The sequence below is a fragment of the Coenobita brevimanus genome, unplaced genomic scaffold, assembly GCF_032717465.1.
Source record: "Coenobita brevimanus isolate Jiangsu-jjx unplaced genomic scaffold, ASM3271746v2 jjx.HiC_scaffold_2590, whole genome shotgun sequence".
Taxonomy (NCBI): domain Eukaryota; kingdom Metazoa; phylum Arthropoda; class Malacostraca; order Decapoda; family Coenobitidae; genus Coenobita; species Coenobita brevimanus.
In genome coordinates, this window is record NW_027643534.1 from 59,395 (window position 1) to 131,483 (window position 72,089).

A 72,089-nucleotide genomic window follows, 5' to 3' on the forward strand; every position below is an offset into this window, starting at 1 on the left:
TTCACCATTGGTGTGGGCATGCAACAAGGTTGTGTGATGTCTCCATGGTTGTTCAATATATATATACATGGATGGGGTGATGAGAGAAGTAAAAACATGAGTAATGGAAAGAGGGATGGCGTTGGTAATGAATGGTGATGGATGGAATATCTCAAATTTGTTGTATGCTGATGACGCAGTACTACTTGCAAATACCGGACAAGAACACAGTAGACTAGTGCAGTGTTTTATTGATGTCTGAGAGCATTGTGCCTTGAGAGTAAATGTACAAAAGAGTAAAGTGATGGTTATTAAGAGAGAAGGTGACTCCCAGTGTGATGTTACAGTGAATGGAGAGAGACTAGAATTGGAGAAGTGTTCAAATACCTTGGTATAGTGATAGAAAAGAGAGGAAAATGTGCAAAAGAAGTTGAAAGTAAAGTGACACAAGGAAAGAGAGTAGCTGGTGTAATGAAGGCCTTGACAAGAAACAGAGGCTTGAGTGCTGCAGCTGCACGAGGCTTACATGAAAGAGTGTGTGAGACTATGGTGTGGCATGAAAATGAAAAGTTAAGAGTGAGAGCAGTGGAGATGGGACTGCTAAGGAACGTATGTGGTGTACAGAGATTGGACAGGATACGAAGTAATGTGATTCGTGAAAGATGTGGAGTGAGGAAATCTGTGGACACCAGAATCGAAGAGAGTGTACTGAGATGGTATGGTCGTGTGGAGAGAATGGATAACAATAGAGTGGTGAAAAAGGTATATCTGAGCGACTCTGAAGGAGGAAGGAGGCAAGGTAGGCCAAGGAGAAGGTGGAGAGATATGGTGGATGAGTGTATGAGGAAGAGAGGTTTGGAAATCGGTGAGGCTAGGGAACTGACGTGAGATCGAGCTGGCTGGACGAATGTTGTGAGGAGAGGTGCATGCTCAGGGATTTGGCACCCCGTTTTAACATGGCAGCATCTGGATTGACTCTATCGGATACGTTAATGTGAAGCTACAGAACGTGGTGAATGTTTTTGGCATATCTGAGAGAGCCAGGATTCCCGGGGCACGAATAATGAGTGAATGGAAACATGGCCCATTGGATTTGGCAAATTTGGGCTGTCTGGACACTGCTGCTCCTCACCCTGCCCTAGGGTGGGAAAGGAGTTCCAAATGATGAAGATGAATGATGATGATGATTACCATCATCATCATCATCATCATCATCATTATTGTCTTCATCACTGTCATCATCATCACTCCACACCTCACACACAAACAACATAATTATAATCATCACCCAAACCTCTTTTCCCATCTAAGGATGGGGTGAGGTAGGGTTAAAAACAAAAACAAAACAAAACAAGAGAACCAGCAGCCCTGTTAAATGGGCCACACTCTCATTCTCTCACCATTTAAGCTTCCAGAATCCTGACTCCACCTCACAGGCATAAATATTTGCTGGTATTTACAAAGGTGACCTGTCTTAAATGGTATAATGCTTGAACCAAAACACATGAAATAATTAGACCCTAATACAGTATTATATCACTGTGGTTAGAATCAAGCCTGACACAAAGACCGAGACAGCAACTATCTGTCAAGGAGCTGTGGTGGGTTGGTAGGAACTTGAGAGGCACATGGTACTGTATATGCAACACACTGGCGGTGTTCCATCAATGTTATGACTTTGGCTTAATATTTACTTTCAGTGGTACACGGGCTGTGAGCAATAATTTAGTTTCTTTAAATTTTTTCTATTACTCTCCAGAAAAATGTATACAATTAAATAATATACACAACTTAATTATTGCTGTCTTTCTTTGAGTGTAAGGAATCTAGTGCTAAATTTGGTCATTACTTGCAAATCTAATTTTGTTTAGCAAATGTGAAAAAATGCTGGCACTTAAAAAATTATATTAATACAATGAACCACATCAATTTATCACAGTTCCTTAGGTATGGTGCAATACCACACTGAATGCAATATTTCACCTTTGTCTCTTCTTGTTTGTTGTTTTTTTGCTATGCCTGACTCTGGAAACATTGAAATGAATCGCTCATTTGTACTTGCAAAAGAATAATTGGAGCTGACAACTTGCAAAGCTTGAATAGTTTCTATTTCGAGGATCAAGGTCCAAATGAAATGGAGGAATAGAAGAAGGGAAGGGTAGGAGGTAGGAGTACATACAAGGAGAGTGGAAAGGTTACAAGAGGATGGGAAAAGACAGAATATATGAGAGAAGATGAGGAGCGATTGGGTAAATATGGATTGCGGCAGATGGGGGACGTGGAAGGTGTGTGCAAGATATTCACAGACGGAATCTGTGCAGCAGGTGAAGTGGTGCGTGGGGTGAAGAGAATACGAAAGGGGGTGCAAGGAACAGCATAGTGGAATGAAGAGGTGACACAGGCTGTGGCACAAAAGAAGAAAGCATATGGTGAGTGGATGAGAAACAGGGGTGTGGATGAAGTTGTGAGATGGAAGAAAGAGTTATATGTAGAGAGGAAGGGAAAGGTGAAAAGATTAGTAAGAGAAAGTAAGAAAAGAGTGGATGAGAGATTTGAAAGGAATTGAGTGTAAAGTGGAGGGAATGTAAGATAATGTTCTTGAAAGAGGTAAAGAGAGTTGGACAGGGTGTTAAAGAAGATAGCTGGGGAGTGAAAGATAAAATGGTAGATTACTAGTTGAGAAGGGAGAAAAAGTGAGCAGATGGAGAGAACACTTTAAGGAACTGTTGAACATAGAGAATGAAAGTAATAGGAGTGTAATTGGCTGGGGAATGGCTGGGAGACAGAGGGATGTGAGAAGAGAGGAAGAAATCAGTAGGATGGCAGTTGTGGAAGCAATGAAGAAAGTCAAAATGGGGAAAGCCTCAGGAATTAATGGAGTATGTGGTGAAATGTTGAAGCATGGGGGAGAGACAGTAGTAGAATGGATGTGGAAGATGTGAAGACTGGCCTGGGAGGAAAGTAGAGTCCCGGAGGACTGGAAGTCAGGTATAATTATTCCCTTGTACAAAGGAAAAGGAGAAAAAGAAGTATATGGTAATCGTAGGGGAATTCGTCTTCTTAGTGTGGAAAGAGGAGAAGTATATGGTAGGATACTTATTGACAGAGTTTGAGAAATAACAGAGGAATTACTAGGAGAACAACAGGGAAGTTTTAGGAAGGGAAGCAATTGTGTAGATCAGATATTCATCTTAGATCTTTAGTGGAAAAGTTTCCAGGGAAGAGAAAAAAGTTGTATGCAGCCTTCATGGATTTGGAGAAAGCATATGACAGGGTGGATAGACAAGGATTGTGGATAGGATTAAGAATGTATGGAGTAGATGAGAATTTGTTGGATGCCATGAAGTCTGAAATACATTAATTTCCTTCTAAAAGGCAGAGTAGCAGTAATATTGTGTACTACCGGCATTTGTAGAATTTTGTACCTTAAGAGTGGTACTTCCCTCCTCAGTTAACTGAAGTGCTATTATAAGTGTGACAGTCTGCCTCTCACAACCCAATTCCCGACATTCACACTTCTCACTTTCCACACCCAACTGTCATCCTCCATCCTCTCCACATGCCCAAACCATCTCAATCTACCCCTCATCACCACAACACCAATACACTCCACTCCCAGCCTTTCTCTCAACTCTTCAATCACGAACCAGCCCCTCAGGCCTCATGTTCAAGGACACACTATACTGTACATCCTTTTAATCACTGTCATTTCTGTACATATGAGCCTACAGATCTCAGCTTCCTTTACTGCCCAGGTCTCATTACCATATAGCATTACACTCCTAATGCATGCTGCATACAAAGGTCCTTTAGCAATGAAAGGAGAACCCTCTCAATGTCAGGAGAGGTAATAGCTCCCTGAACTTCTTCCAACCACTCCTCACTCTGGCCACAGAGCTGTCTCCAGCCCCACCTCCAGCACATAACAGGTGCCCCAAATGACAAAACTCTTCCATATACTCAAGAGACTCACTAGCATGATCAATACTTTCAACCTGACAATCTTAAATGATCTCCCCAACACACCACACACATGAAATCAACATTACCTTGCAGTCTACCTCTAATACCACTTCATCTCTTATGCACCCACTTATCACAAGCACTGCACAAGATGGAGTTAGAACTGGAGAGGTCATACTGTATATAACATTCAATTACTCCTTCCCTAAATGAGGTCTCCCTGATGCTGCATAAAATCAATTAGATGTAACAAGAATAAATAAAATACTTCACTGGAGGGATAAATTAAAATATGAGGAACATGCTTGTCACTGAATACTCAAATGCAGGTCTAAATTAGGATAAATCTAACACTAAAATCAGGCAATATATTCTTTTTTTGACCCCAGTTATTTGTAGGTTAAAAAAAAAATCAACAGCAATTCCTAGCACCAAATCTGGAATGTTACAGAAAAAAATAATATAAAGGCTAAGCTGTTAAAAGAGTGGCTAATACTGACATGCAACAGAAATGAAGGAGTGATGTGATGTGGATGTGATAATGTTAGGAGATATACACTGAGGTGGTCTGGCCATGTGATGGAGTGAGAGACTAACTAGGAAAGTGTGAGTGAGTGAGGTGGAGGGGATGAGAGGGCAGAGGAGACTAAGGATGATGTGTAGGGATAGAGTAGAGAGGCATATGAGAGGTGGGTGTAAGTTGGGAGAAGGGCAACAAAATAGCAGGGGACAGGGTCAACATGCAGGCAATTTGTTTGTGGCCACCCCTTACAGGATTTAAGGGTCTGGCTATAGGTAGAATAGATATATAGATAGACTGACAGACAGATAGATGGGTAGATAGATAGATGGACAGATAGACAGTGCAGATTGCCTGCCTCATTCAACATACTTGACAGAGTGACTTATATGGTGCCACAGCTCAGACAGGATGCACAACTCAGGGTCTCTAGAGGTCCATGTAGAGGTCAACCTGAGAACAACAAATTAATTATTATTTCTACGCATTTCACTGATGACCTTATCTAAGTCACAGTTCACTACCAGTCTTTAACCCAACATATACTTGTGTGTACTAGCTGACAACCATAAATATTTCTATCTATATATCTTTCTATCTGTAGCCAGACGCCATAGTCCTGTTAGGGGTGGCCATTTGTCTTTTAGTTGTTTTAATGGGAGGGGCACTAACCCTCCACCAACCCACTTGTTGACAGGTAGGGAAATATATACATACATTCATTAAAACTCTGCACTGTTTCCTCTCAAGGAATCCCCATATTGGTGTTGGCCATGGTACAGCCAATGTTTCCTATGGACTGCAAGCTAAACCAAGTGCCAAAACCAGCTAATTACTTCCCAGCAGTTGCTGCAAGCTGATGGGTAAAAAGACATTATAGATGTGTGATTAGCAAACAATATGACTCTCACCTTCAACCTAGATTCTGTGTAAAGACAGTTAGAAAAGAAGATCAGCAAATACTTGTACAGTAACACCTTGATACACGATACCCCTAGATATGAAACCCCGGCTTTACGATGGGGGTAGAAATACCACCATACCCCACCTAACGATGGCCAAACCCTGGTTTAACGATGTTTTGATTTTTTTTTTCAATTTTGATGATATTTTAGACTAAAATTGTGTTTAGGTTGATTTACAAACTCTTTTAGACTTAGATTAATGTGTTTTAGCCACAGGTGGGGTGAACATTGTCATTTTGGGGTACAGTTTACTAAACTTGATTTCTCCAGAATATATTTGACGATTTTCATATTTTATTTATTGGTTTTAGTGAGTTATTTACAGGTGTTAGCTTAGGTTAGCTTCTTTTACAGTTGTTAGGCCATTTAGATTGGCTTTAAATTTGTTTTTCGGCTCATTTGGGTGAGTTTTGAACTTGGTTTGGGGGGAAACTCAAGGCTGGTAAATGCTCCCCATTACTTTACATGTTAAAAGTACACTGATATAGGGGTTTTACCTAAGCAGTTACTGTATATCATTAAACTGGGGTGAATGTTTGCTGATTAAGAGTGATGCTTGTGTACGTAATTACCAAGTCTGTAGCTACACTCCACTGTCATGGTAGTAGTTGCCAGGGTCAGGGCCTGGAAGAAGGGGTTGTTAGTGGTACCAAAACACCAGCCGGGTCCAAATGGGGTCTGCAAAGTAAGGCAGTAGTTACTTACTGTTCAATAATACATCTTATTAATGTATTGAGTGAGGTGGAGGGGGGAAGAGGGAGAGGGAGGCTGAAGATGAGATGGAGGGATGGAGTGGAGAGGTATATGAGAAAGGGGGGTGTGAGTTGGGAGCAGGGCAGTGAAATGGCGGGGGACAGGGTAACGTGGAGGCGATTTGTTTGTGGCCACCCCAAACAGGATTGAGGCGTCTGGCAATAGACAGACAGATAGATAGATAGACAAATATCATGTAAATGTAAACAAACAAAATGTATCAAACAAAATGGCCAGTTAAATGACCCATACATTCATTCACATGTCATTCAAACCTTTGATATCTTGGCTCTACCATACAAAATTATCTGCAGTGCAAGTGCAACAATGCACCAGAACCAGCCAATTACTGTACTGCCAATTACTGCTGCAAACTACATGAGAGGGGACTGACAAGTTCATGGCCTGAGGCAGAAGGAGATGAGCTATACAGTACAGTTTTCACTGAATGTGAGTCCAGTTCATCTTGGTGAATGACTGCACAGATAATTTAAAGTTACTGAGTTATTTTTCTGTTAGAGACTAACCTGCAGATGCTATGAAAATATAAAATATCAGCCATTATGTAGCGATGCACTACCTCACTGTCAAGAGGTATCGTCCCCTAGTGTAGCCACCATGTCCTCAGGAATCTCCTTGGTTGTTAATCCCTTGAGACTTAGGTAGCAGATGACTGTACTGACACTGATCTGTGGACAAATGAAATTATTAATATCAGTTGCTATGCGTCACCACTCACATACACTCTCCTGGCCTCTCCACATGGCCAAACCATTTCAAAGTATTTCTCTTAACACTTTCAGTTGCATACATTCTTCTAGTCAGTCTCTCATTCTCCATCCTCTCCACTTGGCCAAACCATTTCAAAGTACTGTACTGAATTTCTCTTAATACATTCAGTCCCATGCACAGCAACACTACAAAGCTTCTCTACTTCCTTGTATATGCCTCTGCATCACTTTCACATGCTAATTAATTACTATACCTAAACTGTCCTGTAATTTACTCTGCTCAGGGGGGGGGGGATTTCAAAAACTGGTCATTTCAAACAAAAAAACAATAAATCACACAAAAAAGGCAGGAGAAAATTACCTAACAAAGCCACAGCTACCAGTACTTCATGACATAGTTTAGTTGATTGCGAGAGAGAGAGAGAGAGAGAGAGAAAGAGGAAATGATGAAAAGGAGGAGGAGGAGGAGGAGGAGGAGGAAAAGGAAATGATGGAAAGGATGAGGATAAGGAGGAAAAAGATAAAGTGGGGGAAGAGGGCGAAGAAGGAGGAGGGAAGTCTATCTATCTATCTATCTATTGCCAGACGCCTCAATCCTGTTTGGGGTGGCCAGAAACAAATCGCCTCCAAGTCGCCCTGTCCCCTGCCATTTCACTCCCCTGCTCCCAGCTCACACCCCCCTCTCTCATATACCTCTCCACCCCATCCCTCCATCTCATCCTCGGCCTCCCCCTCCCTCTTTCCCCCTCCACCTCACTCAATACATTAGCCAGAATACTGTAGATGTAGCAGTAGTCTACTTTTTACCTACTTAATATATACAGGTGCAGTTTAATATAAGCCAGAGTATTGTAGATCATACAGTAGTAGTAGTCTAACATTACAGTGCCTACTTTAGTACATGATGGAGTAGCCTAACATATGTCATAGTACTGTAGATGTAGGGGTGGTCTAACATTACCTACCACATCTTGCCGGTGGTGCAGTGGGCTGGGTGGATGGCAAGTCGTCCTGCGCCAGGTGTTGCACCGTCTCCCTCAAGCGCTAGCGGCCATGACTGCAGGAGGAACTGCCAGGAGTGCTTGGCAAGAACATCTGGCACAGACTCATTAAACTGCTCAGGTTCTGTTGGGAATGGCACATAGTTAGGGAATAATATCACCAACATTTTATCCAAATTTCCCATACAGGGTGTTGCATGAAATGTGTGACAAACTTCAGCAAGTTGTTCTTGAGACAATTTTGAGTTAAGAATCACTCCATCAACATGGGTTCATTTCTCATCTATTATGCTCAGGTTCTGTTGGGAATGGCAGCAGATTAGAGACTGGTATCTGCAAAATGTTATCCATCACCACCACCACCACCACCAGGATTATCATCATCATCATGTCTCTTTTTTCCCCACCTACAAGTGGGGTTAGGTGGGGTCCAGAAGGCAAGGAAGAGGAAGTAACAAGATAGTGATGGACATAATCATTTTATCCAACCTTCCTATATTTTAAAAATTCAATGCAGCTTTATAATGAACCATGAGTAACTTTTAAGTAAACAGTTAAGTCACCATCAATTTAACAATGAAACCACCAAGACATGGAGTACTTGGAGAACACAACACCTAAACCCTTCAATCACCAAGCCCTTGCCCTGTGACTGTGACCTTTGACTGATCATTCCAAATACAGTAATGTGCCTTACTTGTAACGATGGCTTTTTGTATCCTGGCTCCCTCTCTGCACCAGCTTCAACTTGTTCTTCAATTTACTCCTCAGACCACCAGCTTCTTTCATCACCTTAGCCACATCTTTCTTCTCTTTGGTCATCTTTTTCCCTTCTGCTTCCTTCATCCTGCAAAATCAATTATCATAATCAGTACAACATTGCCATTTACAGTTGTATTCTTGGTGGATTTGGATATATCTCAGCACCTCTTTCTGAGCCATTCACTGTGCACATTTCATCTCAGTGTGGTTTTGTATATTACTGATGCCAACACTGTCACTGTACAAGCACCATAAATAACAGTGCATAATGCTGAGGTGTAATATACAAAAAGGGTTGTTATGAGAAAGGGTTGTATACAAGAGAGGGGCATGTGAACTGAGAACACAATAGTGAAATGATGGGGGACAGGGCGACATGGAGGCGATTTGTTTGTGGCAACCCCTTATGGGATTAAGGCATCTGGCAACAGATAGACAGATGGACAGATAGGTTGTTAAGGAAGGGCTGCTATCAAGCCACCTATGCTCCCTACACCATTTAACCCTTTGACTGGACCTGATGCACACAGTTTTTATTCAAGCTAACACCAAAGTATTTTATAAAACTATGACAGTTACTAGCAGTCACAGGCTCATGAAAACTAACTAGAAATAAACTCTTTCTCTGTAACTGATCCATCTAAAAGTTATATTTAGGCAAACACTACATGATTATACTCAGGTTTAAACTAGTGCACAACAGATGCTGACATACAATATATCAAGTAATACAGCATCAGTACAGGTACTTCAGGTTTAAAAAAATGCAGCACACATTCAGGAGTGGTATTTCCCTCCTCATTTAACTTACGTGCTATTATAAATGTGACAGTCTGCCTCTCACAATCCTACCCCCGACGTTCACACTTCTCACTTTCCACACCCAACTATCATCCTCCACCCTCTCCACATGCCCAAACCATCTCAATCTACCCCTCATCACCACAACACCAATACACCTCAGTCCCAGCCTTTCTCTCAACTCTTCAGTCATTAACCAGCCCCCCAGGCCTCACATCCTAGTTAAATCAACCCAACCTAATCTAGCTTAACCTCACCTAACCCAGTCTAATTGTATTTAACCTCACAATCTCACGTAACCTACCCATACTTAACATAACCTATTTTGAAGCAGCCTAACTGCATCTAACCCTACCTAATCCTACCCAGTCTCACTTAACCATACCATACCCGACCTAACCCAACCCAGTCAAGCCTAAAATGACCTAATCCAACCGAACCTAACCCAGCTTAACCCAACTAAATAAAACCCATCCCAAAACCTATCAAAACCGACGTATTCTAAAGCAATCTAACCTAATCCGTCTATATCTAGTCGAACTGAAGCCAACCCAACCAAAAATTACCTAATCAGACCAAACCCTGCCCAAAGTGACCTAACCTAACTTTCGATCGGCTATATATTCGCTAATAAATTTTGCTGCCTGAAAAAAAGTCTACGGATGTCAAATTCCAAGTTTCGCCTGTTCAGTGTACTCGTATACCTGTGTGTGTGTGTGTGTGTGTGTGTGTGTGTGTGTGTGTGTTGAGTTGTCTGTGTGTACGTAGGTGAGCCTGTGTTTGTGTCGGGGAGGGATACAGGGTGTGGAGGGATGGACAAGATCACAAAGCCTGTGTGAATGGAGGTTTGGGTATGGATGTTAGTAAATGAGTGTGTGTGTGTGTGTGTGTGTGTGTGTGTGTGTGTGTGTGAACAAAAGGATATTAACCAGCCTTATGCAAAAATATATTGTTAAGAAAATCTTTGCTTGACTGGTGCGATGTCCTGTGTGTTACCACGGCAACCTCCCACACCACCAGTTACATAAACACATTTCCACACCAAGATCCATTAGAGAGTATTGTTTGTGTGTGTGTGTGTGTGTGTGTGTGTGTGTGTGTGTGTGTGTCTAACGTGGATATGCATGTGTGTAAGTGCAGTAATGTGTGCTACGGTGTGTGCTTGTATCAGTGGCTGTGTGTACCAGTGCCAGTGTGTATCAGTGCCAGTGTGTATCAGTGCCAGTGTGTATCAGTGCCTGCGTGTATCAGAGCCTGTGTTTATCAGTGCCTGTGTGTATCAATGCCTGTGTGAATCAGTGCCAGTGTGTATCAGTGCCAGTGTGTATCAGTGCCTGTGTGTATCAGTGCCAGTGTGTATCAGTGCCAGTGTGTATCAGTGCCAGTGAGTATCAGTGGCTGTGTGTATCAGTGGCTGTGTGTATCAGTGCCAGTGTGTATCAGTGCCAGTGTGTATCAGTGGCTGTGTGTATCAGTGGCTGTGTGTATCAGTGCCTGTGTGTATCAGTGCCAGTGTGTATCAGTGGCTGTGTGAATCAGTGCCAGTGTGTATCAGTGCCAGTGTGTATCAGTGCCAGTGTGTATCAGTAGCTGTGTGAATCAGTGGCTGTGTGTATCAGTGCCTGTGTGTATCAGTGCCAGTGTGTATCAGTGCCAGTGTGTATCAGTGCCAGTGTGTATAAGTGGCTGTGTGTATCAGTGCCTGTGTGTATTTGGGCCTGTGTGTATCAGTGCCTGTGTGTTTCAGTGCCTGTGTGTATCAGTGCCTGTGTGTATCAGTGCCTGTGTGTATTTGGGCCTGTGTGTATCAGTGCCTGTGTGTATCAGTGCCTGTGTGTTTCAGTGCCTGTGTGTATCAGTGCCAGTGTGTATCAGTGCCTGTGTGTATCAGTGCCAGTGTGTATCAGTGGCTGTGTGTATCAGTGCCTGTGTGTATCAGTGCCTGTGTGTATCAGTGCCTGTGTGTATCAGTGCCTGTGTGTATTTGGGCCTGTGTGTATCAGTGCCTGTGTGTTTCAGTGCCTGTGTGTATCAGTGCCAGTGTGTATCAGTGCCTGTATGTATCAGTGCCAGTGTGTATCAGTGCCAGTGTGTATAAGTGGCTGTGTGTATCAGTGCCTGTGTGTATCAGTGCCTGTGTGTATCAGTGCCTGTGTGTATCAGTGCCAGTGTGTATAAGTGGCTGTGTGTATCAGTGCCTGTGTGTTTCAGTGCCTGTGTGTATCAGTGCCTGTGTGTATTTGGGCCTGTGTGTATCAGTGCCTGTGTGTATCAGTGCCTGTGTGTATCAGTGCCAGTGTGTATCAGTGCCTGTGTGTATCAGTGCCTGTGTGTATCAGTGCCTGTGTGTATCAGTGCCTGTGTGAATCAGTGCCAGTGTGTATCAGTGCCTGTGTGTATCAGTGCCTGTGTGTATCAGTGCCTGTGTGTATCAGTGCCTGTGTGTATCAGTGCCTGTGTGTATCAGTGCCAGTGTGTATCAGTGCCTGTGTGAATCAGTGCCTGTGTGTATCAGTGCCTGTGTGTATCAGTGCCTGTGTGTATCAGTGCCTGTGTGTATCAGTGCTTGTGTGTATCAGTGCCAGTGTGTATCAGTGCCTGTGTGTATCAGTGCCTGTGTGTATCAGTGCCTGTGTGTATCAGTGCCTGTGTGTATCAGTGCCTGTGTGTATCAGTGCCTGTGTGTATCAGTGCTTTTTTAGATGAGGACTCCAGACTACTGATGCATATTCCAGGGCTGGTCTAATGAATGATATTATCCTTCTCAGCATGTCTTCATTTATGTGTGTGTGTGTGTGTGTGTGTGTGTGTGTGTGTGTTCTTACCTAATTGTATCTACAGGAATGAGTCGTACTGTCCCGTGTCTTAAACCATTTTTATCGTACATATCCTTAAATTTATGAATTGTTTTGGCACACACTTTCATCCGGTAGTGAATTCCACTGACCAATTGCCCTATTTGGGAAACTAAATTTCCTTACGTCTTTATTGCCTCTCTTTTTATGCAGTTTTTTGCAGTGTCCTCTTGCTGATGCATCCCCATAGGTTATATACTTATTTATGTCTATTTTCTCCTTCCCTGATATGCATTTATATAGTATACTGTATATAATATACAGTATAATCATGTCTCCTCTTTTCCTTCTCTTATATTATAAAAGAAGGAAAAGAGGAGACATGATTATACTGTATATTATATATACTATATAAATGCATATCAGGGTAGGAGAAAATAGACCTAAATAAGTATATAACCTATGGGGATGCATCAGCAAGAGGTCACTGCAAAAAACTGCATAAAAAGAGAGGCAATAAAGACGTAAGGAAATTTAGTTTCCCAAATAGGGCAATTGGTCAGTGGAATTCACTACCGGATGAAAGTGTGTGCCAAAACAATTCATAAATTTAAGGATATGTACGATAAAAATGGTTTAAGACACGGGACAGTACGACTCATTCCTGTAGATACAATTAGGTAAGAACACACAGACACACAGACACACAGACACACACACACACACACACACACACACACACACACACACACGCACACATACATAAATGAAGACATGCTGAGAAGGATAATAACATCATTCATTAGACCAACCCTGGAATATGCATCAGTAGTCTGGAGTCCTCATCTAAAAAAGCACATAGACAAGATTGAAAAAGTTCAAAAGGCCGCTACAAGATGGATACCAAGCTTAAGGGACCTAAGCTACGAAGAAAGACTAAATAAACTGAATCTACCAACACTACAGGAGAGAAGGAAAAGAGGTGTCATGATAATGCTATATAAATGCATATCAGGAAAGGAGAAAATAGACATAAATGATTACTTAACATATGGAGAAGCATTAGCAAGAGGACACTGCAAAAAATTGCATAAGAAGAGAGGTGATAAAGACGTAAGGACATTCAGTTTCCCAAACAGAGCAATTGAACACCATATTATGGTGTTTGCAACACCTTAAACCTTCTTTAGTTATACTTGTCAAGTAGTGCCCAATTCTCTTGCTGTATGGGGCTACTCTTGGATCAGCATTATTAAATTCTTTAGGCAACTTACCTCACTCCAGTTACCTCCATATTCACTTACCGCAGGCCTTTGCCGGTTCCACCTTTATATTTTGTAGTTTCCCAACCTCCCGTCACCCATCAAAGAAATACCAGTACTATATGACAATAGACCAGCTGGCCCACGCTAGTCAGCTCCTACACAAGTGTGACTAAATAAAAGAAAGTCATAATCCCACTGGCTGGGGAAGCACCCAGGCACCTTTCTTACCAGTTTATTTCTGTATCGTGGTAGGTGGTGGCGACTATCATCCACTCACTTGATGTATTGCTGCCTACTTCCTCCATAGCCTTTATCATTCTTTTCTTTGCCTGTCCTCCTCTCTTCCTATTTCTCTCATCTTTCCTGTCACTTCTTATGCCTTTTCTTTCCTTTACAGGTGGCTTTACATTGAGTGACAAGCCAAATGATTTCCTGTAAGCCAAGAAACCATTTACAACGCTGGGTGGTAACCATATAACCAAACCATACATGCTCCCTACATGTCAACAAGTGGGTTGGTATCAATGTTCCCTTGTTTATGATCACAAACAAACTGCCACCATTCATACAGCAGTAATAGAAGAGTTGTGTAAGGTCAGCAAAACACATCACTAGGACTCAGGTGCTAAAATGCCTCCTGTGCTAAACACCACTGTCCACTACTAACGAAGGCTCTCTCATTTACCTGATCAATTATCCTGTATTCTTGTCTACAGGAGCATTTTGTTAAGTGCTCAGCAGCAGATCACCATCCTCCTTTCAGGGGATGCTGACCACCAGTCCCCTGAGTTCATATCTAGCTGAGTGAAGTGAAAACAATACATGAAGCTAAATGCTGAAGGATTTAATCACTCAGTTCAAAATGATGATGCCATCCTTTTTCTGAAGGAATCCTCAAACTGAGGTGAGCCATGCTTCTGTACACATGGCTTGTATTCTCATCAATTAAGCAAGCTCCCTAGCCCTTAGCTAGTTATTTTTGGATACAGCGGGGTAATAGGATTATATTAAAAAAATATGGATACTCAGTCTCTCCTTTTCTTATGAATCCATACATCTTTCCATGAATAAAAAAAAGCAAATAGTTGAGAACCTACAAGACTTCTTTCTTCCAAGGATAATAGAAAAGAAACCAAATCAATATACATTCATTCTGAGATACCTGGACATGTAACAGACGAGGTCACAGGCAATGGGAAGGACAGACTGAGGAAAGAAGTTCCTGAGCTGACCAGCCGTATAAATGAAAGTCTGAAAATACCAGCAGGTTCTAGTTTTAGACAGCTGGACCCTTGTTTCCTTTTGTACAGTTTTGTGTTTTATATTTTAAGCCTGGTTTAGTCAGCTAATTTATTGAGTTTTAAGGAAAACTTTTAATAGTGAAGCTTCAGCAAGGCCTTTGATCATCATCAATCATTCATCATCCATTCCTATGGTGCCCCATGAGAAGTGTAGGAGCCCAGGGCTTGGCAAGTTGGTCCTGACTTTTAAGATGAGTGCGACCAGCCTCACTCATCCCTGCTATACATCTTTACAGGCTCAATTAGACTGGAGCGCCTTAATTACCCACTAAACTACCCGAAGCCATAATGTGGTACTGGTTATAAGGTTACCAGTGTAGTAAATGGTTTCCTAGAGTACAGGAAACTATTTGGCTTGTCACTCAGTGCAGAGTCACCTGTAGACAGACTGAAGAGGAAGGAATGAAGGAAAGAAAGACAGAAGAGGATGGAAGAGAAGAAGGAAGGAAGAGAGAAAAGGGCTACAGTCACCCGAGAGCAGTGGATGGTGAGAGAAAGGCCTTTGATAATAGGGGAATTTAAATAAATCTAACTTAACCACTCCAGTAAAAGCACATCTTTTAACTATTATTCTTGCTACTGCCAGATCATTTATGCTTTGCTTAAGGAAGACCTCTGGAAAAGAAAGGGCTAGTATCATCTGATATGAAAGGGTTAAAAATATGCACAGTCTGAGAATACTGTATCCCCTTTATTCTAAAATACCTATTTGATGATGATGATGATGATTCATATTTAAAGCCTATCCATCTCACTACTGTAGTGAAGACAGGGTGATGATAAGGATCATGATGCTTACTGGTATTCAAATCACCCTTTTAGTGACAGCAAGAAAAAGGTTATGATGATGAAGACAATTATTATGATGAATCTTACTAACCATATTTATAACTGTGAGAGTGAGATGCTAATATTGTTACTGTTGATTATGATGACAAAATGTAACTCATGAGCAATTAAACCTGGTACTGACCTAAGAGTATGAAGAACCATACCAGTGAAGCCACCAGTGTCGCCAGGGAGAGGGTGAAGCCATGTTCCACCACTGACCTTGCCTCACAGTGCTGCCCTGCAATACACATCAGTCACTGCCTCTGTTCTTGGGAAGCAGCTGTGTTATCATTAGCTTAAAGGACCCTGTAGTACCTCTTCCTTCACAATTTGGTATACCTTTGAATACCTATTAATTTTCTCTTTGCATATACAGTATAAATACAGCTTCATATCAGAACATGATTTTTTTTATTAAGAAATATTTAATGAAATTATAAGAAACTGTATTTTAAATATATTCATGTCTTTTTATATATTTACTGTCTCCCTCTGTCTGTATTTCCTCCTGCCTATGATCTCCAGTCTTTCAAACGTAGTGTGTCCAGGCATCTCAAAATGATCGGATCTTGAATTTGGCTCTCTATTGTATTTTGTTTTTCTCTTGAGGGAACTGTTACTGCGGGCTCATGGCCTTTGGTTCCTTCTTCCTCGCATAAAAAAAAAAAAAAAACATGGATTATATTATTTAGAGTTTACTGACCACAAACACTCTACGTAAATGTACATAAACATGGTCAAGCTCTTTTGGTCAAAAGACTGGGAAGCATGAGAGTTGGCAAAACTTGAGAAACACAGCAATAAAGCAATAAGCAGCATGTATTTTGGGTCTCACCAATGTAGGAGGAAGGACAGTGGCAAAAATACCCTGGGCTGGCATTGGCACAGGTTCCACCATTAAGACAGGGTGACCACTGACACTCATCAACGTCTTCACAGTGCCCACCCTCTCGTGTAACCTCTGATCCCTCTAGGCACCTGAAGGTCCATGGTTAACAATTATTTTAATTACTCTGCAGGACATATAAATCTTCACAGCAGTTAATTATATCATCATCATCATCATCATCATCATCATCATCATCATCCGGACCTCCTTTCCCACCCAAAGGCAGGGTGAGGAGTAGCAATGTCCAGACAGCCCAAAATTGCCCAATCCAATGGGCCACGCTTCCATTCACTCATCATTCAAGCCCCCGGAATCCTGGCTCTATCGGATACGCCAAAAACATTCACCACGTTATGTAGCTTCACAGTTAATTATATTCTAGAATAATTTTGCTTTGTCATATTTTTTCCTGTAATACAATACTTAATTCACTCTGGTTTGGTTTCTGGTGTCTGATAACCCTATGAGCGAGGATGAAAGTATAAACAGTATCATGCTAGTGAAGAGACACAGACAGACAGACAGACAAAGAAATATTGTACATTCATACATTCTGTAATCCAGTGTTCCTTGTTCGCCAAAGTCAACCTTTTCTTTCATTGTTCGTAAAGAATTCTGGTCAAGTTCTCTAAGCATGAGGCCCTTTCATGCAGTTTCATTCCACATCTTCCTTGGTCTAACAATGGGGGCTATCCCTCCCACATTCAGCTCTCCCATCCAATAGCTCTCACACATTCTCACCATGTGTTCAAACCACTTTGACCTGTCCATGTGCATTACCCCACTAACATTCTCAATAGCCATGCAATCTCTTAATTTGTCCACAATGTTTGTTTCTTAATGTGGAACTTCCTCTTAATTTCCTCACACTGTGTATTTCTTAGTGTGGAATATATTACAAACTAACAGATGTGGACAGAATGAGACATGCAGATAAAGAGAGATAAAGAAAGTACTGTACTAACCCACATTCATGCCTCCACCAGACATCAATACAGGTGAATGGGGTGAGGCAGGTGACATTATTGCAGGCTGGTGGGGCAGTACAGCCAGCAGACACACTAGTGAACATGGTGGCTTGGGCTAGGGCTGATGTGTTAACCAGAGGTGGCAGGGGCAGTGGCACTCCAGACACTCGTAGGTCATCCAGGCAACCTTAAACATCATTGGAGGAACACATATATAACAAAAAAGAAGGTCCAAATTACCAAACACACGGATCTAGTCATACAACCATAATATAATACTGCTCCATCAAGAGAGAAGAGGTCTTTGGCTGTGTGACACAGTTCAAACAGATCCACACTGTAAAAGAGATTAAGGAGATCTTATTGTATGTCTAGACACTTGGACACATACCATGAGTGAGATACAAAATAAAAAAGGCTAATTATCAGTGAACTTAAACATCTAAATTTTTGGAAGAGACAGAGAGAACATGCGTCTGGGCACTCAAGACACCTGCAGGTCACTGAGGCAGCCTGACAAACATCATATATTACAAAAGAAAGATCTGGACAGTAAGTCCTAGTTATAAATAGTCTTTATTAGGTAAAAAATAATTGGTAACAGCCTCATTTTTGCTGCCCCATTGCAAGCCACACAGAGTTCAGGGCTTGGTAGGGTTAATAACTACACTTCCATAATCCAGTTAATTTAAGTCATAAGAAACCATCCTACATCCCTGACAACATTACAAATTAAAGAAAAACCTCTGGCCTCTTGCAATCAAACCATGGCACATTTGTACACAACTTTCTCTAACTGGATTTCTATCAGTAAATTATATAAAAATTACTGATTACAGATCCACTGCTACCTATAAAGGAGCTTTACTAGTTTTCCCTAACTTGTAGTATAGTACCAGTTGTATGGAGAACTTTGAGATACAGTATATTGAAAAAAAAAATCTTGTGATTGAACTGACAACTGCCTCAATAACAAACACTAATATCGACATTCATAAAAATGGTGGAAAATGCTAATACTCATGGAAATGGTGGCCAGCGAAGGACAAAAAGACCTTAATGTCATGAAAACTGTGAAGAACAAAAGGCAAAAAGGACTTATCATCAAGGCAGTCATCATGAACAATGGGTTAAAAGAACTTACCATTAAGAGAGCTATGCAGAACAAAAGGCAAAAAGATCTTACCATCATGGAAGTCATGATGACCAACATAGAGGCTCACTCCTACATACTCTGGTGAGCCTCCTACGTAGACCCCCTCCTGTCGGTCCACCAGGAGGGGTGTGGACCATCCCTGGGGGGAGGCAGGGGCTGGGGTAGCATTGTACAGTGGGCCATCACCTTGGTCCACCTCCATCTCTGCCCACTCACCTACCCTGTCCTCACAAAAACATAATTATTATTGTTGGATGTGTTATTGTAGTCTTCAGTATCATCATCCTCATCCTCATCAACATCTATCTCTCTATCGATCTATCAACTGCCACAAGCCTTAATACCATAAGGGGTGGCCAGAATCAAATCGCCTCCGTGTTGCCCTGTCCCCCGTCATTTCACTGCCCGCCCGCCGGCGCACATCCCCTTTCTCATATACCTCTCCACTTCATCCCTCCATCTCATCCTCCATTTCCCCTTCCCTCTCCTCCCCTCTCCTTCACTCACATACACTCTCCTCATTGGTCTCTCAGTTTACATCCTCTCCACATAGCCAACATCATCATCATCATCATAATTAGTCACTCTGGTTCACTTCCATCTCTGTTCACTCACAAACTCTATCCTCACAAATGTAACACCATTATTCTGGTTGTTGGCACTGTTTTCATTATATCATCACTATTCACTCACACACTCTGCCCTCACAAAAACATTAATATTATTCATATAATAATATTATTATTCTATGGATGTCGGGCCCATTTCACTAAGCATGCTTTTGGTACTTCTCCTAATTTCATATTTCTTCTTTTCTTGCATCAGCATCCTACTTCATTCTATTTTTAAGTGAAAAAAACATGAGGATAACAATGATGATAAAGTTATTATTATTACCGCCACCAATGAAGTTGAAGGAGGTTATATATTCACCTACATTTGTCTGTCTGTCCAGACAGTATCTCCAAAAGTTCTCAATTATATCAATGAAGTTTAGTGGAAGGGTGGGCCATGGGCCAAGGAAGAATTTATTAAATTTTGGGGTGGATCCAAATCTGGATCATGCATTGGCGGAGGTATGCGCTCTTTGAGTGCTTCCTAGTTATTATTATTATTATTTATCATTATTATTAATACCACATTATTATAATTTTGAAATTAAAACCTTACACAGTACCTTCGGATATATATGGTGTGCCACTGCCCATCAGTAAGGACGACCTGGGTGAGGCAGAGGTGTGTGAGTGCAGCAGGGTGTAGCAGCAGCTTCAGACACACCCGCCCACTGACTAGGTGTAGCGCTGCCAGGTCACGCCCATGTTGTGACCCCACCCACACCAGCTGACCAGAGTGTTCCCACGTACGAAACCTTACAAATATATAACAGTGAGTCCTCAATACAGCTGGGTCCCATTAAATGAGTGGGATGTGTTGATGGAAGACTGCTTGGATAGCAAAAGAGCAGACACTTGTATATCAAACAAAATAAAAGGATCGTGAAACTCATATAACAGAGTACATAAATTAAGAGAAAAATAGGGTTAGGCTAACTGACCCTGCTCGCATAACTGAGATCGGGTCTAAATTGCCCATTCTCATATCACTGGTTTCTTGTATAGCAGATACTTGTATAACAGGACCTGCTTGTGTAAATAACATTTTTAAAGTCCTCTGCTTTTATTGTTCCCATGTCCACAACCTTACAAAAAATATTTTTACCATATCCCCTTGCTGTATGTTGCCTCTTTTCATGTTATTATACAGTAAGAACCTCTTCATCCTTACATGTCTCTTTAAAAATTAATAACATATTTTCTGGCTAGAATAAAATACAGTTGACATTATCCAGCAGCAGGATAATGGAGACTTTTTCTAACCCTTCCACCCCAAGGCATCTCTCCTTAGCTGAATAAATCACTAGGTATTTGTCAGAATAAAATATAAAGCATCTCCTCTGGTTGAATGGGTCTACAGTAAATAATGGTAAAACATCGCTCTCATCTTAAATGTCAGGACCAACTTGCCTAACCCCCGGCTCCTACACTCCTCATGGGGCAATGTAGGATTGGATGATGGATGGATGGATGGAAAACTAATTTGTCAATCAAAAATCCACTATAACCTATAAATATTAATTCCACTGGTTCCCCAATTTTCATCACCAATCTATCTATCTATCTATCTATTGCCAGACGCCTCAATCCCGTTTGGGGTGGCCACAAACAAATCGCCTCCAAGTCGCCCTGTCCCCCGCCATTTCACTCCCCTGCTCCCAACTCACACCCCCCTCTCTCATATACCTCTCCACCCCATCCCTCCATCACCAATAAGATGGAAAATGTTGTAACAGTCTGGACACATCCGTGACTTAATAATGAAGACTGTCTGCATGGCCCTTCTATTGATCAGTGGGTAGATGAGCATTTTGATGGTATAGTCATAAAGACAGAATGATTATGAACTAGGAGGAGAGGAGGGTATTGCATATATGTGTGAGTCTGAGGACAAGGGGAGGCAAGGAAGGCCAAAAAGATGTCTGGATATGGTAAATGAGAGCATGAGAGGGAGAAATAAAAGAAATTTCATGAAACAAATGACTTGGTGAGGAAAAGAAATGTATAAAGATGAACATAACACAGATTTCACTCATTTTTTTAACCTGACATGAATTGAACTGGCTTTATCCTACAGGCACTTGTGAGTTACAGAAAAAGAAAACAGACCTTTTTTTTCTTTTACTTTCTCTGAATGGATTATTTTTTAAAACACAAAGGCTCTCTTAATTCCATTTTCTTTAACAGGATTATTTTTTGAAAGGATTCAGTCTTTGGGTTCTACTTCTGCATAAATCAAATGGTTGGTGTAGTTCTTAGGATTTCATTTCATTTGATAAGTTATGGATGAAACAATTTTTAGTAGAGCTTGAACCTTTTGTTTATATTTTCTGCACAAATAACTGGGTTCTTATGCTGTGGCTCCTTAACTTGCCAATAAGCAAGGTGCAGCGGGCTAAAACAACATAAGCTATGTCAAAAGATTTCTTATGTTGTGTAGTAAACAGGGCTATCACATATCTGACTCCTTATGGAACAATATTTTTAGAGTTTTAATCACTGCTTTCTTATTTTTGTCAGTGTCAAAAGATTTCTTATGTTGTGTAGTAAACAGGGCTATCACATATCTGACTCCTTATGGAACAATATTTTTAGAGTTTTAATCACTGCTTTCTTATTTTTGCATATATTAAAAGGACCTAGTAAAAAAGCTCCTCAACTGCTCAATGAGCAAGGACTGAGGCAACAACACAGTCCATTCCAATATCAGAATTTTACTCATATTTCTCACTCAAACTACATCACCCATATGGGTAACTGTCATTCTAATCTGGAATGGACTATATAGTGTACTGTAGTTCCAGGTGATAAAGTTAAGAGTGTGGGAATATGGGCAAGTGTGAGGGGGTATGTAATGATCAAGTGTAGTTCTAGTAAGGAAGGGACTATGACCGAAGGCCAGTTGATCTCACCTGAGCTGGAGGAAGGTGGTATGTGGAGGTGGAACAGAGGTGAGTGCCATCTTGACGTAACTGCTGTGTGCAAAAAAGACAGGCTGAGTGCGGTGCATGCAGGTTTCACCCGCCCAGCCTGACTCACACTCACATGACCCCTTCCCACCCACACCAACACACCTGTTGAAAAGACAAATTTAGAAGGGAGCAATGAAACTATACTTTACACTAATGCCAGTATCAAATCTTATATAATCACAAGGTGGGACAGTGAGCTGTCTTCAGCTGTGTATACGAAAGAACCCCTGCCATATGTTCCCTATTTTTGCATTCCTCTTTGCTGTCAAGTCACAGTAATTTTAAAAAATATATATATTAATCTTCCATGCTATCTATAAAATTTATATGCTTGTATCCTTCAATTTATATTACCAAATGTATGGAAAAAGCTGGGATATATTGGAATAAATAATAAACAACAAGGACTAAACTGTAACGTACTCCCATATCCCAGGGAAAAGAATACTACCTACTGATTACTTGCACGTCATAGACACATAGTACCTTGTGCTGTCTGGCACAATGGACATACACATATTTACCTACTACTGTACAGTACATGCATAGCCAACATAAATTATTATCATACACTCTGAAAGGCAATACAGTATTCCAGGCTTGCCAATTTCAACCTTGTTAACCTTATGGCTGCACTCCTAGTTACAAAGTCTTCCAAAGCAAATCTCCTCAAGTTCCCTAATGCAAAGGCTCATTCTGAAATCACATAATTTTCAAAGTATGTCTGTAGACTTTCTTATCCATATATATGCCAAAGAGGTTAATGGTTAATTCATAGATGGTATACATACTCAATTAATTTATGAATAACTTACCTAGCATTGTTTTGACAAGGGTGTCCAGCAAGTGTGCAGGCGTCCTGGCCAGGGCAACCTGGGGAACTGTCCTCACCCAACACACCTTCACCAAGGTCTCTCAGCTGAAACACACAGTACACTGCCATTCATTGCTGATTATAAACATTCATCTCACACTCACATCAACATCATCACCATCATTTTTACTGCTAAATACTGTAATGGGGTGGAGTACGATCCAGAATAAATGATGTACAAATACTGAATTAGCCATTAAGTCCATTGTTATCTGTAAAGCTAAATTACCAGACTGCACCAGTTACCTCTCCATTGACTCGTAAGTTCCTAATGCAGCCGAGGAATGCAGCATCTGTGACTCGTGCTGGCCCATGCATGCTGGAGGTGTTCTGGGGGAGGGTGAGCCAGGCCGCCCACCTGCAGAGGCGCTGACACACTCAAGGTGCGTTCTTGTGGTGGCAGTGGACCAGCCACTCTGCATTCTCCACCACCCTCACATCGATCTACAACAATTTCTACCTTCTGAAAATGAGAAATAAATACTGTATAAGCAAATAATAACTAAATAAATAAATACAGTAATCTCTTGATTATCCGGACGGCCATTACCCTGACAATCCATTTCCTGGATGTTGTGATCTGGCTGTTAGAAACCATTATTTGTACATTTTTCCATAATATCCAGACAAAATGCTTGCATCCAGATGGAAATTATGGCTGCACGAACATTTTTGCATCTGACTGGGCAGGAATAGCCTGGTGGTGCTATCATTGTTGCTAGGTGGCGATTGTGTAGTAAACAGCTCCTCCCAGACAGTTGTTTTGGCAGTGAACATGTTGGTTTTTGTGGTTGTTCCCTACCTGCTTCAGGCATTGTTGTTCCTTGCATGCCTCTTCCTAGGGTGTGTGATGATGGCCCCTTCACCAAGGAAAAGGAAGAGGGTAGTGCTGACTCTTTAGAAGCAGGAGATCCTGGGTAAGACTGATGTGGGATGGTCGAATCATGAGTGTTGACGATTTTTTTTTCTAGCTTACTACAGTATACTGTACCATGCTCTTGTTCTATTATTCCATGATTCTATTTCATTTTACCATTATGTTTTGTGTGCACACTGCATTTTTAGGTCTGTTCGACCAGACTGAGTAGTGTTAAACAACAGGAACAAGTGTTGTACGATGTACTGAAGTGACCTAACACTGGCTTCCAAAATTAGGTTATGTACGAAAGGGGGTCAGGGGAGAAGTCCATTATCCCGATGGAACCATTACCCGGACATGCCTTTAGCTCTATTATGTCAGATAATCAAGGGATTACTGTAATATACTGCACATCTGTATTTCAAAATCTTTCATTCATCATCCTAACTCAGTTTCCTGCTACCTCATCTATCTATGATTGTTAAATGTATGGTAAGCCATTACGATATCCTACCTGTGGTCCCCAAATGAGATCCAGCCTGTGCCACTCCCAGTCTGCCAGTGAAGGAAGGTGTGGACCTGCCAGGAACACGGGTCCACTGCCTGAGTCCAGTAACACCTGAGGCCGTCCCCCCACCAGCTGCACACTCACAACATCCTCCTGTAGCAAGCACTACTTTAAGGAATGAAGTTCCTGGTGATGATGATATGATGATGATGTAGAGGAGGAGGAGTAGGAGGAAGTTTGTGAATAAAAATTTGAATGATGATATTAAGCAGTGATAAAATATGCAAAAAGTGCTTCAGCAACTTCTCATTGTCAAATATTTCAGAATTCCAAAAAGACAGACTCAATACAAATAGCATTTTTAAAAATTTTTACTTTCATAAACAAGTCTAGAACTGAAATAATGTGTGTGGCTGCTTCATTAAAAATAAAAATGAAAGAAATAAATGAACACAAGATATCACTTGAGATTTAAATACAAGAACTGAATGGCCTAAAAAAAAAAAAAAAAAAGTAACAATTGTATAATACAATATTAATAAGTACAGATCAAAATACGCTGAGACAATGCAAATGATGTTAAATGCAAGTTCCTTATGCCTCAGAACAATTCATAATCAATCCCAAATAAAAAATTGAATTTCTGGACTCAGAGATTCATTTACCTCAGTATCACAACAGGTGTGTTAGGTATTTGTAAACTAGGCAAGTGGTAACAAGATCTGCCAGTGTATATTTTGAAAAAGTTTTGCTTTAACACCTATTAAAGTTTTTTTTTTTGAACTCATAATTTGTCTGAACATTCTCTCTTTCGTATCCCCAAAAAAGATGTTCTGTCTAGAAATTATGCTTGGAGAAGGAGACATTTTAAATTCAGATTATTGGATGGAAGCAGTGACCAAGTATTGGTGAAAAGTGTACTGATGATCCTGGATCTTAGGAGTTGGAATGCTGAGAGATTACTGATATTTCTTTAATGCACTGCACAAGCATAGCTATGCCTTGGACCCCCGCATCCTGAATGAGGTAATATGGGATTTGCTGTTATCACTTTCTTAATTACCTGAAGGCATTGGAGATGGATACCTTCATGTGGTGGCACAAACAGACCCAGATGATGGAGCTGCCTGGTTATCCTAAATACCCCTGACTCCTTTTCCATTCTCCAAATCAGGCCATAAATATAACAACAAAAACCTACTTAAATAGGGGGTATTTCTGTGTCATTGTGGTCCACCCCATGTGTTGATCCGGCATACAATAACATAACTTCAGCCTAACCTGTGTAGAACAATGGTAGCCTACACTTAGGCCCCTTCAAAGTACAGTACTGTGCCTTGAATGATACAATATAAAATTGGTTGTTACTACTGTTTACCCACCTGAATGGGTGTTGTTTCTGCATTAGTGTGGTCTGCCTCCCCTGCTGGTCCAGCATACAGGAACAGACCATCGGCCCGACCAGTGCGGAACTCAACAGAGATGTGTGCATGTGTGCAAGGCTGGATAGGAACTGCCCACGCCCACCCTTTACCTCGAAAGTTCCGACTGAGCTGCTTACAGGCCGACCCGCTGGTTCCCTCTGGGCAGACGCATCTGGAGAATGTGCAAGAAGCTAAAATATTATACTAGAAACAATCTCTATTTATCCTTTCTGCAGAGTAACATCTTTTTATAATACAGTACTTTTTGCTGCTTCCAGACAACTGCATTCAGTCTGGCTGAGTTCCACTGTAAATAGTGTCAATGAAGGGTATATTTAACCCCTCCAGCTCAGAAAGTGTGTCCTAAGGCAAATATAATAATCTGAAAGTAACAAAAATAACACAAATAACATATCACTGGTCTGATGAAGTAACTCATTCAGTACATTTTTGTCAATGAATTTTATCATATTTAATGCAAGATGACTACTGTTTAGTAAAGACAGATCTCTTGTAGTGTAGGAGTTAAAAAAGGATATCTTACCTCTCTGGCTGAAAAGTTTCTTCTACAGTAAATATAACTGTCTGGTGGTAGTAAATAATAATATGAAGAAGTGTCACTGTACTGAATGACTAGAGAGGAGTTAGAACACTTGAACCAGAAGGATGGCATTCCATAGGTATGAACCCCAAGAGGTGACTGTATGCTTTTCCATCAGATAATGTTACAAAGGAAAGTTGTTGTTGTTAAGTAACCCTGGTCTGTCTGGCCAAGTAAACCCTCAACCATAGGCAAGCAACTGGCCCTGCAGGGTCATCCCATGCTACGAATCAATGTTCCATTAAGAACTTCATCACAGCATGGTGTAGGGATGAGAGTGGAGGTTTGGTTCCTGGATGGACACTGCATTTGCATCCCACCCACCCCAGTTATAGGAGGCATCATAGTAGGCCCCACTATTTGGTTATATGGCTGTATGGTTACCACCCAGCACTGTAAATGGTTTCCTGGGTTACAGGAAACCATTAGACTAGTCATTCAGTGTACAGTTACCTGAAGTGAAAGAAAAATTAAGAGGTAACAGGATGGATGGGAAGAAATATGTATAGAGGAGAGCAGACACAGAAAAGTAATGATAAAGTTGAAGGGAGAAATAGGCAGCACATCAAATGAGTGGATTATGGGTGACTCCACCTTCCACACACAATAGAAAGTAGGCTGGTAATCTACCTTTAAATTTACTGGATTATGATCGTGATTAAGGTGATTAACATTCAAGGATTATCAAAGGTAAAGGCTAAAGAGGCAGAAGCATTAGCAGATGGCAGAACTATACTCTGTTTAACTGAAACACAAAAGAAAATTAGAGATGTAAGCTTCAGTAACAGAATAAATATCATAGAAGAAATGAGAGAGACGAATGATAGGAAGGGTGGAGGGATAATGATGCTGCACCAAGATAAGAAAGAAATATCCTTCAACAAAGTAAATACAAAAAATAGAGACATTTTATATGTAAAGGAATTATTAGAGGATGGGAATTAAAGATAATAGTAGTATATTTTAGTGTTAGCGATAAGCAGAGAAATCACTCCATGAGAATAGAAATAGAAAATATATTAGAAAATAGCCTAGGAGAGCCACTGTTGATAGTAGGGGACTTCAGTGGTCATGTTGGATTGAAAGGAAAACAAAGGATGGATGATAATGGTAGAATGATCATAGATTGGATGGAGCAATATAAATTAATAATGCTTAATGATGACATATATTGTCAAGGAGAATACACATGGACAAGGGACAACCAAAAAAGTGTGATAGATTACGCACTTGTCTCAGATAAATTTTATGATAAATATGTAAGTATGAAGATAGATGAAGAGCAGGAGCAAATAGATATATCAGACCATAATTTAATGGAAATTCAACTTAGGGTTAGACAAGCAGGGAAAACCTATGATAGGAAAGACTGGGTATGCAGAGACTACTGCAAATCAGATAAAGAATCTTTGAAGAAATATAGAGATGAATTAGAGAGGTATATGAGAGAGGGGGGTGTGAGTTGGAAGCAGGGCAGTGAAATGGCGGGGGACAGGGCAACTTGGAGGCGATTTGTTTGTGGCCACCCCAAACGGGATTGAGGCGTCTGGCAATAGATAGATAGATAGATAGAATTAGAGGAAAATATTGTAAGTGAGAAGGTGAAAAATATAAAGGATTTGGAAGAGAGGATGGTTAATATCGCAAAGAGTGTTCTCAAAGGTAAATATAAGAGGAAGAATATAGGGAAACAAGAAAGGGAAGAAGAACCAGTGTGGTTCACAGAAGAAATTAGAAAAGAGATTAAGGAAAGACGAAGATTAAATAGGAATTGTAGGAATGCAGTTGATAGAGAAGAGCAGGAGAAATGGAGAAACCTGTACATGGAACAAAAGAAAAAAGTACAGTTAAAAATCGTAAAAGAGATGAGCATACATGAAGAAAAGGTAGCCAAGGAAATAAAAGAAGATAAAAGCAATGGTAAGAACACATGGAAATATATACGGATGTTGAAAGGAGAGAAGGAAAAGAACAGAACCTGTCTATTGGACAATGTATATGATGAAGATAACAAGAAATTAGACAGAGAAAGGGTAAAAGAAGAAGTTGAGACATACTGGAGGGCTGTATATGGAAAATACCTAAATAACATTAGAGAGGAGTGGAATGGAGAAAAAAGGCAGGAATATATTAGAGACAGGGATGCTATTAAATTGAGGATAGAGAGAGGGAAACAGTGCCAGGTAGTTAGAAGGAGGTGAGGAAAATGGAGGCATGGAGTATATAGGCCTATGTAGAGAAGAAATTAGGGAGCACTTAGACATGGCATTAGAAATTAAAAGTGATGTGTCCTATATGGAAGAGGAGATAATAAATGAGGAAAATGTGAAAAACTGTCTAAGAAAAATGAAGACAAAGAAAGCTGCAGGCCCAGATGGAAGAAAACCAGAATTTTACAAAGTTTTCCTAGAAAGTAATGTATTATTACGCACATTAATCGACACAATGAAACAAACACTGGAAACAACGGACATACCAGAAGGTTGGAAGGAATCAAATACAGTCATGATACCTAAAGCTAAGAAGCCTAAAGTTCATGAGTTCAGGCCTATAGCACTAACAAATACAGGTTACAAACTAATGATGGCAGTACTGAGAATGAGCATAGAAGAACACGTAAAGAGAAATGGATGGGGAAAAGATACTCAAGTAGGTTTTACAACAGGAGGTAGAGTAGAAAACAACATTCTTGTTCTGAGGTACCGGTACTGTATAGAACAGACATATAGGAATAGAAAAATTTTAATAGTTAAATCAGTTGATTTTGCCAAAGCTTTTGATAGTGTTAAAAGAGACTTGATGGTAAAGTTACTAAAGGATTACAAGATAAGTGAAAAAGCAATAGATATTATTACAAAACTATATAAGGGGGACAAAACCAAGGTGAAGTTGGATGAGGGAGAAGACCTTACGATACCAGTAAGTAGTGGTATAAGGCAAGGTTGTACAGGTTCAACCACTTTATTCAAGTTAATAACCTTCAAAATAATTCAGAGACTAGAAGAACTAGATAGGGGCTTTAAAGATGAGGCTTTTAAACTAACATCTCTGTTCTTTGCTGATGATGGAATGCTGTTGGCAAGCAATGTAGAAGATGCAGAAAGAGTAGTGGAACAGGTGATGACAACAGGCAGGGAATGCGGACTAGAAATAAATAAACAAAAAAGTAATATCATAATATTCAACATGAAAGATAAACCAACGGAGATAGCTGGTATAAAGGTTAGTGATAGGCTGAAATACTTAGGAATTACAATTAATGATAGTAGACACTTCTTCAAAGCGCAGAAAGAGTCAGTGATAGAGAAGGCAGTAAGAATGGCAAACATGACATACTCAATAGTTGCAAGGAGCTGTTTGAGACTGTTAATCGGAAAAACATACTGGAAGAGCGTAGCCCTCCCAGCAATACTGTATGGCTCCAGTGTAGTAGATTTCACAAAGCAGGAGATAGATAGACTTCAGAGGATAGAGAACAGTGTGTGTAGGAAGATATTAGGAGCCCCAAGCTATACACAACAAGCAGCCTTAAGGGGAGAAATAGGAATATCAAGTATGAGAGCAAGAATTATGGAAAGTCAGCTGAAGTATCTACAGTATATCTTGAGAGGGGAGGGGAATGACCTGATTGAAAGAGTTGTGGGAGAGATGAGTGTGCAAGTTAAAAAGAATGGATGGATAAAAGGACTAATAGAGGGAGGAAGAATGTTGGATATAAGAGGAAGCAATGTGACAAACGATGAGATAAAGAAGAAAGTGCAAGCATGGGATACAAAAGTTTGGAAGCAAGAGATGCAAGAAAAAGTGAGCCTGAGAATGTATAGTAAATGGAGAGAAGAGATGGGTGGACAAGAGAAAGTATATGACAACAGGGGAGCATCAGTCATTCTCTTCAGGTGTAGGAGTAATAACATGAACCTGAGAGACAGAAGAAGATTCCGAAATGAATCAACAGAATGCTTTATGTGTGGATACAACACCGAGGATCTGAACCACTACATCCTACACTGCCCTGCCTACAACGAGGAAAGAGAAAAACATCCTGCATTACAGCGTCCGTACCAGCAAGATGAAGAGAATATTATTGGAACACTATTATTCGATAACAGCAACACAGAAGAAAATAAATCAATGTTATACAGATTTTGGAAAATAAGGGAAAAGAAAATAAAGGACTCAATGCCATAAGAAAAAGACCCAGACCACGAAAAGACCACAATAAGACTGCATCAGGAAGTGCCGATACCAAGGCAAGACTTCCGCCATTCAACTGAACTGAACTGAACTGAGGCAAAGCGCTATTGTTTTTGGAAATTAAAGATGGAAGGAGAGGAGATAAGAGGTAGAGGGGCAATGAAGAAGAACTGCAAGAAATGTGGATTTATTGGGAAAGTGAATTACAAGGAACTTTGCAGAAGGTGTGAAGAAGAGGAAGAAAAAAGGAGGGAAGTATGTCACATGCAAGAAGAGGGTATAAAGGTATGATGTTTATTTGTAATGCCTGCAAACCCAGGGTAAAAATTAACATGGACCAATGTGAAGAAATGAGGGAAGAGACCCAAGCTATGAAGGAAGAGCTACAGAAAGTGAGAGAGGAGCAGGAAGAGATGGGAAGGAGAATGATATATGAAGAAGGATTGGAATGAAAGAGAGGGAAAGGATGAACGTACAGTGGGGATGAAAGAGAAGTTGAATGAGGTGTGGAAGAAGCACATAGAGCTGCAGGAAAAGATGAATGCCATTTATGGAAGATGGGAGGAAAAGGAGAAAGAAATGAAAGAATTGGTAACTAATATTACTGAGAAGGTGCTTAAGAGTGTAATGGAAAATTTAGAAGAGAGAGAGGATAAGGAAAAGAGAAGGAAGAATTTAGTTGTGTTCAATGTGCTAGGAAGTGATAATAGGGAGGCCAGAGAGAGAGAAAAAGAGGCTACAGAGGTATGTGCTAGAATATTTAAAGAAGTATTTATCCTTCTTTTTCTGTGCCTGCCCTCCTCTCTTCCTATTTCTCCCATCTTTCCTGTCACTTCTTATTGCTTTTCTTTCCCTTACAGGTAGCTTTACATTGAGTGACAAGCCTAATGGTTTCCTGTATGCCAAGAAACCATTTACAACGCTGGGTGGTAACCATATAACCAAACCATACGTGCTCCCTACGTGTCAATAAGTGGGTTGGCGGAGGGTTAGTGCCCCTCCCCTTAAAACAACTAACTCAACAGTCTAATGGCCACCCCTTACGGGATTATGGCGTCTGGCAATAGATAGATAGATAGATAGATTATGATAACCTTGTCTCAGGCTCCTACACGACTAATGAAGTAAAACAGTACTGACACTTGCTGTTTTTAACATCCTTGGACTGAAAGGGAAAACAAAAAAATCTTGCAAATTGTACCTGGGACATCTATTATGCAATATACAGCGTCCTCCATTAAGACAGGGGTTGGGTCTGCAAGAAACAGGGTGTGTGATGGCTGCCACACTGGGCTGTGCCTCAGCTGGTGGTGAGGCCTGAGGGTGGGGTGACAGTTGCACATGTGAGGTGAGGCAAGCGCATGTGCTTCTTGATGTCACGAGCACAGGAGTAACCAGAGCCGTCCTATTTGCATCCACCACCCACACACGTCCCTCACCTGAGTCTTGCTTTAGTGCTGGTTTGACGCAGGTGTTTACTCCCACCTCGGCAATGTCCACTCCAGAGTCAACTGAGATCTGTAGGTGGTGTTAACTCCTTCAGTGCAATTACTGTATGTGTCTTTTTCATTTTAAAGCATCTTCATTATGTGAGCTTTCTTGTTTTATTATTTATTTATCTATTTTTTACTTAATTACTTATTTATTTATCTGTGTGCACAGTAAACCATATACAGTATAGTTAATAATAATATGGGTAATGATGATTATGTCAATGATGATGATGGCATAGGTGATGACAACAGTGATGCTAATGCCGAGGCTGATGATAAAATGACAACAATGATGATGATAATGACATGCTTTGTCTTTACCTTTTTACGGTGGAGAAGGAGCAACTGGTCAAGTGGACGGCGCGAGTGTGTAGCCAGCCAAATTCTCCACCCCTTCCTGCCACGTCCCAAAAAGACTGCCACTGCCTCCAAGGACACCACCCTCACTCCCACACCTGCCACATGGTTGATGGCTGCCTCAACATCTTGCAGAGGTGTATGCCCACTCTCCTGCCCTCAATGAAAATTAGATGTATTATGAAGAGGTATTGTCTCTTCTAAGTACATGAGCCTTTTTCTAATTCGAATAAAACTGCCTTTGTTAGGTTCAGTCACTGCTAATACTGTAGTTTGAAGATCTGAATATACAGTAGGAAAGACAGTTCTTCTTTGTGTACATTAAAACTTAATGAAATTTCATGAACAGATCCCAGCTAATTCCATCACATCAGTACTGCATGGGATACCTCTAGCATATATCAAAACAGCCTTGTGTTACCAAACTGTGATATGTAAAGGTATGTCATGCTGTTTGCCGGGCTATGGGAAGGCCACTGGGTCTTAATGAATGGGCTGTTATGTATATGTACACGGAAATGAAAAAAAAGAGTAAAAAAAATCACATCATAGGCATGGTAAAAGTTAACTGCAAAGACTGCATAGCAAGACAATGTGAGGTACCAGGGGCTCTTAGGAGCTCCCCAACATCTCTTCCTTAGCCATTTACTTTGCATATTGAAGCTTAACCCACTGTGGGACAGGATGACACTTAAATATTTAATTCTAGTCACTGCCAACAATCTTTCAAGTGAAGGAGATCCTTGTCCAACACCTGGGTATAAAACTATCTCAATTAATCCTCACAGGGATTCTGGCTATCACCTCATGAATTATTCTTGCTGAAGGAGTTCCCTGCCCAAAAAAGGTTTAATAATTTACTGCCTTTTTATTATATCCTATACCTTTTTAATATCAAAACTCCACATGACAAACATAAATGATTATACTAATGCACAATACACAAGGTAAACTTGCAAAAGGAAGGTGTTGTGGCTCTCCTTAGTTTGAAAGTATATGGCTCCTAGTGAGACAACATGAATAACCTGGAGAAAGACACTATGAGTCTAAGATCTTAATGTACATGAGAGATAAAGAACTTCAACCAAAGTTGGGTTTCTGCCATTTACAAAGTCATTATAATCACTGCTAACTCTTGTGACTTGTATGGCTGATTGAATCACAGTACAGATTGCCAGACGCCTCAATCCCGTTTGGGGTGGCCACAAACAAATCGTCTCCAAGTCGCCCTGTCCCCCGCCATCTCACTGCCCTGCTCCCAACTCACACCCCCCTCTCTCATATACCTCTCCACCCCATCCCTCCATCTCATCCTCGGCCTCCCCCTCCCTCTTCCCCTTTCCACCTCACTCACATACAATCTCTTCGTCAGTCTTTCACCCTCCATCCTCTCCACATGGCCAAACCACCTCAGTGTGTTCTTCACAACGCTTCCTACCACATCCACATCCACACCACAACGCTCCTTTATATCCTCATTCGTCAGCCTGTCTCTCCATGTGACTCCACAGGCTCCTCTTAAATAACTCATTTCCACTGCTCTCACTCTTGACTTGTGTCCTTCCAACAACGTCCAAGCTTCACTTCCGTACGTTAGAGTTGGTATCACAATACTGTCATGTAGTAACTTTTTCACTTCCATGCTCACTTCCCTGTTTCTTATCACTGCTTTCAAAGAACCAGCAACCTTTCTTCCCTGCTGTACCTTTCCACGCACTTCACCCTCCAAACCTCCATCCTTGCTCATCACACTACCCAAGTACTTAAACGTACTCACATTTTCCAATTCCTCACCATCCAACCTCGCTGTACATTCACTGACTTCACCTCTCTCAAAGACCATCACTTTACTCTTCCCTACATTCACCTTTAGATTCCGTTTCTTACACACTCTCCCAAACTCATCCACCAAGCCTTGCAGCTCCCCTTCGTCTTCACTCAACAACACAGTATCATCTGCAAACAACAGTACAGGGAGTTTTTCATCCTTTCTTCTAAATCTTTTATGTCTCTGATATTCTCTCTTTTTATTCTTTTTTCCAATTCTTCTTCAAACTTTTTCATTGATTTTTTATCTGACTTGTAATATTCTCTTACTATCCATTCCGTATTTCTGAATTGTTTTTCGTTTCTTTGCTTTTATTTTTATATCCATTAAATTATGATCTGACAAATCAAAAAACTCTTTACCTTCGTCAATGTTCATACTTATATACTTATCATATAATTTATCATTGACCAATGTATAATCTATAGTGCTTTTTAGTTTTTCCCTACACCATGTAAATTCTCCTGTACATTTCTGACATGTGAAGAGAATGGAGAATGAAAGACTGACTAAGAGGGTGTATGTAGGTGAGGTGGAGGGAGGGAGAGGGAGAGGTAGACCGAGGATGAGGTGGAGGGATGGAGTTGAGAGGTATATGAGGGAGGGGGAGGGTAGTCAAATGGTGGGTGACAGAGCGACTTGGAGGCGTTTTGTCTGCAGCCACCCTTTGCGGGATTAGGGCGTCGGGCTATAGATAGATGGATAGATAGACATTTCTGATCTTCATTTAACATTATAAGCCTATATTTGTCCATCCAATCTAGTATCATCCTTCCATTATCATCTAATCTTTGTTCCCCTTTAAACCCTACATGCCCGTTATAATCTCCTGCTATCATTAATGGCTCTTCACTTCTCTCAATGATAGATTCTATTTCTTCCCTCATTGCTTTGTTTCTATTCTTATCATGTACAGCAAAATACACCACTATCAGTTTCATCTCCCAACCTCTTATTGAACATTTAGCATGTATCATATCAGTATTTTTAGTGTTTACATTACTGACTTCTATCCCTTGATTTCCCTTGTACAGAATCATTATCCCCCTCCCTTCTTTTCTTCTAAATCTCTCATATTTTCTACAACACATATATTTTGACTAAATATTATATTGCTAATTTTCTTTTGTGTTTCTGTTAGGCACACGAGGCCAAAGCTAACATTAGAAGGTTAATAAATATTAGTAAAACCTGTGGACTAGAAATAAATAAAGCAAAAAGTAAATTCATTATATTCAATATGAAGGAGAAACCAACAGAAATAGAGGGTATAGAAGTGGTAAATTCAATTAAGTATTTGGGGGTAACAGTAGTGGACTCTAAAGACTGCTTTAAAGGACATAAAGAAAACATCATTATGAAAGCACAAAGACTAGCAAACTTAACCTACTCTGTTATGGCTAGGAGCTGCAATAAAATTTTAATCGGTAAAACTTACTGGAAGAGCCTAGCACTCCCTGGAGTTCTGTATGCTGCAGGAGTAATTGATTTTAATAAAGAAGAAATAGACAAACTACAGAAAATAGAAAATGGGGTGTATAGAACAATGCTGGGAGGTAATATGAGCACTGCAGTAGGCTGCCTGAGGGGCAAAGTACGAGCCTCACTAATGGAAACAAAAATAGAGGGCAAAGTTTCAATATCTCTATCTATCTATCTATCTATTGCCAGACGCCTCAATCCCGTTTGGGGTGGCCACAAACAAATCGCCTCCAAGTCGCCCTGTCCCCCGCCATTTCACTGCCCTGCTCCCAACTCACACCCCCCTCTCTCATATACCTTTCCACCCCATCCCTCCATCTCATCCTCGGCCTCCCCCTCCCTCTTCGCCCCTCCACCTCACTCATATACACTCTCTTCGTCAGTCTTTCACCCTCCATCCTCTCCACATGGCCAAACCACCTCAGTGTGTTCCTCATAACGCTTCCTATCACATCCACATCCACACCACAACGCTCCTTTATATCCTCATTCGTCAGCCTGTCTCTCCACGTGACTCCACAGGCTCCTCTCAAATAACTCATTTCCACTGCTCTCACTCTTGACTTGTGTCCTTCCAACAATGTCCAAGAGAAGAAATAATGCACTATTAATTGAAATTGTAGAAGAGCTGAGGGAACGCAAGAGTAAGTGGATGAGGGAATGTGAGAAGGCACTAAAAGATCTTGACCTAAATACAGAAGGGTTAAAAAATATAACAAAAGATGAACTAACCAGGAAAATATATGATGAGGACACAAAAAGGTGGGGAAAAGACATGGAAAATAAATCAAGCTTAGAAGTATATAAAAAATGGAAGAAAGAAATAGGTGGAGTAGATGAAATATATGATAATTCACCAGCCTCCATAATCCTGTTTAAATGCAGATCTAATACACTAAATTTAGCAAACAGAAATAGATTCAAGGGAACTGAGACAAATTGTCCAATGTGTAATGCAGAAACAAGACTTGATACATTTTTTATTAGACTGCACAGGATATATGGAAGAAAGAACACAACTGGTAGAATTACAACAGCCATATATAGAGGAAAGAAATAGTATACTTGGGAACCTCCTATTTAATACAAGTGGTATTGAAAAAAAGAAATTAATAATATTTAAATGCTGGAAAAAAAAGAGAAAGGAAAGTGAAGGAGCTCAGAAATTCAGGCGACTGATTATAGCTTACACGTAGTAAGAGAAGAGGAGGTGTGACCACAGAAAGACACAGAAGAAGGAGAAAAGAGAAAGAAGGAAATCGTTTAGAGGTGCCGTTGTAAAGGCAATACCTCAACAACATCACATCACATCACATACTATTATCATTTACTAATTGTTCTACTTCCTTACTTTTACATTTAGACAAACCTTGTATGTTAATAACCCTGAATAAAAATTCCCCCTCTTCACTGTTTATGTTCTCATTTCTCCGGTCCCGTCAGTTCTCATTATCATCTGTGTCCAATCTTACGATCTTCTATCTATCTATTGCCAGACGCCATAATCCCGTAAGGGGTGGTCATTTGACTTTGAGTTATTTGTTTTACGGGGAGGGGCACTAACCCTCCGCCAACCCACTTACTGACACATAGGGAGCACGTATGGTTTGGTTATATGGTTACCACCCAGGGTTGTAAATGGTTTCTTGGCATACAGGAAACCATTAGGCTTGTCACTCAATGTAAAGCCACCTGTAAAGGAAAGAAAAGCAGTAAGAAGTGACAGGAAAGATGGGAGAAATAGGAAGAGAGGAGGACAGGCACAGAAAAAGAAGGATAAATACTTCTTTAAATATTCTAGCACATACCTCTGTACCCTCTTTTTCTCTCTCTCTGGCCTCCCTATTATCACTTCCTAGCACATTGAACACAACTAAATTCTTCCTTCTCTTTTCCTTATCCTCCCTCTCTTCTAAATTTTCCATTACACTCTTAAGCACCTTCTCAGTAATATTAGTTACCAATTCTTTCATTTCTTTCTCCTTTTCCTCCCATCTTCCATAAATGGCATTCATCTTTTCCTGCAGCTCTATGTGCTTCTTCCACACCTCATCCAACTTCTCTTTCATCCCCACTGTACGTTCATCCTTTCCCTCTCTTTCATTCCAATCCTTCTTCATATATCATTCTCCTTCCCATCTCTTCCTGCTCCTCTCTCACTTTCTGTAGCTCTTCCTTCATAGCTTGGGTCTCTTCCCTCAGTTCTTCACATTGGTCCATGTTAATTTTTACCCTGGGTTTGCAGGCATTACAGATAAACATCATACCTTTATACCCTCTTCTTGCATGTGACATACTTCCCTCCTTTTTTCTTCCTCTTCTTCACTCCTTCTGCAGAGTTCCTTGTAATTCACTTTCCCAATAAATCCACATTTCTTGCAGTTCTTCTTCGTTGCTCCTCTACCTGTTATCTCCTCTCCTTCCATCTTTAATTTCCAAAAACAATAGTGCTTTGCCTCAGCCTCTCAGTCCTTCTTCTTCTTCTTCTTCTTGTGACCTCAGTCGCTTTGTATCGCTTCGTAGGTCCTCCTTCTCTTCTTGCTCCTTATCCTCTTCTCTTTTCTTGATCACACTTCAATTTTCGTTACCTTTTTTATATGTTTATTTACTGTCCTTCTTGCTGTTGCCTTTTCTTCCAACATTGTGTTAGAAATATTTTAGCAAACTTCATTATTCTCCCTGTTTCTTCCTTATCCCCATATAGTCCCAGTACTGTACAAATCCCCCCATCTTCTTCCTCAAGTCTTCTCTGCCATTCCTCCATTCCTATCACCGCTACTACTGATGCTATTAACTTCTCCCTTTGCTCTTTGTAGTTGTTGCATTCAACAATTAGGTGCTCTATTGTTTCTTTTATCCCCTCACAAAATTTGCAGTTCTTGTCCTGTTCCTCTCTATTTCTACCATTCACTTCCAGAGTACCTGTCCTAGCTTTAACTAACAGTCTACTTCCCCAGTCTCCTACATGCCAGTTTAGCCCTTCTGGTTTTTGCTTTCTTTTATACCATTTCAGAGTCACCTTTCCTGTTAACCCCACTTTCCATCTGTTCAATCCGTTCTCTTCAATCTTTTTCTTAATTTGTTTGCCTTCTATATGACTCCAAACCTCTGCCAGGTTTTCTCTCCTCTTCCATCTGTTAATTTCTCTCCCCCATGATGATCTTGCCCCTCTTTCCTCCAGCACCCTCTTAGCCCATCTTTCCACACTGAGTTTTTCTATTTTCTTTGTGAACCCCAATTTTCCTTTCACAATTCTTTCTTTGAATGTGCTCCAGCCCATGTCTCCCCTTATGGCTTCTACTGCCGTACATCTACCCACTATGTTTTGTACTTTTTCCAGTTTCATGATATCTCCATCTCGGTAGTTTGTTATTTCCGATCCATAGAGACAATAAGGCACTGCTATTCCTTTCCACAGACTCTTACCCACGTTATACTTGTTAATCACTCTACACCCTCCATTTATAATCATGCCTGCCATCTTCCGAGCTTTCCCTTCATTAATCTTTCTTTGTTTCTCCCCTCCTATTCCTTCCTTACTCACTTCTATACCTAAGTACGTATATTTATCTACTATTTCCATTACGTTGTTCCCCATCACCCACTGGTTCTTCTCCCTGTTATTAAATTCCATCACCTTGCATTTTCCTGCACTGAATCTTAGGTTCCATTCCCTCCCAAATCTGTCAGCTATTTCCATAAGGTCTTCCGTGTCTTTCCTGTTTTCCGCCAAGAGTACTACATCATCTGCATAAGCCAGGCATCCTAATTTCCAACCTCCAATCCTCACTCCTTTGCCTGATTTTCTGATTCTTACTAAAAGTTCTTCCAAGTAAATGTTGAACAACGTAGGGGACAACACACAGCCTTGACGCACCCTGATGTTATTGTTAACCCATCCTGTGCTTATATTTCCTATTGTGAATTTCACCTTATTTTGTTCATACCATCTCTTTATTATTTCCACTATCTTGCCATCCACCCCAATATGTCTCAATAGTTTCAACAATTTACATCTATCAACTGTATCGTAAGCTTTTTCAAAGTCTAGAAATACTAGGTATAACTCTTTTCCTTGCTCCTTGTTCCTCTCTATGATTTCTTTCATTACAAAAACATTTTCAAGGCCTCCCCTACCCTTCCTGAACCCACTCTGTTCCTCGCCCCATATTTTGTACTGTTCTGCCCATGATATTAGTTTTTCATTTATTATCATCCCAAACACCTTAGCTAATACATTCATGACACTAATGGGCCTATAGTTTCCAATTTCCTCCTTAGCTTTTCCTCCACCCTTATGTATAAGTGTCACCCTACTTCTTTTCCAGTCCTGTGGTACCTCCCCTTCCTCCAGGATACGATTAAACAGATTTGTCAATGCCTTTGTCAATTTTTCCCCACCATATTTAATAAGTTCACTGAAAGCAGTGATGAGAAATAGGGAGGTGAGTATGGAAGTTAAGAAGTCACTGCATGATGGTATTGTGATCCCTACCCTGACGTATGGAAGCGAGGCGTGGACCTTGCAAGAGGGGAACAAGTCAAGAGTGAGAGCAGTGGAAATGAGTTACTTGAGAGGAGCATGTGGAGTGACGTGGAGGGACAGGTTGACAAATGAAGAAGTGAAGGAATGTTGTGGGGTAGATGTGGATGTGGTTGAGAAGATTAGGAGAAATACACTGAGGTGGTTTGGACATGTGGAGAGAATGGAGAATGAAAGACTGACTAAGAGGGTGTATGTAGGTGAGGTGGAGGGAGGGAGAGGAGGGGTAGACAATGGATGTGGTGAGTGTTGGAGTTGAGAGGTATTTGTGGGAGTGGGGGTGAGTTGGGGGAGGGGAGTCAAATGGTGGGTGACAGAGTGACTTGGAGGCGTTTTGTCTGCGGCCACCCTTTGCGAGATTAGGGCGTCGGGCTATAGATAGATAGACCTATTATTCCATCTGTTCCTCCTGTCTTTCCATTCTTGATTGCTTTAACAGCCTTTTCTACATCTTTTCTTTCTATCCTTACATTCCCCATTTCTTTGCTATCGCTATATATCCAAATATTCTCTGTGGATTCTTCCTCATTGTCTTTTAGCATTACTTTCTTCCAGTATCCTTCTACAATGGATCTAATTTCTTCCTCATTTTCTGTTTCTTTACCCTTTATTTTTAACTTAATACACTGTTCTACATCCCTTTCTCCAAGGTTTCTCTTCAACCTTTTCCACCCTTCTCTTTCTCTTTCCCTTCAGGGCATATCATTTAGTTTTTGAGCTTGTTCTTCTTCCCACTTTCCTATTTTTCTACTGATTATTATCTTTGCTGTCTGTTTTGCCTCTGTGTATCTTTTCCATGCTCTTTCCCAGTCCTGTCTATATTGTTCTCCATGTTTTTTTATCATTTTTCCCCATTTTCTCTGTACCCTGTTTTCCCTCTTCCTGTCTTCAATTGCTAGTTCTACTTCCCTGTCCCACCAGCCTTTTAATCTTGTCGTTGCTATCTTCAATTTTTTTGTTCCTATTGTCCCTCTTGCCTCCTGAATTATGGTCTTTTTAATGTCTTTTTCCCAATCATTAATAGACCTTCCTCTCTTCTCTTCCTCACGTATCTGGTCATCTAGATTCTGACTGTATTTCTGCCAATTCGCATTAGCTATATCCCATTTCTTTCTCCATTGTGTCTTTTTTATTTCTTTTCGCCTATTTGTCTTTCCATATGTAATTCCAATCATTATATGGTCAGAAATGTCAACATTCTCATTTTTCCATATCTTGCATCCATATGTCTCAACCTCATGACTTATTATTATATAATCAATTGCTGATTTTATACCTCTGTCACTCCATGTTACTGGGTCTTCCAGCTCCCAGTTCTTTATCTTAAGCTGGGTCTTTTCTGTGAAGTCCAATGCCATCTGTCCGTTCTTGTTCACCCTCTCATTATTTAAACCAATATGGGCATTCAGGTCCCCCATTATTATCCACTTATTGTTTGCCACTTGTTTCTTTATCTCCAGCAGTACTTCATACAACTTTTTATTTTCTTCATAGTTTTCTTTTCCTTCCACTCCCATGTAAACTATCGTCACCCACCATTCTTCTTTCAGGTCAGTAATCTTTACAGTTAAAATGTCACCTTCAACAAACTTCAACAAACAAGGAAAGTGGGAAACAGTGGAGTATTATAGGACAGATGAGATATCACTACAACAGTATGCAAATAGAGTGGAAGAAAAACTTAATGAAGTCAGAGTTTCCAATATAACACAGATGAATACATTAATAGAAGAAGCTGCCAGCGAAACACTAAAAACAAGATATAGAAGAAAGGTAATTGAAAGGGAAAATAAAATAAGGGAGCCTGTTTGGATGAACAATGAAATAAGAAAGGAAATAAAAGAGAGGAAAAGATTGAATAGGCAAAAAAGAAACATACAAAATCAGGATGAAAGAGACAGAATATATGAGCTCTATAGGGAACAAAAACAGAAGGTGCAAATCCTCATTAGAAAGGAGATGTTTAAACATGAACAAAAGCTCACAAAAGAAATAAAAGAAAGCAATGAAAAGGGTAAAAAATTGTGGGAGGCTGTTAATAAACTAAGAGGTATAGACAAAAAATTAGACAAGTTAGCAATATACAGCAAAGAAGGTAACAAACTAAATGATATACAGGCTAGTGAGGAAATAATAAAATTTTGGGACAAAATCTATAAAAAGCATTAAAACAACATAAATGAAGCATGGAATAGTGACACAAGGCAAGAATACATTAACAAGCTGGACTTAGAAAGTAATCTGAATGTAATGAATATAGATATACCAATAGGACACAATATAGAGAGAACATATGAATTCCCTCCTAGTATAAGAGAACATATGGACATGTGCTGCAAAGTACAAAGCAAAATAAAACCCATGGAATATCCAAATATTACGCAAGACCAAGTAAAACATTGCATACAAAAGCTAAAAAACAGAAAAGCCCCAGGACCAGATCAAAAGAAGCCTGAACTCTACAAAGTCCTGATAAAAAGTGAGCAGTGTATAGAAAGCCTTACAAACTGCTTTCAGCACATTATAGATGATGGGACAGAAGTTAAGGAATGGGTATGGTCAAATACAAAAATGATAGAGAAAACAACTAAACCTACATCAGACCAGCTCAGACCAATAGCGTTGACCAATATTTCGTACAAAATATGTATGTCACTGATAGGAAACTTTGTGGATAGCCATATCACCATAAATAACGAGGCTAAAGAAACACAAGCAGGCTTCACAAAGGGAGCTAAAATAGAAGACAACTTATTAACCTTACAATACTGCATAGAGGATAGCTACCAGAAGGGAAAACCTCTTATAATAATATCCATTGATTACTCAAAGGCATTTGACTCAATTAAAAGAGAGAAAATAGTACAGGCACTAATGCGATACAAGGTACACCCAAAGATAATAGATACCATTGTTAACATATATAAAGAAGACAAAACAAAAATAAAAGTAGGTGATTCTGAAATAGAAATGGACATAACTAGCGGGATTAGACAAGGCTGCACAGGTTCAACAATATTATTCAAATTAATAACCAACCTGATAATAGAAAAATTGGAAGGACAAAATATTGGATTAATCAATGAGAAACTGAAAATAGGAGTACTATTCTTTGCTGATGATGGACTCCTAATGGCACACTCGATAGAAGATGCAAAAGACAGCCTAAAAACAGTAATAGAATATAGTCAAGAATGTGGTCTAAACATAAATAGAACCAAAAGTAATATCATCATCCATAATATGAAAAACCAGCCAGATGAAATAGAAGGGATAAAAGTAACTGATAATATAAAGTACCTTGGATTACAGATAGATAACAAAAGAAACTACTTCAAAACACAGAAGGAAATGATGGCACAGAAAGCTCAAAAGATGGCAAATATTACATACTCGGTAATAGCAAGGAGTTGTAATAAAGTCATGATAGGTCAAACCTACTGGAAAAATGTAGCCGTACCTACAATACTTCATGGGTCAAATATCATAAATTACACGGAAGCAGAAATTGAAAAGCTACAAAGGATAGAGAACGGAGTATACAGACAAATATTAGGAGCACCCAAGTATGCAGCAAACTGCACACTAAGGGGAGAGATTGGAGCATCATTAGTTAAACGAAGAATAATCACAGGTAGATTAGAGTACACCAGGGGTATTCTTCAGGGCAAAAATGAATTACTAAAAACTATACTAGAAATGATGAATATACAGAATATGAACTGGATGAAGGAAACCAGTAAGTACAAGGAATTAATAGGAATAGCTGACAGAGAATTAATGATTATGACAAAAAGCAGACTAAAGGAGAAAACAATGAATTGGGACACACAGAAATGGAAGGAGGAAGTATCTAGGAAAACAAGCCTGAAGATATATAAAGAATGGAAAGAGAATATCAGAGAAGAACAAGTATATGATAACAGACCAGCATCAACAATCTTCTATAGAGCAAGAACAAACTGCCTGCCATTATTCGATAGAAAGAGACATGAAAATGGAAATACAGAGTGCAGATTATGCAGTGCAGAAAAAGAAAATCTGGAACATTTTATGCTCGAGTGCACAGTGTACAATGAACAGAGATTGAATGCTGTGGAGTTACAAAAACCCTACATTGAAAATAAAGAAGAAATAATTGGAAATTTTTTATTTAGTAACATAAACATTGAACAGAAAAAAAGTATCCTATATAACCTCTGGGAAATAAGAAAAAAGAAATTAATGGAGCAAAACACAACGTAGTGAATGATTGAAAAGGAATAGAGTTCAGGAGGTGCCGTTGAAAAGGCATTACCTACGACAATCATCTGATCTGATCTGATCTATCTCCCTCAGCACTTCTATAAGTCCATTACCTCCCCCTTCCACTACAACATAGTCATCTGGCTCTATTTCCTTAAGATGCTCATTCACAATCTCTTTAATATCATTTATGCCTGCTCCTCCCTCTGTTCTGTCCATAATTCTATAATAACCATCTGTTAAAAAATGGATCTCCCTGCCTACTCCTTTCAGGATGCTGTCTCCAAACAACCACAACTTTCTCTTTAGCTTACCGGTTGTTGGGTATCCTCTTCTTTCTCCTCTGGCTCTTCTTTTTGATAGATATCTTCCTCTTTTCTTGCATAGGAATGGTCATGCTCTCCTTCCCTCTCCTTCTATTGCCCACCATGACTTCTCTTCTCTGGTACCGTAGGCCACTAGCAATCACAATTTCTGGGGTCTCAGCATCCTCTTCAGTTTCCTCCTTATCCTTCACTTTATCACCCCTTTCCTTTTTCCACTTCCCTCTTACACTCTCTAGTCGTTGCTGAACAGTCTTACTTCTGGGAACAGCAGTAACAGTCTTTTGGCACTCAATATCCTGTACATAACACTCCTCGCTCCTACTGTTTGCATCGGATGCTGGACTCCACATGACGCACGCTTCGCTGGGTGAGTTCTATTTACGTCGCTTAAAGCAACATGATGTGTGTTTACATTTTATCCATTTTATCGACATTCGTAAAGAATCATAATATATGATCAAATAGATGTTGTTTATATATATATGAAAAGTAGTTTTTCATTTTTAAACTACTTACTGATACTCTAAGGCTTTCTAATGGTAATTTATTAAATATATTAAGCAGAGTGGAATCTTAAGCAGCTGCTGTTTGCAGATGATATTGCACTGGTGGCTGATTCAGAGGAGAGATTAAGACAGTAGGTAGAGGAGTTTGGAAGGGTGTGTGAAAGGAGGAAATTGAAAGTAAATGAGAATAAGAGTAAAGTGATGAAGTGTACGAGGTTGGTAGATGGTAGGGGGATGAATATAGTTTTGAATGGTGAGTTGCTTGAGGAGGTGGAGTGTTTTAAATATTTAGGGTCGCATGTTGCTATGGATCGAAGAATAGATGCAGAAGTGAAGTTTAGAATAAATGAAGTAGGAAAGGTGCTGGGAGGAATGAAAAAAAGTGTTTAGATGTCGTTCGCTTAGAATGGATGTAAAGAGAAGGCTGTATGAGGGTGTTGGGGTACCGATTGCGTTATATGGGGCTGAAACATGGAATATGGGTGTAGCAGAGAGGAAAAGTTTGAATGTAATGGAGATGAGGTGTCTGAGGAGTATGTGTGGAGTGACGCGTATGGATCGGGTGCGAAATGATGAAGTGCGAAGGAGAACTGGAGTTGTTCGGGAGATGGCTGGTAGAGTTGATTAGAGGGTGTTGCGATGGTTTGGGCATATGGAGAGGATGGATAATGAGCGATTGGTGAAAAAGATAACTAGATCTGATGTGAGAGGTGTAAGGCTGAGAGGGAGACCACGAATAGGATGGATGGACAGTGTGATCAGAGCGCTGGATGCGAGAGGGATGTTTGTTGAGCAAGGAAGAGTGGCTGTGCGTGACAGAAATAAATGGAGAGAAATTGTGAATGAATATATGATGACGCAGCCCTGAGGGGATATTTTCCCGCATTTGGTCTGATCAGCTAGTCAGGTCAGGTGCGAGTAAAGAGATGGGTCTATTATAATGTGGCAGGGGTAAACCAGCTCTGCCGTCGGGCCCTGCTGCGGATGTCACTGATTGCACTGCGCAGTTGACCCATGTGTGGTGTGGTGCGGTGAGGATCTGTCCCTTCTCCCCTTTGGGGCTAAGATGCGAATGACTGTGTTTGAATGGATGAGTAAATGGGGAGTGTGTCGTCCTGTCTCGGCTACCTCCCTTTCCTTGGGGGAAGCAGCCTAGGTATATAGATAGATAGATAGATTCTTTGTGCTGGTAACACTTCATGGTAGGAGCGAAATTACTACTACGAGTCCTCCTAGGAGGAACTTTTAGAAGCAACTCTCATCTACAACCACATTTAGTAATAATTTTAGAAGTACTCCTAGAAGTTTTTATTAATACCGGCCCTGATCTACACAAGCTCTTCCCTTCCTAAAGCCTCCCTGTTCTTCTCCAACTAATTCCTCTGTTCTTTCTCTAACTCACACATCTTATATCTGCATACACATGCAGTAATACACACATGGGCACACATGTTGTAGTCATATGATGGGTAATCTAATAATAACGGTGATAAGATGATGATGATGATGATGATGATGATGATGATGATGATGATGAGCCAAGATGATGTGTGGGATACTGAGAGGATCTTATGGGTAGTGTAAACGCACCTAAATACTTACTAAGATTATTTCATTCAGCTGAGATATATTCTGGCAGTCAGATGTTAATATGCATGTCATAATAAAAAAATATATATATATATATTAATATCTTGAGACTCGGTGGCAGATATAATTAAAAAGGCGCATCTTACGTAGAGGTTAATGGATGATGATGCTATAAGCGATCATTTTCGACAGGTTTTACTCTAGATAATTAAAATCGTCTGACAGTAATATGAACAGAGGCAAAGAGACGTTCTCAAAGTGAAGTGGTTAATGTATAGATAATGATAATGTTTAAGTATATAACACATAAGTGAAAAGAGTATAGTTAAAATGAAATATACAGTAAAGCAAATGTTACCGAGCATGATTGAAATGAGTCTTCTGTCTCTAACTGGAACTCTGTGAACCCTTGAAGCTCCGAATCCCATCAGTCACCCTCTAACCGAGAAAGGCGTAGTACGCAGGTGTTGTGTGTACAGTATATTAACTCAGTGATAGGATTATAGTGTGTAAACAGCTTCCCCGTCTTCTTGAGGTACAGAAGGGTAAGCGAGGATACTGTTCATTCGTTCTTTGATAGCTACGAGTTCTCGCCGCTGCGCCAAATCGTCTGTATTAATCTGAAAAAGTAAAGATACGCTGTGGTGTTGATGTGGATGCGCTGGAGGGTGTTGGGAGAGGTACCTTGAGATGGTTTGGCCATGTGCAATGAAGACTGAGAGATTACCTATAGTTCTTCCACCTTAACTTGGCCCAGGTTTTCGTCCCTTTGTAGCTTATTTCATGTAGCTCAGTGGCAGGAAAATATAATACAGTACTACGGTTCTACGTACGTTCCTACCATGATCTATCTATCTATCTATTGCCAGACGCCATAATCCCGTAATGGGTGGCCATTTGACTTTGAGTTATTTGTTTTACGGAGAGGGGCACTAACCCTCCACCAACCCATTTGTTCACACGTAGGGAGCACGTATGGTTTGGTTACATGGTTACCACCCAGCGTTGTAAATGGTTTCTTGGCTTACAGGAAACCATTTGGCTTGTCACTCAATGTAAAGCCACCTGTAAAGGAAAGAAAAGCAATAAGAAGTGACAGGAAAGATGCGAGAAATAGGAAGAGAGGAGGGGAGGCACAGAAAAAGAATGATAAAGGCTAAGGAAGAAGTAGGCAGCACTACATCAAGTGAGTGGATGATGGTCGCCACCACCTACCACCACCTACCATGATGCTTGTTATTTATTTATTTATTTTACGCGTCGTATTCTGGTATTCGTATTGCTACAGCTCAGAACTGAAGACAGAGACAGTAATATTAGGACAAGTTAGAGTGAAAGGAGTATAAGAGAGTGTATGTGAGTTAGGTGGAGAGACGAGTAGTGGGAGACCGAGAATAATGAGGTGGAGGGATGCGGTGGAGAGGTATATGAACGATGCTGGTGTGAGTTGAAGGAGAGGCAGCCTGATGATGCATGACAGGGTAACATGGAGGCGGTTTGTTTGTGGTCACCCCTCCAGAGATTAGTTTTAGATATAAGAAAGAGCACCGAGATATAAATACATCCATAGTAGCGAGTCAATTGATTTTTCTTTTCTGTTGCTCTGTAAGGTCTTCTCTCAGCTTAACATAATCCCTGGAGTTTTTGATTGAATATATATCTTTATTAATCTATGCTACGTTCAGTGTAGGGTCGGACCTTACAGTCGGAGGGAGAGTGATAGCCAGAATTAACTTCCATGCTGACGAGGTGCCAGTGGGAGATGGGTGTCCGTAGGAGGGATGATGCATATGAAAGTGGAGAAATATGAGGGAGAGTGAAAGGCAGAATTAACTACCACATGCTGGCAAAGTACATCTGGGAATGGGATGGGTGTGTAGGGAGTGTGATGTTTGTGAAAGTGGAAATATTGTAAAGTATTGGTTATGTTTATGTGTCAGAGTGTGTGTATGTCATTGGTAGAAGTAATATGGTGTGAATATATGTAAGTATATATTATCTTTATTGATAGACAGTGGGTGATTCTGTACTTAGGAAATAAGAGGCTTTACGAAATGTTGATATACATATTTAGACACCACGTTATGGAGATGGTTTGTGTAATATCCTACAGAGACACACAGCCACACCTCCATACACAGGCACACCTTCATACACAGCCACACCTCCACACACACACACACACACACACACACACACACACACACACACACACACACACACACACCAACCCTGGAATATGCATCAGTAGTCTGGAGTCCTCATCTCAAAAAACACATAGACAAGATTGAAAAAGTTCAAAGGGCCGCTACAAGATGGGTACCAAGCTTAAGGGATCTAAGCTACGAAGAAAGACTAAATAAACTGAATCTACCAACACTACAGGAGAGAAGGAAAAGAGGTGACATGATAATGCTATATAAGTGCATATCAGGGAAGAAGAAAATAGACATAAATGATTACTTAACATATGGAGAAGCATCAGCAAGAGGACACTGCAAAAAACTGCATAAGAAGAGAGGTGATAAAGACGTAAGGAAATTCAGTTTCCCAAACAGAGCAATTGATCAATGGAATGCACTACCGAATGAAATAGTGTGTGCCAAAACAATTCACAAATTTAAGGATATGTACGATAAATATGGTTTAAGACACGGGACAGTACGAGCTTGACTCATTCCTGTAAAGATACAATTAGGTAAGAACACACACACACACACACACACACACACACACACACACACACACACACACACACACAGCCTCTTCCCTTCAGTAGAGCTTCACCCATCTTAGGAGAAATCTCTAGACGCTGGCAGGAGTAGAGGAGACTGTTGACAACCCAGTTACCCTGAGCCAATTATAATCATCAGGTTGTACCAGTTAAATAATAATAATAATAATAATAATAATAATAATGATAATAAGAAGGTGTCATGATGTTGAATAAGTAAAGAATTTTCACATAAAACCATCACTGATATTATGCACCTGTACTGATGGATGAGTAAATGGGGAGTGTGTCGTCCTGTCTCGGCTACCTCCCTTTCCTTGGGGGAAGCAGCCTAGGTATATAGATAGATAGACAGACTGATGTGTTGATTTTACCTGTGTGATATCTTAATTAGGAACTCAAAATGTGGCATGCAGGCTAATAAATCTGATCCCTGCTAGTCTTACATTAGTGACCGTCAAAAACTGAGGTCTTTAATTCTCCTTTGGTCTCATAGTTTTAAGATTAAGGACTAAATTAAGACGAAGTATTGAAGGAGTCTGTATTATTTCTGTGTATTTTTTTTTTCATGCAAGGAAGAATGAACCCAAGGCCATTTTTCCTGGATACCTCTATGACAGGTTTCCCTCATTTATTTATACAGTTTTCTTATCTTTTTTATTTTCATTACCATTTTCCTGATGTTCTCTGCGTGTTCCTCTCCGCCAAATTCCTAACAGTAAGTGCCAGCAATACAATATACTAACACTATTTCATTTTTCAGAGAGAAGGAACCAAAGGCTGAACACCAACGCAAGATAGTCAAACAAGCAAGCCAACGTCAAGACCATGCTGTACCTGGACACACAGCGTTAGAAAAATGGAGGTCGAAGGCAGGGGGAGATGCACACCAGAATTTTGGCAATGCAGGTGAGTGATTACAAGACACGTAGTATTTTTCCACATCATTTCATCAACTCCCCCACCTCTCTCTTTCTCTCTCTCACACACACACACACACACACACACACACACACACACACACACACACACACACACACATTACATTAACCCTTCCACTACAGTGAGGAGATGGAAGGAGCACTTTGAGGATTTGTTGAATGTAGAGGGTGACAACAGTGCGAGTATAAGTGGTTGGGGAATGGCTGGGAGAAGGAGAGATGAGAGGAGGGAGGAAGAGATCAGTAGGGCGGAAGTAGTGGAAGCAATGAAGAAGATCAGTACCTACAGTAAGATATTCACGGAAGAGATAGGCGCAGCGTGTGAGGTGGTTTGTGGAGTGAGGAGGAGATGCAAGGATGTGCAAGGGACAGCATGGTGGAATGATGAGGTGAAACGAGCCGTGGAACAAAAGAAGAAGGCATATAGTGAATGGTTAGCGAGGAGAGGTAGGGGAGAAGATGAGAGAGAGAAGAGAGAGATATATGTGAGCAGGAGAAGGGACGTGAAGAGACTGGTAGTAGTAGTAATTGATTTCCTCCCCCCCTGTTAGAGAAGGTGGGGGGGGCTGGGCCACCTCGTAGCCCAGTGCGGTAATGTTCGTTTAGTAGTTACATCGGAGGGGGTTTTGACTTAACTAGGTTGATTAAAAGATGCGGGGTGTTGGATGTGGCGTTATGGATGATGGATGTGGCTGTGTTGCTTAGTGTTTGAACAGGTGTGGCGAGAGGGGAGGTGGGTGTTATATCGGGGTCTGGGTAAGCGGCGCCACCTCTGATGGTGGCTGTTGCTCTGCATTTAATTATGTAGTGTAACAGGGGGAAGGGGGCGTCTGTTCTGCAGTAGCTGCAGATTGTGTTTCTGATGTTATTGATTACTAGATCGCGTGATAAGTAGCCGAGGCGGAGGCGGTGTATGTAGGTGAGAAGTCTGTTGGGTGTACGAGTGTGGGTAGCGGTATTTGTTTATATTTTGTTGCACTGGCGTACCAGATGGCGGAAGTGGAGCCTTGGTTGACATGGTATTCATGTTCTTGTTTTGTGAGAGTGGGTGTTATCGTTTTTATGTCGTGTTTTGTTTGTGTTATGGTCGGTGGTATGTGTATATCTATCTGTGGGTGCGTAAGGGCGTGTTTGGCTGCACGGTCTGCTCGTTCGTTGCCGTGTATGTTTACATGGCTGGGGATCCAGTGTATCGTGATTGTTCTGCCTGATTGTGCGATGTTGTGTGCTGTGTTGTTTATTGTGGAGATGATGTGTCTGTTGTTGCGGTGTTTATGTTTGCGTAGTGTTTGTATGGCGGAGAGAGAGTCTGTGTGTATGTTTATGTGCGTCTGTGTATTTCTTGTGTTAGCGTCTGACAGCGCCTCCGCAATGGCTACTAGTTCTGCTTGCAGGGTGGATGCTCCGTCAGAGATTCTTGCAGCGAATTCTTTTTCATTGCTGATGAATGCAGCTGCAGCTTTCGGTTGTTCTACAGAACCATCTGTATAGTAGTTTACTGTGTTTCGGTCTGTGATTGTCGCAATTCTTTCTAGCGCTTCTTGGCGTAGTAGTTGTGGGAGTGTGGTTTTTTTCCCTGTGATTTTTGGGGAGAGGAGTCTGTATGGTGGGGGGGTCCATGGGGGAGGTTCTTTATATTCCGGTATCGGGGTGTCGGGCTGTTGTGTGATTTTGTTTGTGGCGTTGTATTTCCTAATGGCCCGAATTGTGCAGTGTGTCCAGCTTTTATTTAGGAGAGTGGGGTGTCTGATCAGTTCTGCTTTGATTTGTTTTATAGGGGTAAGGTCTGAAGCACTGTGAGCTAGCTTAGCAGCTATGCATACTACTCGTGCTTGTATTCTGTTTTGTAATGATTCGGTAGCGCACTCCATGTGTAGGTTGACGAGACGAGTCCAAGATGGGGCGTTTGTTATCGCACGTAGTGCATTATTCTGGATTACCTCTAACTTTTCTGTTAGGTGTGATTCTATGGTTATTAGTGCAGGGTCGGCGTAGTCTACTAGGGAACGGATAGCTTGGATGTAGAAGAGTCTTAGTACTCGATGTGTTGCTCCCATTCCTCTGCCAGCTAACGCTCTGAGTGCGTTTGTTCTTATTTTTGTTCTTTCCCTGAGGTAGCTTATTTCTTGTCTGAATCTGAGGTTGGTATCTAGCCAGACTCCTAGGTACATGTGGGTGGTGACGTAGTCGATAGGTGTGGTATCGAGGTATAGTTGTTGTTGTGGTGTGTTCATACCGAAGGGGAGTGCTTTGGTTTTGTTTATGTTTATTTTAAAGCCAAGGTTTTTGCAGGCGGAATTTAAGCGTGTCAAGGCGGTTTAGGCTTTAGTGTGATAGGGGCCCTTGTTTATGATGATTGCTAGGTCGTCTGCGTAAGTGAATAATTTGACGTTGGGGCCTAGGTCTATTTCTAGGAGGCGTTCAATTAGTGTGTTAAAGAGGGTGGGGCTGATTATACTTCCCTGAGGGGTGCCGTTGGTGTGTTTATGGAGTGATGATGTGGTGCCGTGGAAACGCACCATCGCTTCTCTGTTTGTGAAGAAGTTTTCTATCCACTGTAGGAGCTTGCCTCCTATTCCTTTGCGGGCTAGGGCATCTAGTATTGATTCGGGGCAGGCTAGTTCGAAAGCCTTCTCTAAGTCTATAAAAATAGCTAGCCCCCTCCTTCCTCTCAGTTCGGTGAGTAGTGTTGCGAGGCATTCGCTCGTTCCCCTGCCGCTGGTGTAGGCGAATATATGATTGTGGGGTGTGGGTGTGCACCACTGTAGTCGTCGTAAAATCATTCTTTCAGCTGTTTTGCTGAGACAGCTTAGTAGGGAGATGGGCCTGTATGAGCCTGGGTTTTGGGGTTTTGACACGGGGGTGATGAGTGCCTGTTTCCAAGTTGTTGGGAGTTGTCCTGCTTCCCAGGAATGGTTAATTAGGTTCAGTATGGCGGCTTTTGCAATGGGGCCTGCGTGTCTTATCATAGAGTAAGTGATGCCATCCTTACCAGGGGCAGTGTCTTGGCTTGTTTTCAGTGCATTTTCAAGTTCGTTCATTGTGAATGGGCAGTCGGCTGGATGCTCTTTTTGCTTCTCCCTGTTAATTAGGTGTCTTCTTTCATTATGCAGTAATTCCTGGCGCCGTCTTGTGGCATCTGGGAGATGTCTTGGGGAAGTGTTGTTTGCAAAGTTTAGTGCTATTCTTTCAGCTTCTTCTTGTGGGTTGGGGTGGGATGTGGGTCTGTTGGGGGTTGATCCTGACACTGCTCTGAGTTTTTTCCATAATGCCCCAGTGCTGCTGCCTGCATTAAGGGAACTGCACCATTCTAACCACTTTTTTTCCTTGATTTTCTTCATTTCTTCTCTTACCAGTCGGACTGTCGTTCGTAAGTGTTGCAGTCCTTCAGGGGTTCTGTTTTTCCTGTATATTTTCTTTGCTTGGTTTTGTCTGTGGTTTAGTTCCTTGACTCTATCGTTGTAAAACCACCAGTCCTTGTGGTTGAGTCTTTTGTGTGTTGTTTTAGGGATGGCAGCTAGTGCGGCGTCTTGTATGGCTGTTGTTATTTGTTTTTCATGTGCTTGGAGATCAAGTGAGTGTTGCAGTGAGGCTGTGAGTTGTTCCAGAGTATCTGTGTATAGTTGCCAGTTAGCTTTTTTTGTATTGAACCGTGGGGGTGAGCCTGGTGGTTTGGGTAGAGGGGGTAAATTAGCTTTTATTGATATGGCATGGTGGTCAGACATTAGAATTGGGTGGGTGTTCCACTGGGTTAGGGGAGCCAGATTGGTTGATATGAATGCGAGGTCAAGGCGGCCTCCTTGTATATGGGTTGGGGTGTCGGCTTTATTTAGAAGGGTGACTGTGTTAGTTTCGTTCAGGAGTTCTGCAATGTGTCTCCCTGCTTGGTTGGTGTTGCTAGGGGAGCCGAGGAGGGGGTGATGGGCGTTCATATCTCCTACTATGAGTGTTGGCTGTGTGTCTGCATTAGCAACGAGTTCTGTGAGGTCAAGGTCTGCGTTATGCTTGCGGTATACGTTGTAGATGTGGAGATTGCAGTTCTGCAGTGATATGGAAATTCCCTGTGCCTCTACCCCGTCACCACAATGTGGCATGGGTACTATGGGTGTTGTGGGTATGTGGTTTCTTATAAATATTGCGAGGCCTTGGGGCCCGTTACGTGCTGAGGGGAGGAAGAGGGGGGTGAAGCCTCTCAATCTGCAGTTTCGGTTTTGGGGCAGGAGGGTTTCTTGTAGTATGACGACATCTGTTTTGTCTGTGTGGACTGCTTCCTCGAGTTCTGCTTGTTTACCCCTGATTCCGCAGATATTCCACTGGAGGAACTTGATGTTGTTGGTATTGGGGTTATGCTGTTGAGTAAGTCCCAGGACATTTTATAGAACTTGTCTTGTCGGTTCCCCTCGTGTTTCGCAGCGTGTGGCTGTTTCCACCTGGCTGTGTTTTAGGATTGGTTCTAGTGGCTGGAATTGGTTGTAGCCCATCAGTATGACTTTGCGTGTTGCGAGGTCGGGGTTTAATTCCTTTATGATTGCAGGGTAGCCTGCTACTGTTTTGCAATACTTCAGGGTCTCGTACGTGTCTTGGTCGTGTGGTGTTAAGATCATACTGTAGTCTCGTCTCGTTGTGGTGTGGAATTTTAGGTTGGGGTGTTCCTCTTCTAGTTGCATGACTAGGTCCATTGTTGTGGCGAAGGCCTCCTGCTTTGGTATCAAGAAGGGTGGTAGGTTTGTAGTGGGGCGTGGGGCAGTCTTTACAGAGACAGCTGGAGTTCTTCTGGGTTGGATGTTTGGAGGTCGTGCTGCAGGGGGTTGTCGTTTCCCTGATTTAAGGGGGCTGGCAGAGTTAGTGAGTCATTGCTGCTGTCATTGCTTCGTTTCTGGTTTTTGTTGTTCTTTTTCTTGTTTGTGACGACGGTGAAGTTTTCGTCTTCATCTGGTGCTGTATTGGAGTTGTCTGCCTCTTGCTCATCTATTTGTGCTGTGCAGTCTTGGGCGTGTCGTTGGTGTCACTGGCGTGAAGTGGAGATTGGCTTCTGTAAGATCAGATTCTGGCGGTGGTGGAGTGCTGTCCATTTCACTTGAATTTTCGGTGGGTGGAGTCAGCTGGTTTTTCTTCTGCGAGTTGTCCTGTTGCACAGGTACTTGCTGCTCCTGGTGTGTGTTCCTTGGGGCTGGGGTCTCTTGGTCTTTTGTTTAGGCCAGCTAGTTTAGTCATGTTGCCTGTGGTTGTTGTGCCTGTCTTCAATTGTATTGGTTTTGGCTTCGTTGTCTTGGTTTTGGGGATGGTTCCTCCTCCTCCTCCTTGTCCTTGGGGAGGGTTCTGGGTTGGTTGGTCGTTTTCTTTATAGTGATAGGGAGAGAGAAAGGGAGTGCCCAGGCCTACCTATATCAGCGATCCTAGGCGCCGGGTTTTTACCTCCCCGTCCTCTAAAGGACGTCGTGGGAGGGACCCTTGCACCTACGCTGATTGCCCCCTGAGGGGAACCTAACCCTAACAGCGTTTTGCCTTCCTGCAACCCCCTGGCTCCCCAGCCAACCTAGTGGCCCCCCTTGTGGCGGCCCTAAACGGCCTTCCCGCGGGGTTCGGTTCGCCAGTGATGGGGTTGCAGGAAATCCTACGGCGATGTGGGCAAAGGATTGCAAAGGACGGGGAGATAGAGTGTGGTGTATTGGATGTGTGTGTGTGTATGTGTGTCGGGGGAGACGGTGGGGGGGAACGTTACAGAAAGGAGAGTGTTTGGAAGGCGGGAAAACCCGCCTGACTGTGATATACAACTGTCAGTTGCCCAACAGTGTATAGTCACAGTCGTGTGGTGCTGCTGGTGGCAGGAAGTGAGGAATCGAGTTGACGAAAGTGAAACGTGGGATGTAAACTCCGTAGAGTTAAAGAGCTGGAGATGCTGCTCTCGAACGAGAATGAGAAACTGGTGAAGGGGAGTAAGAAGAAAGTGGATGAAGAGTTTGGGAGGAATCTGAGTGTGAAATGGAGGGAGAGTAAGAAATTGTTTTGGAAGGAGGTAAAGAAAGTAAGGCAGTGTGAAAGGAGATATAATAGGGGAGTGAAAGATAGGAATAATAGATTGTTGGTGGAGAAGAGAGAGAAATTGAGGAGATGGAAGGAGCACTTTGAGGATTTGTTGAATGTAGAGAATGAGAGCAATGCGAGTATAAGTGGTTGGGGAATGGCTGGGAGAAGGAGAGATGAGAGGAGGGAGGAAGAGATCAGTAGGGCGGAAGTAGCGGAAGCAATGAAGAAGATCAAGATGGGAAAGGCCCCAGGGATTGATGAAGTGTGTGGTGAAATGCTGAGGTATGGGGGTGAGATTGTTGTGGAATGGATATGGAAGTTGTGTAGATTGGCTTGGGAAGAGGGAAGGGTTCCAGAGGACTGGAAATCAGGTATAATTGTTCCTTTATACAAAGGAAAAGGGCAGAGAGAAGTATGTGGTAACCATAGGGGTATTTGCCTTCTTAGTGTGACTGGTAAAATATATGGTAGAATACTCATTGATAGGGTTAGGCATATGACAGAGGAGCTAGTTGGAGAAGAACAAGGGGGATTTAGGAAGGGAAAAGGGTGTGTAGATCAGATATTTGTTCTAAGATGTTTAGTGGAGAAGTATCTAGAGAAGGGAAAGAAAGTGTATGCTGCCTTCATGGACTTGGAGAAAGCTTATGACAGAATAGATAGGCAAGGTATGTGGAAGGTACTGAGAATATATGGGGTGGAGAGGAAATTGTTGAATGCTGTGAAGAGTATGTACGAAGGAGGTAGGGCTACGGTGCGAGTGGATGGTGAGCTGAGTGAGTTCTTTGATCTCAATGTGGGACTGAAACAGGGTTGTGTGATGTCTTCATGGCTGTTTAATATATACATGGATGGGTTGTGAAGGAGGTGCAAGGTAGGGCAGTGGATGTAGGGGTGGCTCTAATGAATGAGGGTGAGATTTGGAAGATTCCGGTGTTGCTGTTTGCTGATGATATAGTATTGTTGAGTGAAGTTGAATGGGAGTTGCAAGGTTTGGTGGATGAATTCGGGACAGTGTGTAGGAGGAGGAAGCTGAAAGTTAATATAAACAAAAAGTAAAGTTATGGTGTTTGAGAGGAATGAAGTCACAATATGTACAGTGAGGTTGGATGGTGAGGATATGGAGAATGTGAGTGCATTCAAGTACTTGGGTAGTGTGATGAGTAAGGATGGAACTTTGGGGGATGAAGTGCGTGAAAGGGTACAACAGGGAAGGAAGGTTGTTGGTTCACTGAAAGCAGTGATGAGAAATAGGGAGGTGAGTATGGAAGTTAAGAAGTCCCTGCATGATAGTATTGTGATCCCTACCCTGACTTATGGAAGCGAGGCGTGGACCTTGCAAGAGGGGAACAAGTCAAGAGTGAGAGCAGTGGAAATGAGTTACTTGAGAGGAGGATGTGGAGTGACATGGAGGGACAGGTTGACGAATGAAGAAGTGGAGGAACGTTGTGGGGTGGATGTGGATGTGGTTGAGAAGATTAGGAGAAATACACTGAGGTGGTTTGGACATGTGGAGAGAATGGAGAATGAAAGACTGACTAAGAGGGTGTATTTTTAGAATTTAGACAGTTTAATGAGACAAACAGTTATACATACATATACGTATACAGGTATATCTATATATTACATTATCACCTCAAAAGGATGAGGACGCTGAGCTACTCTTCACCCTACTCCGAGATATTACATACTAACATAAGAACATAATGTACTTTTCACCCTGCTCTGAGATATTACATAAGAGCATAATGTACTCTTCACCCTACTCAGATATTTTGTTCAGTTACTCTTACATCACAATATAGCAATGTCTACTTAAGTATGTGTTTGATGTTTTTACAATTCAGTATACTTCCTATTTTATCGTTATTAAACATCCAAACGACTTGTTCGGTCACTGAGTCTACAGCAGGATTTCTAAACTGCGCTAATTTTGAGCAGTGAAGTACATAGTGTTGCAGGGTGTGGGCTCTGGGTTCATTACACAGTCTGCAGCACGTTTTATGATCTGGCGTATCCACTTCACTTCGTCACTTCGTCATAGAAAAGTGGGGGGAAAGAAGAGAGAGAGATTGGAAGAGATTAAGTGGGGAAATATGAAAGACAGTCGGAGGTATAAAGATTGGGGGCCGTCCCCATTGCTGTGGCTTAGTTTTTATTTTTTGTGTATGCTGTGTTCCTGTTGGTCCTATACAGCGGTCACTCTGTGTATGTGCAGACAAGGGTAGATATATCGATGAAGGTGAAGAGCCATAGTTTGTACCCCCGGCGCTACTAAGGGTGGTGCCTGTCTCTGTGGCATTGGTGGGTTCTGCTGTCTTGGTGGGTTGCTGCTCTCTATTTCACAGGCTCTATAGTCATGGAAAGGAGGAGTTTTAGTATTAGAGAAAATGGGGGGGAAGGATAGAAATTATCTTTCCTCCCCATGGCATTCACCAGGGTGCACGAGGCATAGGCTGTGCATGGGCAATGTCTATTCCCAACCCACTCCACGTTCACGACCCCGCCATCAGATGTGACAGCTCCTTACATTTTGGTTTCAGGAGCTAGCACAACGGACGACGGAGTGCATTCACTCAGGAGTGGGCAGGGAATGAGTGTGCAGTGCAACTGTCTCCTGACAGTAGTGGTGGTCTGGTGCGGTCAGTTCAAGGTCGGCAGGTGTATGGGATATAGGGTAACGTGGTCTTTCGTTTCGTTGCTGCCGTTTGTATGTATTATTAGTTATTATATATAATGAGAGGGGTTGTCGTTAGAGGGACGTATAAATTGGGTTTGGTGTCGGTCTATTTCTGTTTAAGAGGGAGCTGGGGAACCAATTATGCATCCTCCCGTATTCTTTGTTGGTGATGTCCTCGTAATTTGGGTCTCTGGTCTCCTCTAGTTTTTGCCAGATTTTTCCTGCCCTCTTGTGCATCCGGATGTTTAGTGCAGCTATTTTGTGCATGCTGTGTAATTGTTCTGTGATATAGTTGAAGGGGTGATGGTCGTTTTCGACAAATCTCAGAGCTTTGTTTAATACTCTTTGTAGTTTTAGTTTTTGGGTGTTTGATATAGTGTCCAGTGGCACAGGAGGGTATTCTAGCAAAGGGAGAATGTAGGCTTTAACGAGGTGGCTTTTTATTTTTCTATTTAGCGTTTTAAAACGGTAGAGGGTGGACAGTGCTGCCTTCCCCTTGCATATTCGTTCCCTTACATGTTTTGTGATCCCGGCCTGAGTTATTGTGAGGCCTAACAGGCTTCCCTCATTGCTTGTGTTTAGTAGCTCACCATCCACAATGATTTCTTCCATGTATTTTTGTGCTAATGGAATTATTTTAAATTTCTGTTGATTAGTCCTGATCTTCCATCGTTTCTCATAATCACTGATTCTGGTGATTTCTCTGGCTACTTTGCTGGCCATCATGAGTTTGGACCGTCCTTGGTAAGTCACTATTTGAGTCACATCGTCAGCATACATTATGTCTAGGCAGTCTGGAGGTGGGGGGGGGTGTCTCTAGTGTAAAGAATGTATAGGGTGGGGGAGAGGACGCTCCCTTGTGCCACCCCACTGTCGAGCTGTATAACGTCGCCTAACTGGTCCTTGTGTCTAATTCTCGCGGTGCGGTCAGTCACAAAGTCGCATAAAAACTTCTCGAGGATGGTAGGGAGTTCTAGTTGTAATAGTTTGTATTTGAGTCCTTCATGCCAGACCTTGTCAAAGGCCTTGCTTACGTCTCTGAGGACGAGACAGCACTGTTCCCGTCTCGACAGGGTCTGGGCGATAGTCTCGTAAGTCAGGGCTATGGCTTTGTTTGTGTCTTTTTGTGGTCTGAAGCCGTACTGTCTGGGGTTATGAAGTCTGTTTGTCTCTAGGTAAAGTCGGAGTCTTCTGTTGATGATCCTTTCAAGCAGTTTTCCTGGTACTTCGAGCAGTGAGATTGGTCTATAGTTCTCGGGTGTCGTGTCAGTCTTTCCTGGCTTAGGTATCATTACTATTACGGCTTCTTTAAGTTTGTCAGGGAAGTATCCCGCGGACAGGGAGGCGTTGAAAATGTCGATGAGTCTTTCTATCATGGAGTGTGAGCATTCCATGATAACTTGTTTGTTAATGCCTGTCAGTCCTGGGGCCGTGTTCTTCGTTTTTGTGACTACTGTCTTAAGTTCGTCTACTGTGATTCGTCTAGTGAGAAGGTTGTTCGTTAGTCTGGAGAAGTCTGCTGTGTCATGGGGGAGGATTCTGTCTCTGTTGTCATTGAGGAAGTGAAGGACCATTCGTTCGTTGTCCTCGTCAAAATCGTCATTTTCGTCGTCAGATATTTGAAAAATGTCACGCCATAGGTTGGTAAAAAGAGTCAGTTGTCCTTGGGTATCATGTATTTTACGTCCTTGGCGGTCAATCAGATAAGGGGTGGGTCGTTTGTCTGTTCCTTTGAGAAGACGTACTTCTCGCCAGAACTTGGTTGGGTCAGGATATTTCTCTGTCAGCTGGGTGATTTTAAGGTTCCATTGGTCATTGCAGAGCTGTCTGCACAGTGTCTGTATGTCTCTTTGAAGCTGTCGATATTCTTGGTATTGGTCGTATGTCAGTCCCTGTCGTTCAGCAAGGTTGTGCAGTCTTGTATAGTGAGTCTGGAGTACATGCAGTTCTGGGGAAGGTCTTTGTGCTCTAATAATTTTAAATGTTGTTGTAGGGATAGCAGTTTTAATGCCACTATCCACTGCTTTAAGCCACTGCTCAAGTGCAGTGTCTATGTGTTCCAGAGTCTGATTGTCAAGGGAGGGGACGTCAGGGAGGAAGGCGTCAGAGGTCCTTCTGAAAAGGTCCCAGTCAGCTTGTCTGTAGTTGAGTCTGGGTGTGGCAGGGATATGTATAGGTGAGGTGGAGATGGTGAATACGATGGGTATGTGATCTGATGAAGTTAGAGGGCCGGGTTGAGAGAAGGTGTGATGATGGGCACGGTTGTTGGTGATGATGATATCAGGTGATGTGGCACTATTATGGCGGATTAAGGTTGGGAAGTTGGGGCCAGTATGCAGTGCTGTGCCTGCGTTAATGAATGTCATTAGGTTTCGTCCTACTGTATTGTCATAATTGTCTCCCAAGGCTGGATGTTTGGCATTTAGGTCGCCCAGTATGTATACAGGGTCGTTGTCATAGAGTAGTTTGTGAAAGTCGGGGAAGGGTAGGAAAGGTCGTCGTGGGGGAATGTACGTCGTTGCTAGTTTAAGTGGTCCTGTCGTGGTTTGCAGCGTGATTGAGAGCATGTCTGTAATGTAGTCATCGTCTAGTCTGTATGTCAGTCCGTGTCTGATGGCTATAGCTGAGCCATCGCCGTTCTCACCACTGGTGTTACGTTTGTGGACAGTGTAGCCATAGATTTTTATACTGTCACTGTCTTCAACTCCGTGGCTGTTGATGAGAACGACGTCAGGTGCTATAGTTTGGTAGATCGTCGTTAGAGTTCGTTTGTTTGTCGGCCAGTGGAGGACGTTATGTTGAATTACTCTAATCGTTTCCATTTATTTGTTAACAGTACGAGTAGGGTTTTTTCTAAGTCTGTCAGTGCGGAGGAATACACTATGGCATTTGTTGAAGAAGCCGGGTTTCGCAACCTTGAACTGGCACGAGTTGATATCAACCCTTTTCTGGATGAACAGACTGTACACGTACTTTGTTGAAAGGTTGTCATTGCCGTATTCGATTTTTACATGTGATGCGATTGTTAGCGCTGCTATTTGTTGCCTATCTAGTTTTGTTTTATTTTCCTGGAGGGATTCGAGGCTGTAGATTATTACTCCTCCTAGTTCACTGGCACTGACTTCTTCTTCGTCGGTCTCTTCGTCTTCCTCTGAAGTGGAGGCATCGGTTATATACTCTGTGTTCTGTGACGGTAGAGTAGCGTTAGAAGTGGCGTTTTCTGCCTTAGAGGGCGATGGTGGGGTCGGGTTTTCATCACTGATTGATTCAGCTGTTACCTGGGTGGGGGTGCGATTGGGTGGCGATGGGGATTCCCCATCAGTTCATTGTCGGTGATTGCTGATTCTGAGGGCGTGGTGAGGGTTGAAGACTCAGTCTGGAAGGCGGGGAGTAGAGGGGAGGCAGTAGGGGGTGTGGTGGTAACTGCATTGGTTTTGTTTAGGATAGCTTTAGAGGGTGGGTTGCTTGGGGCCTTGACAGGTGGAATTCCATTGTCTTGGAACAGTTTATTTAGGTGAGTAGCATAAGTCCCAGGGTATGTTGCATTAAGCATATGTGCTTCATACATGCAGTACAGAATAGTACTGGGCGGGACTGTGAGGCTTGGTAGGGGTGAGTTAGTGGTAGTGCTGTTGCTTTGTTGATTGTTGTTGCAGCGGCTGTACTGTAAGTTCTTGATTGTCCAGCTTGCTGTTCAGGCAACTGGGCAATAGACTTTCTCTTCTCCTGCACCGCTTTTTTCCTTATAGGGCAGGACATGGCAGTTGCTCCATGTTCACCATCACAGTTAACACATTTTTTTGTGCTTGAGGTGCACTGTGTGTACTTGTGCTCTGTGCTGGCACAGAGGGAGCATACTTTGTACTCTCGAGGTTTGGGGCAGTCCTTTACCGAGTGTCCATCGACTGCATAGCACTTGTAGCAGGTCAAGATCGGGATAAATTGTTCTTGTTCAATTTGGTAGTGAGGAATGCTGAGGTAGAACAGTTTAAGTCCTGCCTCAGTTGCTTTCTTTGCCTGCGCAATCTGTTTGAATGTTACTTTGATGTTGTGAGAGCGTGGAAACTTGTAGATGTTCTCCACGTCTCCCTCCCGAATGATGGTGTTGTTGCAGGTTATTTCTTGTATGATGTCATCCTCATTGTTGTCGTAGATGATGTTGTCTACGTTTCTTAGGATGACGGATTTACGTGAGCGCAGTTGTGGGGGAAGGACAGGTTCATAGTCATTGGCCAGGAGATCTCGAGTGCATTCCTCTGAGAAGATCTTGTCAGCATTCGAGTCATCTGCCGTCAGTATGATTAAAGCATCATTGGTGGGAAACACTTTCAAAGTGGCTACTTCAAATTTAGCCAGGACCTGTAGCAGTCCAATCTGGGTGTTCCGGAGTTTAGGGCGGGAGTGTTTAATTTTAACTCTCGCCATCTTCACGCATGGAAAAAATCTCCCTCTCTCTCTCTCTCTCTCTCTCTCTCTCTCTCTCTCTATATATATATATATATATATATATATATATATATATATACTTTGTCTATTTATATATTTATTTATCCCTTCCTTAGCTCATATTCACACACACACACACAAACATACACATGTACACCAGTAAATGTACACATGTACGCAAGCCTATGTGTCCATATATATGTACGGGACGGAATAAGTAAACAATCTAAGAAGATAAATAAATGTCGTGTCCTCCACTCTCTACTTACCCTTGGTATGTTTCGTACTCAGTCTCGCCAAGTACGGTGAATGGCCGCCACTAATGAGTATTGGTAGCGTGTGACAGTAGCAGCGGAGAGTGTGGAGACAAGCCCAGAAGGGACCTGTAACCTCGTAGGTTAGGGCAACAAGATATTAAATACCCCTTTCTGCCCCAGACTCCCTCCTTGACTTCCCAAAAATTAACAGTTCCACACTAAGGTTACAAAACACAGAAACAATTTTTACTTTAATTTTTAACAATCTGCTACAAAGTATTTACACTACTTCAGAACAAATTACACAGTTATAACATTAACTTATTATCCCGAGTCTCATCTCGACACAAGGGAAATTTCATTCACTTATTTACGACTTGACAGCAAGTAAGTACTTGACTTGATAGCCATATAAGGCTTCAGTCTACTTATTAAAGACTAGACAACCATCCATGAGTGACAGAGGTTCACTTAAACTTTATAGTTCTTACTCTAAGTTAACTCTACTACTTAATTAATATTCGCCACGACCTGGAACAACGCGTCAAATAATATTGCTGGTTTTCCCGAGTAGAGACTGCCAGTACTTTACTTTACTCTAACGGCACTTATATACCTTGCGTTACTTTCCCGCAAGACTATTCTTCACTACTTCTACTCACCAGTACCGCGAAGCCCATGGTCGTGGCTGTTCTGGCCGTCTGTCCCAGCTGGACACAAGACAATCCTGTCTAACTGCCAAACCTTCTCTAGCCCCATCTCTCTCATGAGCGTGCTTATAAACACCTCTCATACACACTGAGTCACCAATACACCATACTCCATCCCCGTATACATCCAGCATACACCCTTGTTCTTACGCACTGGCACACCATTATGAGTGAAGATTCACAGATGGCCACCACCCCCGCGGGACCCCCCAGGGTACCTCGAGTACTGATACATTAGCCTCTGACCCTTGGATCCTCGAGAGTTATGATTAATGTGCATCTTGGGTGTTTTTCCCACCTAGCCACCCTCCTACGTAGTCACCCTCCTTCTCATCACTCCTTTATTTACTTCGTCTATTCTTGTACTTCATCTTCCCCTTCCTCCGCAATTCTCTCCAGCCCTCGCTGTCCCCCAGCTTCCTGTACTCTTTTCCACTCCTGCTGGGCACGTGCCAAAACCTCAGCACCATGCTTACGTCGTAGCGTTCTATATGCTGCTTTCAGGTACTTCTGGCGTTCACGACTCATTCTCCTATCGTCCCTCGCTCCATATTCGTCTGCCCCACATCCGTCTTCTTTCCCACTCCTCCTTTCTCCGCCTTCCTCCTCTCCCCCTCTACTCCCACTTGACCCAGGCCTCGGTCTGAAGGGGCCGTGTGAGTAAGAGGTGGAGATGACGTCAGGAGCAGCGGTATCTGGGTGGGCGGCAAGTACCTGATCGTTGCAAGCCCGACACCCCTCCCCCCTTGTTCTCGCCATGTACTCCGCAGGGACATCAGGGGAGTTCCCGGGGTATGCATCCCCAGGTGGTGAGAAGAAAGAGAGGTCGATCCAGGATCGGGAACGCTCGAATGACGGTCCAAGGCAGCGACAGCAGCGCCTGTTAATCCAACACTTATACGCTAAATAAGAAGCAAGGAACATGGCAATAACACCCGACAGAGCATAAACATAAATAGCTAGGGCAGCTGGCTGAGTTGGTTTAGGTAGGGGTTTGAGAAGAAGGAGTTTAGATTGGAAGTGTAACAACTCATCTAGGTACACAGGTGTGAAGGAGTCATTCTGGGGGAAAATCTCAGGGATTGCTTGTATGGCATCTAGTTCAACATGAGAGAGAGACATATTAAAATGCAATGTATGGGGACGTAGAGACAGTTTAGTATCCTTGGTGAGGGTGGCATAAGCTGGAAGTGTGAGTGTTTCACTATGAGCACTGCAACCGTCACCCAGGACCAAATGTCCTATACCTTTAACAATCTGTATTGTCTTACTTATCTCATTAACAGCACAATTAAGAGTAAATTGCATAGGCTTATTCGTAGAAAAGCACCACTTATCGTTATTCTTAACAAATACAGGAACAAAGTTTTTAATGACTCTTTTCCTACAAAGCTGAGGCGCAAAGTCCTTGTTGAGGAATGTAGCACTCTCACATGTGCTAGTACTTGACCTCAGCACTGGACTCTGCGGCTCGCACACCAGCAACTGCTGATGAGTGCGGCACTGAGTGAAATCGTCCATAAGCATATAATGTAAGCGATTTTCACTCAGTGCAATGAATTTGGCAGAGGGGACAGTCTGTACATAGACATCTGTGTCAGGGACTTTATAAGGCAAGGAAGTGATCCGGAAGACATCAAAAGTATCTGCCGGGTCACCCTGAACCGGACCATAGTAAGTAGAAGCACACTGAAGAGGGAGTCTTGCGAGGCACTACCTTAACGAGATCCCTATATAACGCAAGGTATTCGGGTCGAGCAGGGAAAAGCAGTCCTGGTCTCATTAAAGAAATATTATTTAAAAGTTCCAGCAATAAGGTATTTGGCACGATGTCCACACTCAGACGAGCTTGCATCATATTCTGTAGGCCTAACTTAATCCTCACATGATCGGCAATGATATCCGACAAAGCTAACTGGAGATTAAGAAAAGCCTCAAATATGCGAGCTTCGCCTTCTAACTCTAGAGTTTTTATGGAGAAGAGCCGAATTACAGCATGTGAAATATTAGCTGCCCGCTGCAATTTAGTAATTGCAGCATGCATATGTGACATGTCTCTTATGGTCGTATTTAGTATTTGGGAGTGAACATTTAACACTCGACGCTCATTCTCGGACATCTGTTCAATTTGACCCAATCTAGTGTGAATTTCGTCCACCTGATTCTGGGTAGCAGTCCCAAATAAAGCATTAGCAATATTGCCAACAAGATCAATTGCGCCTCTAGTTCTACGACCTGACAGTGGTTTATCCGACAACAAATAATTAACAGAGTTCTTTAAGTCATCAAATCTAATTCTAAACTCATGTTGAAATGATTTCAAAGTCTCTCTTAATGACGACACAAGGGTGGATGAGTTGTCCATGTGATCTATATTCCACTGGACAGAGTCAACCAGATCCTGTGCCTCAGTAAGTGGTCGGTATAACTCATCCTGTATTAACAAGACAGGGACAACATAATGATTTCCAGTTGATATAAGTTTGGAGACTGGAGAATAGATGAGGCCTGTTGGAGCAGGTTTCTCAGGTCAATGTGCCTAGTCTTTCCTGATACTACGACTGCAAGCAGCATAATCTGGAACAAAAATAAAATAGCATGACTAGTAACTTATTCTTTACTTGTCTTCCTGTCAGTGTGTTCTATTGGCCTATCCATAACTAGAGGTAAATCGTCTACTGTTGTGCGTGATCTTAGGCTGTATCTAGGGGCCGACGCAGGGCTGAGGCTGCTAGCCGGGGAGAAACGATCTGGCGCCGGGCCGACCACTTTACTCGGGGACTCCCCTTCTCCACTCGCCTCGTGACTGCTCGCTCCGTTTTCTATCTCGCCTCCATCCTCGCTCTCATTTTCGCTTCTACTTTCATTATCACTTTCATTCCCACTCTGCTGAACTGGGTTGGTAGCACCCATAGAGCTTTGATTTACTGGCGTGTTGGATGATTGTGTCGTACCGCGGCTAGATACCGGAATGGCTGTAAAATCATCTGAGCCGTCCTCGCCATCACCATCATCATCATCATCATCTGTTTCATATACTGGGTATGCCCTACGTACATTCTTATTATCCTTAGTGGTGAGGCAAGATTCGGGGATTACTCGCACACGATCAACATGAAGGGTGGAGACAGGTCCATCCTTCACACGTCGTACTTTAATTACAACATCACTAACACGCTCCGTGACTCTGTATGGTCCTGCATAGAGAGGCTGTAACTTCTTAGCAACTCCCCGTTTAGGAATCGTGCGTACGTACACTCTGTCTCCTGCCTTGATCGGTTTTACTACAGCCTTTTTAGCCCTGTAATTCTCATTCTCGGTACTAGCCCGGTCCAAGTACAATTGACATCTTTGAAATACTTTAGTGGCCATGGCTGCTAGCATATGTTTCGCATCATCTACATTGTAATGAGGTTGAGTCTCATGTATCGTTTCATAGGGTACTTGTGGGTCTCTCAGGTACAACAGGAAATAGGGCGAGTCCCTGATCGACCTATTATACCCTGAATTATAAGCCATGCATGCCAAATGTATCATTCGGTGCCAATGGTTTGCATTACTGTCGATCATCGTACGTAAGATTTGAATGACAGTTCCGTTCACTCTTTCTACTAATCCATTCGCAGAAGGGTGATACGGAGTCGTAGTGACGTGCTTCAGTTTCAATATTTCCGCAATGCAGCGCAAGATAGCATTCACGAACTCTGTTCCTTGGTCCGTGACCAATTGTTGAGGAGTTCCATGAAGGCAAACAACTCGCTCTACAAACACACGAGCTACCTCTTCCGCCGTCTTTGTTTTCAGTGGCTCAGCAATAAGAAATCTGGTTAATGTATCTACTACCGTAAGAACGTATTTATGTCCAGCCTCAGACATGTTCAACGGTCCTATAATATCCATATGGACCCGGTACCAAGGTGCCGGTACATCTGGGTACCTCATAAGTGGAGCCAGGGCTTCCCCCGACCTCTTAGAGGTAATGCACTGTGTGCAGTGCCGACACAAGTTAGTGATATCCTTGACCATAGTTGGCCAATATGCAAATCTTTTGGCGCACGCAATAGTTACCTTGGCCCCACCATGTCCTGACAGTGGCAAATGATGGGCTAAGTGTAGGGCTGCTGGCACACTTTGTTCAGGTACAACCACCTGTAATACATCATTGTCCTCGTACGCACGAGGCTCGAAGCCTATACAACAGACCATCCTGGAGGAGAGAGAACTGTTCAACCGGGGCAGCCAGTTTGGGGGCCTGAGAGACTTCTCCGCGAAGATACCGCTTCAATGATCCCCAAACCGGATGCGCATCTTGCTGCTTCCGCAGTTCGTCAAGATTCCAGCTAACAGTGTCTGTATCGGTCACGCCCCTCGTAACAGCTATAAGTTCTATATCTTCGTCTTGCTCTCTGCGAAGACGTGACAAGGCGTCAGCCACTCGGTTCTGGTGTCCTGGCAGGTAGGATACCTCTAAGTCGTATTCGGCAACCTGTACCGGTATCTGCCATCTAGCTATTCTGCCAGAAGGCTCCTTCACATTAAAGAGCCACGTGAGGGGTCGGTGATCCGTCTGCACAATCACTTTGTATCCCAAGACAAGAGGCCGATTTATCCGCAATCCGTACACAATACTTAAGGCTTCTTGCTCGATAGTGGCATAATTAAGCTCAGCTTTATTTAATGCTCTACTAAAATATGTCAGCGGTCTAAGGTGTCCATCCTCATCTTCCTGTTGTAATACCCCACCTATCGCAGTACCACTCGCGTCAGTTGTCAGATAGAATGGTTTATCAAAGGAGGGAAACTTGAGTACGATGTCGTCAGTAAGCTTACTTTTCAGACTTCTAAAAAGCTTGATCAGCCTCATCGTTCCACTCGATTTTTTGTTTACTGTTTTTCACTTCCTTCTTTCCACGAGTCAATTTTGTGAGAGGCAGAGCAATCTTAGCATAGTCACTTATGAATCTACGGTAATAATTAACTAACCCTAAGAAAGATTGGAGTTCCTTCAGTGTCTTAGGAACAGCAATTTCCCTTATGGCTCGGACTTTATCCGGTTGGGGCCGCAAGCCTTCTGCAGAAATTATATGTCCCAGGTAAGACACTTCATCTTTGAAAAAACTGCACTTCTCTAACTTAAGAGTAAGTTGAGCTTCCTTAAGTCTGGCAAGGACCTCATCTAGGTTCTGTACATGTGAATCAAAATCCTCACCATAGACAATTATGTCATCCAGGTAAGTATGACTGATACGCCCTGTCAGTCCTATCAGGACTTCGTTAACGATCCTTTGGAACGCAGCAGGGGCATCTTTTAAGCCAAACGGTAGACTATTATATTCCCAATGACCGTCTGGTGAGGAAAATGCGGTCAGCGGTCGTGACGCCTCATCCAGAGGGATCTGATGGTATCCTTGCCTCAAATCCAAGCTACTGAATACAGTATTTTCTCCTAACTGGGAAAGAATTTGTGCAATGTTTGGCAATGGGAAGGGGTCTGATGTTATCTGCTTATTCAAATGGCGAAAATCGAGACAAATTCTTAGTCCACCATCCTTCTTGGCCACCGGGACCAAGGGTGAACAATATGGTGATCTAGAAGGACGTATTATATTTTGCTCCCTTAGTTCATTTAGCTGTTGCCTAAGAGTTTCGTGATACTTAACCGGTACCTTATAAGGACGACGGTTTACAACCGGTCCTGTTGCACAGATGTGATGGAGGAAATAAGGTGTAATATTCAGTGGTTCATCAGGCAAGGCAAACACTTGAGGATGCTTTCGCACTAGACGTTTGAGAGCATCATTCTCCTTAGTCTCCGGTGGACATAACTCATCTACTTTTAGAAAGAGCTTAGTTAATCTCCCTTCTCCCTGTGTCACACCAGTTATTTGCCCTTGCTCATCCTCCTGATTCTCGTCCCACATTATCTCCTCAAACGGTTCTATTGTCCCCACCCTGTACCTGCCAGATATACTGACCCGGTCAGGGGTGGCGTTAGTGTAGGCAACATAAACCCTGGACTTTCCTCCCGCCTCGCCCGGGACCATCTGTACAATCCCTGGCCACAGCATAGCAGCGAAAGTACTACCAGGATTAGGTGAGAATAACCCAAAGGACCATCCTGAAATTTCAGTCTCTAACGAGATCATTCCACTTGTGAACGGATCAATCACGACTGTCTCACTCGTCATACAACGCCCAGAGATATACTCCTGGTCATCTGATAAGCCGGTTTCAACTACATGCAAGGAGGAAGCACCATCTATGCGAAGATTCTCCTCTCCCGACTGTAATTCTACCTTCTCCCCATCGATCTCTATGCACAACGGATCTGGTGTAATACATATATTCCGAGCGAAAATAAAATCGGAACCTAGAATCACTGAAATAGTACACGGTAAGTTCCTCACCACTACTAATTCACTCTCGTAGGTGTGACCAGCCAACCCTATAGGCAGGCTAACCACTCCTACCACCCATTCTCGTTCGAACAGCGGAAGGAGCAGCATATCCAGCTCTTTAACTCTACGGAGTTTACATCCCACGTTTCACTTTCGTCAACTCGATTCCTCACTTCCTGCCACCAGCAGCACCACACGACTGTGACTATACACTGTTGGGCAACTGACAGCTGTATATCACAGTCAGGCGGGTTTTCCCGCCTTCCAAACACTCTCCTTTCTGTAACGTTCCCCCCCCCCCCCGGCTGCCCCCCCACACATACACACACACACATCCAATACACCACACTCTATCTCCCCGTCCTTTGCAATCCTTTGCCCACATCGCCGTAGGATTTCCTGCAACCCCATCACTGGCGAACCGAACCCCGCGGGAAGGCCGTTTAGGGCCGCCACAAGGGGGCCACTAGGTTGGCTGGGGAGCCAGGGGTTGCAGGAAGGCAAAACGCTGTTAGGGTTAGGTTCCCCTCAGGGGGCAATCAGCGTAGGTGCAAGGGTCCCTCCCCACGACGTCCTTTAGAGGACGGGGGAGGTAAAAACCCGGCGCCTAGGATCGCTGATATAGGTAGGCCTGGGCACTCCCTTTCTCTCTCCCTATCACTATGAAGAAAACGACCAACCAACCCAGAACCCCTCCCCAAGGACAAGGAGGAGGAGGAGGAACCATCCCCAAAACCAAGACAACGAAGCCAAAACCAATACAATTGAAGACAGACACAACAACCACAGGCAACATGACT

The 72,089-nt window shown here is 42.2% G+C and overlaps 1 protein-coding gene and 1 pseudogene across 1 annotated transcript; both read right to left on the reverse strand.

Moving 5' to 3' along the window:
- Positions 1-8,719: 8,719 nt before the first annotated feature.
- On the reverse strand, positions 8,720-41,847 carry LOC145389898 (putative neural-cadherin 2; annotated as a pseudogene).
- A 9,799-nt stretch (positions 41,848-51,646) lies between these two features.
- On the reverse strand, positions 51,647-53,005 carry LOC145389899 (uncharacterized). The gene has a single exon (XM_080265016.1). It carries the CDS (start codon positions 53,003-53,005, stop codon positions 51,647-51,649), a length of 1,359 nt encoding a protein of 452 aa, XP_080121142.1.
- Between the last annotated feature and the right edge of the window lie 19,084 nt (positions 53,006-72,089).

Bases quoted from the DNA above. Each gene is read 5' to 3' on its own strand.
- LOC145389899 (XM_080265016.1), bottom strand. From the start codon at position 53,005: ATGAACACACCACAACAACAACTATACCTCGATACCACACCTATCGAC.